The sequence below is a fragment of the Halichoerus grypus genome, chromosome 4, assembly GCF_964656455.1.
Source record: "Halichoerus grypus chromosome 4, mHalGry1.hap1.1, whole genome shotgun sequence".
In the NCBI taxonomy this organism is placed as follows: domain Eukaryota; kingdom Metazoa; phylum Chordata; class Mammalia; order Carnivora; family Phocidae; genus Halichoerus; species Halichoerus grypus.
In genome coordinates, this window is record NC_135715.1 from 176,827,544 (window position 1) to 176,899,632 (window position 72,089).

Sequence of the window (72,089 nt, forward strand, 5' to 3'; positions counted from 1 at the left end):
AAAGAGGAGGGTAGGAACAAGATGGCAGAGGAGTAGGAGACCTAAATTTCATCTGGTCCCAGGAATTCAGCTAGATAGGGATCAAACCATTCTGAACACCTACAAATTCAACAGGAGATCGAAGAAAAGAATAGCAGCAACTCTCTGAACAGAAAAGCAACCACTTTCTGGAAGGTAGGATGTGCAGAGAAGTGAGTCTGAGGCGATATTCGGGAGGATAAGACAGCTGGGTGGGGGCCTCCATCGGCCGCTTCTGGCAAGTGATAGAGCAGTGGAGCACAAAATCGGAACTTTTAGAAGTCTGCTCCGCTGAGGGACGTCGCTCCAGTGGCTAAGCAGGGGATGGAACCCTTGCTGGGACAGTGTAGTCTCAGGACCCTTGGGGTCACAGAAAGACCGGGGGTTCCTGAGTGTGGCAGAGCTCCCAGGTATTGGAGCGGGGAAGCTGGCTGCAGAGACGGAGCTGAGGCGCGGGCTCTCAGCTCGGGGTTGCCATAAACCATGATCCACGGCACAGTCGGGCCACTGCTCCTTCAGCAGGGACCCAACAAGGGGCAGATCCGGGGAGACTCACCTTCCTCCCCCAGGAGGAGCAGCACGGGAGTGCACTGCAGGGATCTGCTGGGTTTGGAGACTCCACACGGGGTCGTGTGCCAGAGATAGAAATGCTCAGTCACAGGCTGGGTGAGCATGGAGTGCAGCCGGAGACTGGGAAGACAGGAGTGATTGACTGCTTTTCTCTGGGGGTTCACTGAGGAGTGGGGGCCCGAGTTCTTGGCTCCTCCGGGGCAGAGATTGGGAGGCCGCCATTTTCACTCTCGTCCTCCAAAGCTGTATGGAAAGCTGGCGGGGAACAAAAGCTCCCGAGAGCAAACACGAGCAGATTACTTAGCCTGGACCTGGCAAGGGCAGGGCAATCCCGCCTCTGGCAAAGACACTTGAGAACCACAGCAACAGGCCCCTCCCCCAGAAGATCAGCGAGAACAGCCAGCCAAGACCAAGTTTACCGATCAATGAGAACAGCAGGACTCCAGCACTAGGGGAATGCAGCAAATAGAATTCATGGCTTTTCCCCCATGATTCTTTAGTCTTTCAAAGTTAATTTTTTTTTAATTTTCTTTTTTTTCTTTTCCTTTTTTTTTTTTGGAATTTTCCTTTTTCCCTTTTTCAACTAACATCAATCTCTTTTTTAAAAAATCTTTTTTATTTTTCATTTTTAGAGTCATATTCTATCCCTTCATAGTAGTTAACCTTATTTTTGGTATATATATAGAAGTTGTTCTCTCTTTAAAATTTTGGGATACACTTTCTTCTAACAGACCAAAATATACCCTAAATCTCTGGTGTATGGCTTTGTTCTAGTCTCCTGCCTGATCACATTCTCTCCTTTTTTTTTTTTAAATCCTCTTCTTTTTTTTTTTTTTAAAGATTTTATTTATTTATTTGAGAGAGAGAGAATAAGAGAGAACACATGAGAGGGGATAGGGTCAGAAGGCAAAGCAGACTCCCCGCTGAGCAGGGAGCCCGATGCAGGACTCGATCCAGGGACTCCAGGATCATGACCTGAGCTGAAGGCAGCCGCTTAACCAACTGAGCCACCCAGGTGCCCCACTTCTTTCTTTTTTCAACCAACTTCTTATCTTATCAATTCCTATTATAAAATCTTTTATAATTTTCATCTTTACAGTCATATTCCATCCCTTCATTGTATTTACCCTTATTTTTGTACATATATAAGTTTTTCTTTCTTTAAAATTTTGGGAGCCACTTTCTTCTAACAGACCAAAATATGCCCAAAATCTAGTGTGTGGCGCTGATCTATGCACCAGCCTGATCATATTTGATCATATTCTGTTTTTTTGTTTTTTTTTTAAATCTTTTTCTTTTTCTTTCTTTTTTTTTTTTCTTTTTTTTCTTTCTTTCCCTTTCTTTTCCCCTGGTTTCAGGTCTCTTCTGATTTGTTTAGTGTATATTTTTCTGGGGTTGTTGTTACCTTGTTAGCATTTTTTTCTCTCATTCATCTATTCTCCTCTGGACAAAATGACAAGATGGAAAAAATCACCTCAAAAAAAAGAACAAGAGGCAGTACCGACTGCCAGGGACCTAATCAATATGGACATTAGTAAGATGTCGAAAATAGAGTTCAGAATGATGATTTTAAAGATACTAGCTGGGCTTGAAAAAAGCATGGAAGATATTAGAGAAACACTTTCTGGAAAAATAAAAGAACTAAAATCTAACCAAGTGGAAATCAAAAAGGCTATTAATGAGGTGCAATCAAAAATGAAGGCTCTAACTGCTAGGATAAATGAGGCAGAAGAGAGAATTAGTGATAAAGAAGACAAAATGATGTAAAATAAAGAAGCTGAGAAAAAGAGAGATAAACAACTACTGGATCATGAGGGCAGAATTCGAGAGATAAGTGATACCATAAGAGGAAACAATATTAGAATAATTGGGATCCCAGAAGAAGAAGAAAGAGAGAGAGGGGCAGATGGTATATTGGAGCAAATTATAGCAGAGAATTTCCCTAATTTGGGGAAGGAAACAGGCATCAAAATCCACGAGGCACAGAGAACCCCCCTCAAAATCAATAAAAATAGGTCAACACCCCGACATCTAATAGTAAAACTTATGAGTCTCAGAGACAAAGAGAAAATCTTGAAAGCAGCTCAGGAGAAGAGATCTGTAACCTACAATGGTAGAAACATTAGGTTGGCAACAGACCTATCCACAGAGACGGCAGGCCAGAAAGGACTGGCAGGATATATTCAGAGCACTAAATGAGAAAAATATGCAGCCGAGAATACTATATCCAGCTAAGCTGTCATTGAAAATAGGAGAGATAAAAAGCTTCCAGGACGAACAAAAACTAAAGGAATTTGCAAACATGAAACCAGCCCCACAAGAAATATTGAAAGGGGTCCTCTAAGCAAAGAGAGAGCCTAAAAGTAACATAGACTAGAAAGGAACAGAGACAATATACAGTAACAGTCACCTTACAGGCAGTACAATGGCACTGAATTCATATCTTTCAATAGTTACTCTGAATGTAAATGGGCTAAATGCCCCAATCAAAAGACACAGGCTATCAGATTGGATAAAAAAACAAGACCCATCGATATGCTATCTGCAAGAGACTCATTTTAGACCCAAAGACACCTCCAGATTGAAAGTGAGGGGGTGAAAAACCATTTACCATGCTAATGGACAGCAAAAGAAAGCTGGGGTGGCAATCCTTATATCAGACAAATTAGATTTTAAACCAAAAACTGTAATAAGAGATGAGGAAGGACACTATATCCGACTTAAAGGGTCTATCCAACAAGAAGATCTAACAATTGTAAATATCTATGCCCCTAACATGGGAGCAGCCAGTTATATAAGGCAATTAATAACAAAAGCAAAGAAACACATCAACAACAATACAATAATAGTGGGGGACTTTAACACCCCCCTCACTGAAATGGACAGATCATCTAAGCAAAAGATCAACAAGGAAATAAAGACTTTAAATGACACAATGGACCAAATGGACTTCACAGATATATTCAGAACATTCCATCCCAAAGCAACAGAATACACATTCTTCTCTAGTGCCCATGGAACATTCTCCAGAATAGATCACATCCTAGGTCACAAATCAGGTCTCAACCGGTACCAAAAGATTGGGATCATTCCCTGCATTTTTTCAGACCACAATGCTTTGAAACTAGAACTCAGTCATAAGAGGAAAGTCAGAAAGAACTCAAATACATGGAGGCTAAAGAGCATCCTACTAAAGAATGAATGGGTCACCAGGAAATTAAAGAAGAATTTAAAAAATTCATGGAAACCAATGAAAATGAAAACACAACTGTTCAAAATCTTTGGGATGCAGCAAAGGCGGTCCTAAGAGGAAAGTATATAGCAATACAAGCCTTACTCAAGAAACAAGAAAGGTCTCAAATACACAACCTAACCCTACACCTAAAGGAGCTGGAGAAAGCAGAGCAAATAAAGCCTAAACCCAGCAGGAGAAGAGAAATAATAAAGATCAGACCAGAAATCAATGAAATAGAAACCCAAAGAACAGTAGAACAGATCAACGAAACTAGGAGCTGGTTCTTTGAAAGAATTAACAAGATTGATAAACCCCTGGCCAGACTTTTCAAAAAGAAAAGAGAAATGACCCAAATCAACAAAATCATGAATGAAAGAGGAGAGATCACAACCAACACCAAAGAAATACAAACAATTATAAGAACATATTATGAGCAACTCTATGCCAGCAAATTAGATAATCTGGAAGAAATGGATGCATTCCTAGACATGTATCAACTACCAAAACTGAACCAGGAAGAAATAGAACACCTGAACAGACCTATAACCACTAAGGAAATTGAAGCAGTCATCAAAAATCTCCCAAAACACAAAAGCCCAGGGCCAGATGGCTTCCCAGGGGAATTCTACCAAACATTTCAAGAAGAATTAATACCTATTCTTCTGAAACTGTTCCAAAAAATAGAAATGGAAGGAAAACTTCCAAATGCGTTTTATGAGGCCAGCATTACCTTGATCCCCAAACCAGACAAAGACCCCACCAAAAAGGAGAATTACAGACCAATATCCTTGATGAACATGGATGCAAAAATTCTCACCAAAATACTAGCCAATAGGATCCAACAGTACATTAAAAGGATTATTCACTATGACCAAGTGGGATTTATCCCTGGGCTGCAAGGTTGGTTCAACATCTGCAAATCAATCAATGTGATACATTTATAAAAGAAAGAACAAGAACCATATGATCCTCTCAATAGATGCAGAAAAAGCATTTGACAAAGTACAGCACCTTGATCAAAACTCTTCAGAGTATAGTCATAGAGGGTACATACCTCAATATCATAAAAGCCATCTATGAAAAACCTACAGCGAATATCATTCTCAATGGGGAAAAAGTGAGAGCTTTCCCCCTAAGGTCAGGAACACAGCAGGGATGTCCACTATCACCACTGCTATTCAACATAGTATTAGAAGTCCTAGCCACAGCAATCCGACAACAAAAAGAAATCAAAGGCATCCAAATCGGCAAAGAAGAAGTCAAACTCTCACTCTTTGCAGATGATACGATACTTTATGTGGAAAACCCAAAAGACTCCACCCCAAAACTGCTAGAACTCATACAGGAATTCAGGAAAGGGGCAGGATATAAAATCAATGCACAGAAATCAGTGGCATTCCTATACACCAACAACAAGACAGAAGAAGGAGAAATTAAGGAGTTGATCCCATTTACAATTGCACCCAAAACCGTAAGATACCTAGGAATAAATCTAACCAAAGAGGCAAAGGATCTGTACTCAGAAAACTATGAAATACTCATGAAAGAAATTGAGGAAGACACAAAGAAATGGAAAAATGTTCCATGCTCATGGATTGGAAGAACAAATATTGTGAAGATGTCAATGCTACCTAGAGCAATCTACACATTCAATGCAATCCCCATCAAAATACCATCCACTTTTTTCAAAGAAATGGGACAAATAATCCTAAAATTTGTATGGAACCAGAAAAGACCCCGCATAGCCAGAGGAATGTTGAAAAAGAAAAGCAAAGCTGGCGGCATCACAATTCCGGACTTCCAGCTCTATTACAAAGCTGTCATCATCAAGACAGTATGGTACTGGCACAAAAACAGACACATAGATCAATGGAACAGAATAAAGAGCCCAGAAATGGACCCTCAACTCTATGGTCAACTAATTGTCGACAACGTAGGGAAGAATGTCCAGTGGAAAAAGACAGTCTCTTCAACAAATGGTGTTGGGAAAATTGGGCAGCCACATGCAGAAGAATGAAGCTGGACCATTTCCTTACACCACACACAAAAATAGACTCCAAATGGTTGAAAGACCTAAATGTGAGACAGGAGTCCATCAAGATCCTAAAGGAGAACACAGGCAGCAACCTCTTCGACCTCAGCCGTAGCAACTTCTTCCTAGAAACATCACCAAAGGCAAGGGAAGCAAGGGCAAAAATGAACTATGGGACTTCATCAAGATAAAAAACTTCTGCACAGCAAAAGAAACAGTCAACAAAACCAAAAGACAACCAACAGAATGGGAGAAGATATTTGCAAATGACATACCAGATAAAGGGCTAATATCCAAAACCTATAAAGAACTTATCAAACTCAACACCCAAAGAACAAATGATACAATCAAGAAATGGGCAGAAGACACAAACAGACATTTTTGCAAAGAAGACATCCAAATGGCCAACGGACACATGAAAAAGTGCTCAACATCGCTCAGCATCAGGGAAATCCAAATCAAAACCTCAATGTGATACCACCTCACACCAGTTAGAATGGCTAAAATTAACAAGTCAGGAAACAACAGATGTTGGCGGGGATGCGGAGAAAGGGGAACCCTCCTACACTGTTGGCGGGAATGCAAGCTGGTGCAGCCACTCTGGAAAACAGTATGTAGGTTCCTCAAAAAGTTGAAAATAGAGCTAACATACGACCCAGCAATTACACTACTGGGTATTTACCCCAAAGATACAAATATAGGGACCCGAAGGGGTACATGCACCCCGATGTTTGTAACAACAATGTCCACAATAGCCAAACTATGGAAAGAGCCAAGATGTCCATCGACAGATGAACAGATAAAGAAGTGGTATATATATACAATGAAATATTTTGCAGCTGTCAAATGGAATGAAATCTTGTCATTTGCAATGATGTGAATGGAAATGGAGGGTATTATGCTGAGCGAAATAAGTCAATCAGAGAAAGACATTTATCATATGCTCTCACTGATATGAGGAATTCTTAATCTCAGGAAACAAACTGAGGGTTGCTGGAGTGGTGGGGGGTGGGAGGGATGGGGTGGCTGGGTGATAGACATTGGGGAGGGTATGTGCTATGGTGAGCACTGTGAATTGTGTAAGACTGTTGAATCTCAGATGTGTACCTCTGAAACAAAGAATACATTATATGTTAAAGAAAAAAAGAAGATAGCGGGAAGGGAAAAATGAAGGGGGGGATTCGGAGGGGGAGATGAACCATGAGAGATGATGGACTCTGAAAAACAAACTGAGGGTTCTAGAGGGGAGGAGGGTGGGAGGATGGGTTAGCCTGGTGATGGGTATTAAAGAGGGCACGTTCTGCATGGAGCACTGGGTGTTATGCACAAACAATGAATCATGGAACACTACATCAAAAACTAATGATGTAATGTATGGTGATTAACATAACTTAATAAAATTAAAAAAAAAAAGAAGGAAAGAAAGCCCCTGGGCACATGAGAGCATCACTCCTTTGGTGAGCTGGTGGGTATAAACTAGAAGTGATTAGAACTCATTAAACTAAACAACAAGAATGAGAAAAATATGCTTACTAGTAATGGAATTAGTTGTTTCGGGAAGGCAGGATGGTCTGCCAGGCTAAGAACAGGAATGAAGGGCAGTCTCCCACAGGTAATCAAGAATGAAGCTACACATGAGGGAGACCATTATATTTGGTTTGCATGAGCACCAGGAATCTGGACCTCTCTGTTAGCATTGGATACTCAACTAGGAGCCCTGCCTTCCCCTGGGAAGGAGAATTGGCCAGAACTGGCAGGTGAGCATAACAAAAACAGGTCCAAGCAGGGGGAGAGAGGTGATTTAGGCCAAGGATTGTACATTAAGAATCTTGGGTTGGCCATAATCCATTTGGTCTGAGAATCAGAGATGTGGTTAAGAAACAATTTGTAATGAGGAATAGATAAAACCACTGTGGTTATAATTGTTCGAGAATGTTCCTTATATTTAATTCTCTTTATAATTGCCCTTACTTAATGTTTCTAAACAGATGGATAGCTTTTTGTGTGGTTTCTGCAGTATAGAACTAGAGTGAGTAATTCGCAGACAATACCAAGCCAGTCAGTGGGGAGACACCGGTAACAGTCCTGGTGCCCCTTCTGTCAACCCTGCAGATCTAGGACTTTGAAGACAAGAAGAAAAGGGTTCAAAGGCTGGGCAACATTTAGAGAGAAAACATTAGCAAATAGCAGGCACTGGGCAAAGAGAAGACTGGACCCCCCAGTAACATTCAGTACGCTCTCTCTTGCCCACCCCACACTCTGTTCAAATGTGTAACTCCCAGTAACGGACATTTGATGTCCGTTACTGATCAATAGGAATCATTGATACTCATGGATTTACTAGAAAGTCAATGAAACAAATACATGACTAATACATAATAATATACTCTGGGAGTTACACATTTGAATAGAGTTGACAATTGCTGTGTGTTTAAAAAACCCTTAGAAATAGGACAAATTTAAAAAGAAAAAAAGGAGGGTTGCTGTGGGGTGAGTGTAATGAGATGAAAAACTATCTGATTGTTTTAAGGTCATAATACTGAGAAAGGGGCAGAGGCAGCTGTTCAGGTTATTCCTTGGTCTTAGGCCTGCCTTCAGCCTGGGAAGAGGGATTCTTCAGCCTGGGTTCTCAGTATTGGATTCAGAGCTCAAATACAACCCCAATGTCATAGAGAGTGTACATTTCCCTAATCTTGTCTTCTGTGCATATAGATTTCTTAGGGCCTTCACATGGGAGACGGAGATTGCTGAAGGACAGTGCAATGGTTAATTTTATGTGTCCATTTGACGGGGCCATGGGTCATACTTTTGGTGTTAATTCTGAAAAACCTTTGCTGAATCCAAGGTTATAAAGATTTTCTACTTTGTTTTTTTTTTTTTTCTAGAAGGTTTACAGTTTTAGGATTTATATTCAGTCTAGGATTCATTTTGAGTTTAATTTTTATATAAGGTGTGAGGTATTGGTTAAAGTTCTTTTTTTTTTTTTTTTTTTTGGTATGTATCACCCAATTGTTTCAGCACCATTTATTGAAAAATATCCTTTCCCACTGAACTGCCCTTGTCTTTTCATTGCAAATTAGTTGTTTGTGTACAGGGAGATCTATTTCTGAACTGTCTATTGTTTCTCTATTTTCCATTAGTTGTCTATCTTTCTGCCAATGCCACATTATCTTGATTACTGTAGCATTAAAATAAGTCTGGAAATTGGGAAATGTTAGCTTTTTAACTTTTCTTATTACTTTCAGATTTATTTTTATAATAGTTCTTAGCCTTTCATTTTGGATTTTAGGATCAAATTGTCAAGATCTTCCTTTGAACCTACAGATTAAATTGAGGAGAATCAATTTCTTAACAATACTGAATCTTCCAACTCATGAACATGGAATATTTTCCCATTTATTTAGATTTTCTTTACTTTTACTCAGCAATGCTTTGTAGTTTTCAACATATAGATCTTGTACATCTTTTGTCAGATTTGTCCCTACAAATTTCATATTTTCAATGGCATTATAAATGATATTGTTTTTGTTTATATCAACTTGTGATTTATTTATTGCTAACATAAAGGGATACTATTGATTTTCTATATTTATTGAATATCTTGTAACCTTGTCAAATTCAATTAGTTTTAATAGTTTTTATTAAAGAATTTTTAGTTTTAATCATTTTTGTAGTTTCTTTTAATAGTTTTTATTAGTTTCTTATTAGTTCTAGCAGCTTTGTGTGTGTGTCTTTGTGTATTTCATCAAATTTTCTATATAGATAATCACGTCATATGTGAATAAAGATCATTTTACTTCTTTCTTTCCAATCTGGATGCTGTTCATTTATTTTTCTTACTTGATTGCACTGGCTAAAGCCTACAATACAATGTTAGTGGAAATGATGAGAGAAGATATGCTTGCCTTATTCCTGATCTTGAGGAGGAAACATTCAATATTTCACCATTAAGTATGAATATTGATTTTTAAATGCTTTTTCTGAAACAACATACTTTTATTTTTTAGTTTGTTAATATCATGAATTACAGTAACTGATTTTTAAATGTTATACCAACCTTTCAGTCCTGGAATAAATCTCACTTGTTCATAATGTATTATCCTGTTAATATATTATTTGTATAAATTTGCTACAATTTTGCTTAGAATTTTTTCATCTATATATGTTAGGAATATCAGTCTCTAGTTTTCTGTAATGTCTGTGGTCGGGTTCATAGAATGAGTTAGAAAGCATTACCTTTTTTTTTTTTAAATTTTATTTTATTATGTTATGTTAGTCACCATACATTACATCATTAGTTTCTGATGTAGTGTTCCATGATTCATTGTTTGCATATAACACCCAGTGCTCCATTCAATATGTGCCCTCCTTAATACCCAACACCAGGCTAACCTATCCCCTAACCCCCCTCCCTTCTAAAACCCTCAGTTTATTTCTCAGAGTCCATAGTCTCCCGTGGTTCGTCTCCCTCTCTGATTTCTCCCCCTTCATTTTTCCCTTCCTACTATATTCTTTTTTTTTTTTTTTTAACATATAATGTATTATTTGTTTCAGAGTTACAGGTCTGTGATTCATCAGTCTTACACAATTCACAGCACTCACCATAGCACATAAGCATTACCTTCTTTATAATTTTATGGAAGAGTTTGTATAGAATTCGTATTATTTCTTCATTAAAGTTTTAGTAGACTTCACCAATAAAGCCATCTAAGCCTGAGGTTTTCTATATGGAAAGGTTTTTAACTTCATGTTCAATTTTTAAAATAGATATAGGGCTACTCATGCTATCTATTTCTCCTTATTTGATCTTTGGTAACTGTGGTTTGTTTTTTTGTTTTGTTTTGTTTAGAGGGTGGGGAGGGGCAGAGTGGAGCTCAAGCAGGGCTCAATTTCACAACCCTGAGATCATGACCTGAGCTTAACTCAAGTCAGACACTTAACCAACTGAGCCACAAGGGCACCCTGGTAATTTTGTCTTTTAAGAAATGTGTCCATTTTGTCTAAGTATCAAATTTATTGTTATAGAGTTATTAGTAATATTTCCTTATTATCTTCTTAATTTGAATATAATCTGTAATAATGGTCATTTCTCTTATTCCTGATTTGTTTTCATTATTAGTTTGGTTAGAGGTTTATCAATTTTGTTGGTCTTCTCAAAACATTGGCTTTATATTTTGTTGGTCTTCTCTATTGAGTTTTTCTGTTTTATTAATTATCTTTCTGTTCTTTATTATTTTTCTTTCTTATTGTTTTTGCTTACTTTAGCTTCAATTCACTCTTTTTTTTTCTAGTGTCTTACAGTGAAAGCTGAAGTTTTGATTTATTTCAGACCTTTCTTTCTTTCTAATATACATGTTTGGTGTTGTAAAGTTTCCTCCATGTACTATTTTAACACAATCCCACAAATTTGGTATGTTACATTTTTATTTCATTCAATTCAAGACACTCTCTAACTTCCCTTTGATTTCTTCTTTGACCCATTGGTTATTAGAAGTGTGTTATTTTGGGGGTGCCTGAGTGGCTCAGTCGGTTAAGCGCCTGCCTTCAGCTCAGGTCATGATCCCAGGGTCCTGGGATCGAGCCCCGCATCGGGCTCCCTGCTCTGTGGGAAGCCTGCTTCTCCCTCTCCCGCTTCCCCGCTTGTGTTCCCTCTCTCTCTGTGTCTCTCTGTCGAATGAATAAATTAAAAAAAAAAAAAAAGAAGTGCGTAATTTTGTTTCTAAATATTTGGGAGATTTTCCAGATATCTTTCTGTTACTGAATTCTGGTTTAATTTTATTATGGTCAGAAAACATATTTTGTATACATTGAATCCTTTTAATTTACTGAGCCTTGCTTTATGGCCCAGTATATGGTCTATCTTGGTAAATGTCCCATGTTCACTTGAAAAGAATGAATTCTGTTGTTGGGTGAAGTATTCTATAAATGTCAGTTAGGTCAAGTTGACTAATAGTTTGTCCAAGTCTTCTGTATCCTTACTGATTTTTGTGTACTTGTTAATGAAAGGATAGTGTTAAAATCTTTTATTAGATCTATGGATTTGTCTACTTCTCATTTCAGATATCTCAGTTTTTTAATGCCTGTATTTTGAAGCTCTGTTATTGGCTGCATAAACTTTGGAGTTGTTATGTTTTCTCTATGAATTGAACTTGATATTTATCCTTATCAAGTGCCCTTTATTCATGGTCACATACTTTGTTCTGAAATCTTCTTTGTCTGGTATTAATATAGACACTTCAGCTTTCTTTTGATTCATGTACACATGGTATATCTGTTTCTAACCTTTTACCTTTAACCTACTTATTTCTCTATATTTTGTGTGCTTCTTATGTTTATTAGGGTCTTTTTTAGTAAGCAGTGTTTAGTAGGGTCTTACTTTTCTATCCAATCTGACAATCTCTCCCTTTTGTTTGGTGCACTGAGGTCATTTATTCCTCATGTGATTTTTGATATGGCAAAGGTTAATTTTATTATCTTTGCTTTTCCATTTTTATCATCTATTCCTTGGTCCTCTTTTCCTCTTTTTCTGCCTTCTTTTGAATTATTGATATTTTTATGTTTCTATTTTACCTTTTAGCTCTACTTATTAGCTATAATTCTTGTTTTGTTATTTTAGAGGTTTCCTTGGTTTATAGTATACATCTTATCACAGTCAACCTTCAAGTGATATTATGCCATTTCACAGATAGTACAAAAAGCTTACATTAATATACTGTTGAATAGCACATGGGTTAGGGACATGCAGTCAAAAATCTGTGTATAACTTTTGACTCCCCAAGAACGTAACTACTAAGAGCTTACTGTTGACCAGAAGCCTTACCAATAACATAATCAATTAACACATATTTTGTATGTATATGTATTATATACCATATTCTTACAATAAATTAAGCTAGAGAAAAGAAAAATGTTAAGAAAGTCATAAGGAAGATAAAATACATTTACAGTACTGTACTGTATTTATCAAAAAAAATCAATGTATAAGTAGACCTATATAGTTCAAGGGTTAACTCTACTTTCATTCTTCTCTTCTTGGTTTTTATGCCTTTGTTGTCATATATTTTATTTCTATATGTTACACCACATTTTTATAATTTTTTGTTAAAAAGTCAATTATCTTCTTCTCCTTTTGTGGGGGGAGGAGCAGAGGGAGAAGGAGAGAGAGAATCTTAAGCAGGGCTCCATGCCCAGTGTGAAGCCCAGGCAAGACTCAATCTCACAACCCTGAGATCATGACCTGAGCCAAAATCAAGAGTTAGATGCTCAACTGACTGAGCTACCCAGGTGCCCCTAAAAGTCAATTATCTTCTGAAGAGACTTAAAGTATGAGGAAACAATTTTTACATATTTATCTGTGTCTTTACCATTTCCATTGCTCTTTCTTTGTGTAGATCCATATTTCTACCTGGAATACCTAATCTTCTGCCTGGAGAACTTCCTTTAATATTTCATATATTGAGGGTCTGCTACAGATTAATTCTTTCAGCTTATGTATGCCTAGAAATATTTTTATTTTTCCTTGATTTTTGAAAGATGATATGTTGGATATAGAAATCTAGATTGACATCTGCTTTAAATATGTGTCTCTACTCTCTCCCCATATTATGCTTTAATGAGACATCTGCTCTCATCCTCATCTTTGTTCCTTTCCATGTAATGTGTCTTTTTCCCCCCAGATACTTAAAAAATTTTTTTCTTTATCACTTGGTTTGAGTAACTTAAATATTATGTGTCTTAGCGTAGTTTTCTTCATATTTTTGTACTTAGAGTTTATTGACCTTCTTGGATCTGTGGGTTTATAGTTTTCATATTTGAGGAAACTTTAACCAATACTCATTCAAGTATTTTTTTTCTATCCCAATGTCTCTCTCTTTTCCTTCAATGAATCCAATTCAACATATATTAGATAGTTTGCTTGAAATTGTCCCAAGTTCACTGAGTCACTATTTATTTTAAAAAATGTTTTTCTATTTGTTTTATTAAAGTTTTTTTCTATTGCTATGTCTTCACTAATCTCTTCTGCAGTGTCTTAATCTCATCCAGTATATTTTTCATCTCAGACATTGTAATTTTCACCTCTGGGAGTTCAGTTTGGGACTTTAAAAAATATCTCCCTTTTTCTACTTACTTTTTAGAAAATGAGACATACTGTTATAATAGCCATTTTAATGTCCTCGTCTGCTAATTTTTTTTAAAAGTTCAGTTTTTTATTGAACATGTTACAAAAGAAGTTTAGTCAAAAAGACCAAAGCTCATGTCATCATCAGCCTCCTTTTCTTTGCTTTCACTTTTTTCTCAACTGGGGCAATAGTGGTAGAGGGAACAGGACCTCCTACTGGTGCAGCACCAGCTGCTGGAGCACCAACTGCTGGAGTGGGTCCACCAGCTCCTGTGTTGCAAAAGAGACTCCTGATGTTGACCATGGCCTTTGCAAACAAACCTGGCCACAAAGGCTCAACATTTACACCCACTGCTTTAATGAGGGCATTGATCTTATCCTCTGTGACCATCACCTCATCATCCTGCAAGATGCAGAGTAGATGCAGGTAAGCTTCCAGACCACCTTGGTGTGGATGAGTGCTGAGTGGTCCTTGCCAGGTGTGGTGCTGGCTGCCACAGGATGAAGTGAGAGCTTCACCCCAACACAGCCTTAGCTTCTTCGGAAGGGCTTGTCTGCTAATTTTAATATCCTCATCAATTTTGGCTTTGTTTTGGTTGATTTTTCTCCTATTATGGGTCTTATTTTTCTGCTTCTTTGCATGTCTGGTCTTTTTTTTTTTTTTTTAAAGATTTTATTTATTTATTTGAGAGAGAGCAAGAGTGTGTTCACGCATGAGAAAGAGAGAGCATGAGTGGGGGGAGGGGCAGAGGGAGAGGGAGAAGCAGACTCCCTGCTGAGCAGGGAGCCTGATGGGGGGCTCTGGGATCACTACCCCAGGGGAAGCAGGTGCTCAACTGACTGAGCCACCCAGGCGCCCCTGCCGGGTCTTTTTTTATTAGATGATGATATTGTAAATTTTACCTTGTTGGGTGCTGGATACTTTTGTGTACCTCTAATTATTTTTGAAATTTGTTATGGGACACAGATAAGTTACTTGATAACAGTGTGAGATTTGCTTTTTAGACATGCTAGGTAGTACCAGTGTATTATTCAGTCTAGGACTAATTATTCCCTACTACAGAGACAAAAAATCTTCTGGATGTTCTATCCAATGGTCTATGAATTATGAGGTTTCCAGGCTGAGAAACCTCAGCCTGTGAATTATGAGGTTTCCAGGTTTTCTGGTGAGACCAGATTTATAGACACAGTGTACTGTTACTTCTGATTGTTCCAAGTGGTTCTTTCCCGGGCCCTGGGTAGCTTTTCACATGCAAGCACTGATTGTTACTTTTCCAAATACTCAAGGAGAATCCTTTGCAGGTGTCCAGAGTTCTCTCTCTATAACTCTCTCTTCTCCAGCATGTAAATTCTGGCTACCTTGGTGTCCCCAAACTCTCAGCTCTGTTCCCTCAAATTAGAGAGTCTGCTGGGATCCACCTGGGTTCTCCTTCTCTATACCACAGCCTGGAAACTCTTTAAGGCAGTAAGCTAGGGCAATCCTAGGGTTCACTTTATTTGTATCCCATTTCTTGAAATCACTATCCTTTGTTGGCTAATACTCAGTGTCTTGAAGAACATTGTTCCATATATTTTGTCCATTTTCCTTAGTTGTTTCAGGTGGGAAGGTAAATTCAATCCCTGCTATTTAATTTTGTCCAGAAGCAGAAGTTCTCTACAGACTTTTATTTGAATGTAACCACTACTTTGAGTTTTTGACTTTTGAAAAGAGTTTGCCAATTGCCCGATAATATGTTAGTGGATCCTTCTCACTTGTTATCCTGTCCTGGTCTCACTTGCCTTTTATGAGTTGAACATGTCCTATATTGAAGTGAAATACAGCAGAAGTTTCTCTATTCCAGCCATAGAAGAGGAAAGAGAACACTTCTTAAGGAAGATAAGAACAATGGCCCCTTTGCTCCATCCAACAGGATCTTCCATTCAAAGCAAGGTCCTTAGTGTGTGTCTCCCACATGTTCCTGAGGAATGCCAGTGTTTGTCCTTGAATTAGGGTTGAAAGGGGCCAGGGTAGGAAAGGAAATGTGTGGAAGAAAGCTGAGGATATTCTGACAAGACTCTTCTGGTTTTATTTTTCATCCCTGTGGGAAGAAAGATGTTAGAAATGCTGGCTTCTCCACACGAGATACTGTTTCAAAGCCATGGGAAATGGGCATGAATAGATTATCCAGATATACTTATGTGATAGATACATAAAATCATTCCTTAATATTCTGAGCATGTTCTAGAAAGGGATTTGTAGGGCCAAAAAAAAGTGATAAAATAGATGTCTTAAATATGTCATGAACATAATATGGAAAAAGTTATCTTTTTCCCACAGAACACAGTTCTCATCTCTGTAGTCAATATTTGATGCATGCTCATTGCTATTTCCTCGTATTCAGTCAAGGAGGGAAAAGGTGGATTCATCTCTAAGTGATTGATCATCACAGCTTTACTCTGTAGCAGTAGGAGAAAGATGAATTATGGGAGCATGTACACTTTAAATAGCAATTCTGATTACTAAGAGGTCTCCCAATGAAGTCAGAAGGATGGAAGTTGAGTTTTCAGAAGCACAGATGTTTCTTTGGGAGTGTTGAAGGTAACTGATACACCTTGCAAAAAATAGAAGTACTGCTAGTTACTCTAAAAAACTAAATTGGAGGTTATAAAGTAGACTACTATTTTCCTTTTTAAAAGGAATCCCAATTAAAAAGTCCATTTTTGTTTTATGGGTATGTGTGTGTAAGTGTGTGTGTGTGTTTATTGACTGAATTGGAAATTTTATATAGTATCCAATAAGTGGAGAGATTAGAATGAAAATGTATAGGCCGTGATTAATGGCAACTAAGAAAAACAAAGTGCTTTGGCAGAAAAAAGACTTCGAGGAGGTATCTACCAAAGCCACAGCAGTTTTTCATAAGAAGCATTTGCCAGGGTCAATATTAACATATCCTTGCTGTGTATGATGTGCTGAGCTAGGAGGTAACTAAAAAACACAGACATTCTTGCTGTCAGACTCCAGTCTAATTGGAGATACTGGACACAGCCTTAAAGAGATAAGCAATCTCAAGTATGAGCCTGTGGAATTCTGGAAAGGTTCATTCTATAAGAAGGAATAGTATTTGTGTTCTTCCTATTGCTCAAAATGTTGAGTGTTAAGTGGATCTACCAACAACTATTTATTGAGCTACCACTAAGTGTAAGTCATCTGCTGGTAGCTGGTGACACAGCAATTAGGAAAACAATGACCAGCTCTCATGAAATTTAATGTCAGTGGATTTAATTGAACAGCTAGGACCTTGTATACCAAAGGCAGAATCAAGCAGAAGAAATTTTGAAAATAGAGAAGGACAAAATATACCTCTTCAAAAAATACTCTCTCTCATGAATAAAAGATTGATACAGCTCTTTGATTATAGTTGACATTTATATATGAGATACTTTATGTACATCATGTCCCTTTCCTGTGAAAATAAAGGTTCAAATTATGTTGTTTAGCTAAGGCGAGGAAAGCTTGGAATCACATCCAGATCTGTTGATTCCAATGCCTGTGTTCTTCTTAGGACAGTCTGCTGCCTCTTTCATTGGAATCTTGCACTACTGGGTCATTCTCCATGGGTGCTTCGGCCAGTTCACTTACAGTTTGGTGTCACCATCCTTTGGTTCACCTTCCTCAGGCTCCATTGAAAAGTTATCACAGACCTTAAAAGTTACAGTCTCTTTGCACTGTGGCCCAAAGAGTAAAGACAAGAGACTAAGGAAAAACAGGAGAAAGATAACTGAAGCACATCCCCAAATCATTGACAGAACAAGGCCCTCACTTCTTCCACGATGTGACTGATTGCAGGCACAGAGTGCTGAGAGAACTTGGCCTTGGCTCATTTGGCCTGGAAAACCCTCCAGGGTCGGTTTGGATGATTCATCAGGAAATGAAGCTCCCTCCTGCCAGTGGTTTGTGGAGCAGCAGGGGATGATTGGACTCTTGCCGATCACTTCCAGAATGGGAGAAGTTACTGTGCTCATATTAAAAACTCAAATGTAGGGCACAGGCTGGGGAATATTTTAAGCTTGCTATCTATCCAGAGTGCTGTATGATATAGACTTGATTTAATTGCCCTCATGCCTGCTTAGGATATATTTAAGCATGCATAAAATTTTCACGAGGGTGGGTTGATGTCTTCCCGAAAGCTGGTGAGAAGTTTCGGTGGCAGACTAGACTGTGGGTCTCTGGGAGGAAGGTAGGAGGGGCTCCGTGGTGGAATGCTGGGGGTCTTTTCAATTCTCAAGTGTCCGTGTCTCTGTAGCCTAACTCCATTCCTGGGGGCTGCAGGGCAGTGTTCAAGACGCCATGCTTCAAAGCACCCAGGAGGCTCCTCAAACTGAAAGGAGTCCCATGACCAGTAGGAATCTCTTTAAGAAACTGTTAATGTGTGACCTTGAGGGAAAGGTGCACTTTCATGAAGAGAAAAAAGCCCCCAAGGTAGCTGGCAGGATATTGAAGCCAGAAGAGTCTGACAGTGGCATCAAGCTGCGCTGTAAATCCCAGACATTCACAAGCCCCAGGCTGTAGAATCTCCCCCAAGTTTTGCTTTGTTTCCTATCAATGGTGTTAACAGCTCTGCCAATGTTCAGCAATTGTGTGAGGAGGACAATACTCAGAGAGAAAAATCAGTACAGTATTGTTTTATTTTTATGCCATATCCAGACAGAAAGATCTCATCTATTCGTTGTAATACATTTGTCATTTTCGTCTGAATAAATGCAAGGCTATGAGAAAATGCTGATACCAGTTGTCAGAGAAAACTATTTACAATTGTCCCTCCCTTCTTTCTTTGGGCATTTTCATTATAATCTTTTCAGCTTCACAGAGAGATGAACAAAACTCGTGCACTGAGTATGAAGCGGATGGCTGAACTGCATTGATTACGACCTTCACTTTTAAGGTTAACGGTGGGGAGAAAAAAACAAACTGTTGACTTCAGGAGTTTGGTTACTGTTTTCTGAAAGAGGAGGTATTTTGCTCTTTCCTCTCATTACATTTCGCTGGATTGGATCCTGTATGAAGACCCAACGCATTTGTTCATTCATTCTCTCGTTCAAGACTTCTGAGTGCCAGCTATCGGCAAGGCATGGATTAGTCCCTGGTGTTACAGTGGTTAACACAACCTCTGAGGTCTTAGAGGCTGAGGAGCCTAGAAAATCTTACCAGCAAATCATCCAGAAAAGGAAGATTAGCCCATGATAGGGATGGATGGATTGATTGATTGATTGATTTATGGGAGAGAGAGAGAGAACATGAGTGCAGGAGTGGGGGTGGGGTAGAGGGAAAGGGAGAAACAGACTCCCCGCCAAGCAGGGAGCCTGATGTGGGACTTGATCCAGGACCCTGAAATCATGACCTGAGCCAAAGGCAGATGCTTAACTGACTGAGCCACCCAGGCGCCCCATGATGGGTGATGTTAAAGAAATACTTGCCACCTGAGACTTACTCTTGGATAAAAGGAAGACTAACCGCCAAAATCAGGGTCTTTCAAAGCAGGCTCTAGTCCTCTCTATCAAACAGGCTTATACACCCCTCCACCAAGTGTCCAGTGAGCTGAAAATACATCTCTGACTTTTGACCTTCTATTTCCAGTCAAAATTCACTTATTTTTATAAGTTTCACGGTGAGTCACTTTGAATGGAATGTATGAGGGGAAAGGAATCAAATACTGTTAACTCCTTTTTACTTAGTTTTGCTGAACACCTTTTGTTCTTTCTTTCTTCTTTCCTTAGAATAAAGAAAACCAATGTCTTTAATAAACAACAGGTCTTAGGCACCCTAAAAATAGCTCTTGAAACATCAGGTGATTTTTCCTTGTAGGCTTAATACTGATTTTATTTCCATATTTTTCTCTGATATCTTTGTCATTCACACTAGGGTCTTACTCAAGTCCTTTGTGTGGTTTGACACAAATCCCTGCTACACCAGTTTTTGCCAAACTTTAGTCATTTGTGTAAAACCTTAAGAATTTTTTCCACATACTCACATTATGTCTTTTCTTCTTCAATTAGTTTGTTATATATGGGTATCATGTCTACTACTACCTAATATTTTATTTAAAGTGACATATTCTTTCTTTCTTTCTCTTTTCCTTCCTTCCTTCCTCTCTCTTTCTTTCTCTTTCTTCCTTTCTTTCTTTCTTTCTTTCTTTCTTTCTTTCTTTCTTTCTTTCTTTCTTCTTTCTTTCTTTCTTCTTTCTTCTTCCTTCCTTCCTTCCTTTTTCCTTCCTTCCTCTCTCTTTCTTTCTCTTTCTTCCTTTCTTTCCTTCTTTCTTTCTTTCTTCCTTCCTTCCTTTCTTTCTTTCTTTCTTTCTTCTTTCTTTCTTCTTTCTCCTTCCTTCTTTCCTTCCTCCCCCCCTTCCTCCCCCCTCCCTCCCTTCTCTTAGACTAGTTTATTTTAAAAGGAAACTTCATATGACTACCATAAATGAAATAACAGTTTTGCTTATAGTAAATAGAAAATAATGGCAAAAACAAATAAAATATAAACAGATATTCCTAAATTCTATCCAGGTACTGTCAGAAGGTTCAGAGTCTTTTCTGTTAAAAAGGAAGATTAGCCCATGATGGGTGATGTGAAAGAAATACCTGAAACATCTCAGACTTACTCTTGGTTAAAAGAAGAAAGACTAAAAATAAGATAACACATTTCTCCCTATGTGATTCAGGGTTTTGAATGCCATGTTTGGGTATCTCCTAAGGTCATCTCGTGTTCCTGTTGGGACATTTCACAGAGACACAATATGGCCACACTCCATGGGCCTTCCCCATCTCCAAGGGGGTTCTATCATAAATAGGGGCAGCACTTATTTTCAAACAACTGTTTCCATCCCCCAAGATCTATAATAATTGACTTCACTCAACTATTCAGAGATATGAGGTAATTTAAGGAATTCATGTATCTTCTCAACAGCCGTTAACACCTGCAGCCTATGACATCTGTCACCACCTTTCCATGCATGCTTCCTGTCTTCATTACTCATCTCTTTAATTAACAGTTTAATTCTTAACAATAAACTTTACAGTATGTGGTTATGAGTGATTGTTTGCAGTCGGCACAACAGAAGGGCAGGAACACTAGATCATGCCTGAGCTCCCTCCAATCATATCCTGCCCGGTAATGATGACAACAGGAAGTCATTCGTCAGGGCTAGATTTCTCCCATTTCATCCAGAAATATAAATATCTTATTTTTAATAGAGAGAAAGATGAACTGAGAAGATGATGATGGATCTGGGGTGACACCGTGGGCCAGCCAAAGCTTTTAAATGTGAAATTTTTCAAATCATGGGAGAAGAGAAGAACAGAGGGAGGAAGAGGAGAGAATATCAAACTACATTTAAAAACAGCAGGCCAGGCTGCCTTGTTTGCACCTCACATTTTTCCCTGAGTCCAAGAGCAAATCTGACTTTTTCTCCAGGTCTATCCATCCAGTGATATTGTCACACTGCAGAGAAATTGACTTTGAATCAGAAATGATTGTTTGTTGACAGTGAAAGGAAATAGTCCGTTCCTTCCTTACTACAAATTCATCATGTGGTATCTTTACAGAAGGATTTTCTGTTTCAGGAAAATAATAAGTGCACAGAAGGGAATTGCTAAGAATGACCTGGGTCAAGAAAGAGAAAGACTATCCAGGTATGTGCTAATAAAATATGGGGACAGGTTCTGTGAGGAATATTTTCAGCTTTAATAGATGATGGAGTGCAGATGATTCTCGGTAAGTGTGTTCATGACACTAAACTGGGGGTTTGGACCATAGCTTAAAAAAATAGAATCACTTAAGAAAAAGTATTTTCCTAAAGAAAGAATACTTTGAGAAATATGAATGGGGAAAGAAAGAAGTGTGGAGTGGGCTAACGTTTACAGTAATCTTTTTTTTTTTTTTTTACAGAATAAATATTCCTGTGGATAGAGCACTATTCTTCTAAGCGTCTCATTTGTCTTTTTCCTTTTCCAGGATTCTTGTACCAAAACATAAAAACAAACAAGCAAACAAAAGATGAAAAATTACTTTGGGAGCTCCTGAGAGTAATCAAAGGAGAACATTTTAGGAATTGATCTCATCCAACCATTTGCCATATTGTATCTGTTCCTAATTTGCAAATAGCCAAACCACTGAGCTGATTCTTAACAGTTCTACATGGTCTGCAGACTAACCCAGCTGGAGAAGATCAAGGAATATGGATAACCAGTTATAGGAAACCTTCATTTGTAGAAAGGGGTGGGGGCTGCTGTTAAACTGTCTACTGATTTTTTTTAAAGATGCTATACAAAGCTTTTGGTCAGAAAAACAGCCTCTAGCAAGCAATGCATTTTACATAAAAGAAACCTTCCCAGGAAGGATGGCTATGAATTTAATTATAAGCTCTTCTCTTTGCATAAATTTGGTTCAGTCTAAATAAGACTTGAAACATGGAACAATGTCCATGGAGTACAATTCACCAATTGTTACTTTTAATTATGTTCACATGCATAATTCATAAATATACTGCATGGACAAGAGGAAAGAAAAGATAAGAAGGAACAAAAGAGATGAATTTTCCATCAAACAATTACTATATAAATAGCCAACATATTTAATACATTAGTTAGCAAAGTGATTCTTTGTTCTTGCCAGTCTGGGGCTTAAAAATGTTAAAAGAATCCCCAAACATAATATTGTTACATTTTGCTAATGTCTCTCTTAAATGAAAGAACTAGGGATTATCATTCTTTATTAAAAAAAAAAAAAAACAACTGTCCCCTCAAGTATGGCGATATAGGTATGGTTGACATAGCATACTGTTATAATACATACTATTGTAATAGAGTCTAGCGTGACTTCTTAATATGGAAAATTTAAGAATGACATTATTTCCTCATTAAGGGAGAGTCTTTTCTTGTGCTAGGTTTGTCATTTCATGTTGCTACAAAGTATTGGTTTAGTAGAATCTTCCTAGTAGTATATGCCTCTTACTGGAAAAGAAAGAACTCTACAAACAGGTGTGGACGTATTCATTGCCAGAGAGTCCAAACTATTTCTGCAACAATACAACTTGTATGAAAGCATTTGATATAATAGATTCAATGATAGTCCCATTCCTGGAATGCAAAGATTAAATAAAATATTGCTTCACACAATTATGTGCTCAATACAGAATTAAGGCTTTGTACTTAAGGATAAATTTGCATTCTTATTGCAAATTCTCTTTTATGTAGAAACAACATCTTTTGGTTCATGGCTCAGGTTTTAGAAAGCACCAATCTTCCATGACCAGTCAGAACCATTGAGAGCTAGACAAGGAGTCAGGCACGTAGGGACCAAAATGTCAGTTGCATATCTGGTAGAGCTGTTGAAATCTTAGTTCGGGTATGTGGCAACACCGTGCTGCTTCAGACTGAACTTCAAAATTTAGACAGCTCCAACTGCAGCTCTCCCCCAGCTCATCAGCTGGGTCTACTCTATCAAACTGAGGTCAGAGGAGCTGAGCAAAATGCGTAGAGTTTGCAGACACGGTGTTATGAAAAGGAAGAGGAAGGCGCCAAGCCACACATGCTCAGATCCTTCTCCTAAACCTTCCAGTTAGATGCATCACTCTTCCTACTCTGGGGGTAGGGCTGGTGGTGATGGATAAGACAGAGTGTTGATCTAATAGAATGTCCTTCCACACAGAGCTGATAGTCAAGTATCTACAGTTAAAGGCTGATATTACTGCCTTATGGGTGGTTAAAATTTTTAAGTATCCTACCTCTTTCACGTGGAAGGAAACAATATATGCATGGGATAATCTTTAAGTAAAGAAAAGAATATTTAACCCCAATTATCTTACACAAATCTGAATTTAAAATGAAAACCAGTCTATATGTCACAGCCATGAAAGGAAACTTTCTGCATAGGAATTTTTTTTTTTTTTGGCTTTTCTTTTTAAACATTTATTTATTTATTTGACAGAGAGAGAGACAGCTAGAGAGGGAACACAAGCAGGGGGAGTGGGAGAGGGAGAAGCAGGCTTCCTGCTGAGCAGGGAGCTTGATGCGGAGCTCGATCCCAGGACCCCGGGATCATGACCTGAGCTGAAGGCAGACGCCCAATGACTGAGCCACCCAGGCCCCCTTTTTTTTGGCTTTTTATGGTCAGAATTTGATGCCTAATTTTATTCTACTGTGAAATGGTGATAATAACTGTATGCATCTCACAAGACTGTGTCAAGTATTAAATGGAGTTATACAAATTAGTGTTTTCAAGAGTGTCTGGCATATTAAAAGTACTCAGGAAATGTTAGCGGCTATTGTCATTTGTGTTATTACCATCACCACCACCACCACTGTCAGCACCCTCATCCTCATCATTATCATCATCACCATCATCATTTTGCAGCTTAGGTGAAAACCTGTGAATAAGTGACAAGGACTTGATGACAGGCCCATTGGAAGAGCTGCTTCTTTTCATTATTTGGCCAAGAAGCAATTAAGGGCTCATGGCATGTCTAGGACGGTTGTGAGCAGGCACGGTGACACGCAGTAAGCGCAAGGTATGACATCTATCTGCTCAAAGCTTATAGTCTACGTGATCGTGTAGTTCAGCCAGCACTCAACATGGTTCAGAAAACAGAACCTTATGTGGGTCCCAGGATCCAAGACATTTTCACAGGAGTAGGCTTTCCATCTGACCTTGAACATGATGTACGTTGTGTCCTGGAAGGATCTGCGTGAGCAAAGGCAAGAGTTTAGAAAGGAACACAAGTGCCTAGGGCCTAACGAGGGGACTGGATTGATAGGACAATGTTGGCCTTAACCCCTGCAGAGAATCCCAAAACCGAAGTTTGCCCTGGAGGATTCGAGGGGAAAGGTGTTTGCTGCATCTTTTCACTCCTACCATCCTTACATGAGGTTCCTTTAGCTCAGCCCCTGAGTCTCCACTGTGTCCTGAGCATGATTCTGTCTCCCCATCCAAGCCGGCATTCATGCTCTTCCCCTGGCCCACTCCCTTCCCTTCCATTCTGTTCTTTGAAATTCGACCTCTTCTTCGAGGTCTGATTTTGTTGTTTATTTGTTTGCTTTTTTTAAGTTATCCTTTCAGTAAAACTTTTTGAGCATACTGTGTTATACACACATTACTCTCTCCTAAACTCACACACTTACCTTTTATATTATTATCTGATAGTAGGTCTTGTAAGGCAGTGTAGTATACCGGTAGGAACGTAAGATCTGAGTTCTGGGCTAGACTATCTGGCCATCTATGTGGCCACAGGTAAGACGCTTAGTCTTTCTGGGCCTCAGTTTCCTTAACTGCAAAACAAACGGTTTGGATTGATTCATCGCTAGTGGCTTACCCACGTTGTTAATTTTGTCTTAGGATTTTTCTTTTGCCTTTTCCATGTGATCTTATTCAGTTTTACGATAAATCTGTCTTATTTTCTCCTTGGGATTTTAAGCCCAGGGAGAGCAGGGATTCTGATACAGCCCCATTATCTAAGCTGGTGACTTGCGATTGTAAGCATTAACTAAATATTTGGTGAAATTCACTGCTACATATTCCTACTTGCCGTTGCCATGAACCTCATCTCCTTGCCCCTCCCGCCGTGCCCCCAAATGTCTTCAATCTCTGGTCTCTACATTATCCAAAAGTATCTCATATTGCTTCTTAGTGGGCATTGGAGTTTGTATTTCCTAAGTGATGAGAATGAGTCAGCTATAACAAAGGCGAGCATTACGACGAGGGACTGCCGAGATGAGCCTATCATTTGCCCTCATTCAGCAAGTATGACATAACTCTGTGGAGCGCTGCAAAGAAAAAGCAATCTCCTCCAATCTAAATAAGACCTCAAAAGGCAACATATCAGAGCTGATGTATTTATTTCCATGGTGTTTCCACATGGGGCACTGCCTTACCCTTTGGGCACCAAACACTGTCAGAGTTTCAGAGAGTTTTGTTTTTAATACCATATCCTTTTTATGCCAATTAGAGATAATCTCCTTGGACTCTTAAGTAATTTGTCTGTGTAATCTCAGGCACACTGAAAAGAGTCACAAATCCTTTGTTGATTGGAAGACAGAGTGGAAACTCCTCAGGCACAGTTAGAAATTAGTCAAAACTTTTAAGACAATGTGATATCTTTCCCCCCCTCTTCTTTTATGAAATAAAGAAATCTTCCTGCACAGATTAATGCACAAATTAATTTGAAACAGGTTCATGGGGACTTTTCTTTGAGTTTGCAAAACACACACACACACACACACACGCACACAAATTCGCACACGTTTGCAAACAAGCACATATTGCCCACAACTGAACAAGCTTAATGAACCTAGGAATTAGGAATTTTCCCCAAGGAAACAGAATACTTTAGTTGAATTTGAGAGAGGTTTTCACTTTCTTATGGTATTTAGAAGGATTAACAGCCGAGAGTTTATTAAGAACTTCACTTCCTTGGGCTGCAAACTTCTGTAGAATGAGCAGACCAGAATGGATTATTAATTACTGAGTGATTATAATAATTATATCTGTTCAACCCATGTTTATTTATTATTTTAAAGTACCTAAAAATGCTCATATTGCCATTTAAGGAGTAACCCTCACATAGAGGAATGTAATTTTATGTTAACAAGTTATTATTTTTAACCATCTTAACAAGGCCAGTTTGATTAGCCTTATGCATAAGAGAAGGGGAGTGTCCCGGTGCTGCTATGGCCATGTCAAAAAGGTTTACCCTGTTTCCTAGTAACCAATCGTCCCAGAACACACATTTTTGGCAGATTTGTTTGAGTTGAAGTTCTTGGCTCAAAATGTGAATTGAACTTCTGAATTGATGTATGTCACCATTGAAGATCCCAATTCTGTCAGCACCAAACAGAATTCATGGATTAATGCCCCACTTTGATCAATTTGGCATTCCTTTGCATTTTATTGGGGTATATTCCCCTCCGTCACTCTTTTGTATACAAATAAAACTAGTGCTTTTATGAATACAGGATGGATATTGCTTCTTATTTATTCCAGTTCTACTTTATAATTTATATTTATTCCTTTAACAACCATTAATTGAGAACTTATTATATGGCATGCCCTTACAATATAAACTAGGCATTCAAAGACATGCCAAAACAGAAGGTCAAAAATATCATTCAGCTTTCCCTTTTCTCTATCCACACACACACACACACACATACACACTCCAAAGAGGTTCTCCAACCATCTCAAATGTTTTCTTTTCTTTTCTTCTGCTTCTCTTGCATTTTTAATTTTTTTGTATTCTTATATCCATCCTTGTTTTCATATTGCAAAATTGTGGGCTTGACTGAAGAGCTATTAAGACTAATTACAGTTTAGTAAAAATTAATAGATAAAACATAATAGCTTTCCAATACACCAGCCATCACTAGTTTGGAAAATGGAAAAATCAGATTCCATTCAAAAGAGCAAAAATATAAAAATACTTAGAAAAATATTTTGAAAAAAAGAGTATGGGAACTTTTAAATTTTATTTTATTTTTTTTTTTAAAGATTTTATTTATTTATTTGAGAGAGAGAATGAGATAGAGCATGAGAAGGGGGAGGGTCAGAGGGAGAAGCAGACTCCCCGCTGAGCAGGGAGCCTGATGCAGGACTCGATCCTGGGACTCCAGGATCATGACCTGAGCCGAAGGCAGTTGCTTAACCAACTGAGCCACCCAGGTGCCCCGGAACTTTTAAATTTTATAAAGAAATGATAGAATTTCACTGAGGGACTTACACAAATAAACATAGACATATTTCTAGGTAGAAAGACTCAGTATTTTAAGTACACAAAATGTGTCCAAATGTAATTGTGGAATTGTCACAATTCCTAGTCATTGCATTGGGAATGTATTTGATTGGCGTAAGAACTTGACAACGTGATTTGTTTATCCACCTCTTGTAGAAAAAAAAGACTGGAAACATACCAATATCTTTACAATGACACTCTCCCAATACTTTTAAGTCTCAAATTTCCTGATGGAAACATGTTTGCCTGCAATTTGATGTTTTTCTGATTACAAAAGCATGTTTTTGGCAGCAATGGACTGTAATAATCTACATAGCTTTCCAGATTTTAAATTTCTGTAACCGTGGTATGATATAATGAGGGGTAGAAGTATCTTGGTCAGCATTATAGATGGGATACTGGATGTGTGGCCTTCTGAAGAATGTGCAGAATGATTTGAAGGCAATGAATATGGAAAACAAATATTTTCAGATCAACATATGAAGGAATGCAAATTAGCAAAGGACAGGAGGAGTCAATAAGGGCAGAGGAGGGACATAAATCATGAAAAAGTTCTCTAGGAGATATGCAGTGACATTCATAAGGAGGCGGAATTTGTTACTCTTTTCCCAGACTAATTTACATAGGCTATTCTCTGGACAATCCTGGTGAAGTAGGTGCCAAATATTGGAAGGGATAACAGATCATTTTCCCCACATGCTGCTATTTCTTGCAGAAGGGAGGATATGTAGGTAGAGGGTGGGTTGAGGTGTGTGGGGACTGTATGTATGTGGGTGGATGTGTGGAAGAAGAGGTGAGCATTTGTCTATCTTTATCTGGAGGACTTTTCATCATGAGGGGATATTCAGGCAGGACTATTTTAGATTCTCATACCTGCAACTGTTTCTTCCATATACAGACAGTGCTTTGATTCTTTTTGATCTCAAATGTCATTAAAAAAAAGAATGTATCTGGGCAATAAAAAATTCAGCAGCAATTAATTATAGGGAGAAAAATGGTCTGTTCTGGGATGTTCCACTCAAGACAGCAGATCACTAATATTATTTTGAAAGACAAAAAATGAATCAATTTTTCCTTCCAAACAAACTAAACAAAAACAATTTCACTCATGAGCTGAGATGCTAACTGCCGGCCCCTGTGTAAAGGTAAGCTATACCAACAATGATGTCACTTCTGAGAAGCAAAGCTCAAAACAGAAACACTCCCAGAACTTCAAATGTCTCCATTCCAAGTGATCTCCTCTAATCGTTCATGTATGAATTTGCAGGCCAGCTGAAAGGATAAGAAATCATGTTCATTTCTTTCTCTTCGGGTTCCCAGAAGACCACTCACTTTTATGTAATGAAAGAACACTGCCGTTTGGGGTGGGAAGTCTTCACAGCTCAAACAGGCTGGCTCTTTGGGATTTGTAGCACTGTTTTAGATTCCAGCTTCCTGCTTCACATTTCTGCTTTGGTTTCCTGATGTTTCACCATCACACCAAATGGCTTTTCAGAACAGAGTTCTGTTTAAGCACTTTCTTTTATTAAATGTGGTATGTTTAGCATGGCTGGATTGTATTACATAAAACCATGTTGGCAAATTAATTACTGAGCATCATCTTGTCATGGCAAACTTATATGTGTGCACACACAAATGTAATAAATCATTGGTGTGGAGTAAATGAGTTGCTATAAAACGTGTATTTCTACAGTTATAGGAGTTGTAATTACTTTGTCATCATAGACCTCCTAGGTCTACCCAATAGCACCACAGCTGTCTGGATGGCCAAAAAAGCAGGCAATCAAACAGTTGTGTTGATATACACAAAACAAAAAGATCAGGTTGAATTATATTCTACCCACTATCTCAAACCTATCAGGTCCATTGTTACGATATAGAACTAATAGAGGGCTGAGGTCAGACTCTTTTTGCTTTAAGATTTCCTGGGAGGCATGTATCATTTTTTTTTAAAAAGGTTTATTTATTTATTTTAGAAATAGAGCGAGCACGAGCGTGGGGGAAGGGCAGTGGAAGGGGGAGAGAGAATCCCAAACAGACTCCGAACTGAGCACAGAGCCTGATGCGGGACTCAATCTCACAACCCTGAGATCACAACCTGAGCTGAAATCAAGAGTCAGATGCTTCACTGACTGCCACCTAGGCACTCCTCATTTTTTTTTTTTAAGATAATAATTTTTTGAACTTCTAATCACCTCCCAAATAGGATTATGGTTTTAATACTTATTTTATAATACTTTGTTTTTCATGATTTCCAGAAACTAAAGATAGTCATCCATATTTTGGACAATACACATTAATAATAATGATTTGTTAATATGTTTATAATAGCAATTAAAATGGTACAAATTTATAAGTAACTTAGATCAGCTAAAGTCACTTAACTAAGTTAGCAAGACAGTATTGATTCTTATGCGTATTTACCCTATCTAGTACTTCCAACAGCCCCACTGTCAATAGAATTTTTCAGATGAGAAAACTGAGGTGCAGGGAGATTAAGTATGTTACCTGGGCCACATAGCTAATGAATGATGAGGCCAGAGTTCAGTCTTAGAGAGTCTGATCACAGAGCCCTGCCTGTAGGCCTGGCCTTAACACTCTTCACACTGCCTTCATTGTTCAGCTGAGTAGACACCAGATTGCCAGCTCTGCAGGCAAGGGCTCGTCCTGCACACCCCTGTAAATCCAGTGCATGGAACTGGGACAGGCAGATAGTGGGCTCTTAATAAGTGTCAAATGAACAAACAAATGAATAATGGAAGCATTATGTCTCTAGTTCCAATTGTCTTTAGGCTGTTCTTGCTGCACATCTGTGCTTGAGCCCTACAAAGTGAGACATATGAAAAAAGCAGAAGGAACTTGAGACCTGGGGAACAGGAATGGGGGCTGCTCCTTGGAGTTCCTTAATGTAACTATGGGTGATTCTAAGGTAGAGAAGTCAGAAGATACATGCAGCCTCTTGGATACTCTGGTTACTACGGTCCCTGTGGTACTGGTGACTCTTGCACCAGAAGCAAGGGCAACTGCATATCCTCTCAGAACCGTTACTAGACCATTGAATTAAATCCCAGTGTTGCTGCACAAATGGTGTCAAGACCTCACTGGTGCAGGTGAAATGGTACTGAGGCATGGCTTTGGTACCATGGTTCTTACCAGGATTCCTGGGGTGAGGAGGCACTCCTTTTTTTTTTTTAAGATTTATTTATTTATTTTAGAGAGAAAGAGAGAGAGAGTGAGAGAGCACAAGCAGGAGGGGCAAAGGGAGGAGAGAGAATCTGGAGCCTGATGCGGGGTGTGATCTCATGACTTTGAGATCACGACCCGAGCCAAAACCAAGTCAGATGCTTAACCAACTGCACCACCCAGGCACCCCATGAGGAGGCGCTTTAACTGTACTTTAACTGTACAACTGGCTTTGTTGGTGGGCATTAGGGCAGGAAGATAGAACTGGAGGAGGAAAGGGATAGATTCTAGGTTCTAGCAAATTGGACTGTGTTTGGTATCACACATAATATATCTTCCAGGGATTCCCAGAATTTTGGAGAGATGAGGACACTGGGTATCCTGTTTTAATAGGTCAAAGCAGAGTTAGATAAATTTTGAGTTCACTTTTACACCCAGGCTGGTGTTGCCTGAGGATATAAAAATTACTTGATTATATTCAGAGACAAATGGCCCGGGGGCAATAAACCAACCCACCAATTTACAGGGTTGTGTAGGATGTGTGTTTGGAGGTAGCAAGGACACAAAATCAAAAAAAAAAAAAAAAAGTCCTCACCGTGTAACCCAGAGGGCCTTGGGTTTTGGAAACATGTGTTTGTGTTTCTGGTCTGTGTGCACTCTGATGGGAACATGGCGGCATTGTAAGGGATACCTAGGTCATGTGACTTACTGGCTACTCAAATACATACCCTGCCATGAAGGAGAATTTAATTGACACAACTAAAGTTCTGGGAAATACATCAAGTTTATCTTTTAATAAAAGTTGAGAAATTGCTTTCCCTTAATTAAAGTGAGTGGGAGGGTGCATAGGAAATGAAACAGAAGTGTTGGATCACAGGGTCAGGGTGTGAGTTCTAGAGCCTGTGAGGATTGCACTTTCCCTGGGGTTCTCACTTGATGTTCTCTAAAAACAAACACACCTTGCTTGGTAGACTAAGGCTGTTTGGAGGCTCCTCTTTTTGGCAAAAGTTTTCCTCAGGTTGGAGTCTGACTGGGAGTGAAGAACTTTATCTGACTGGATAACTGTGTTTGTAGAAGGCAGCAATGTTTTTGTTCGATGCACAAGGGGATAGAGTCAGGAAAGAAGATAAAGATTTCAGAGGTATCATACTTCATTGGGAAAAAGAGATATTTATGAGGTCATTCTGAACCTCAAGTGAAGGAAGAGGGGTCAATCCTCCCAACTTTCTTGCTCCAACCTTGTCTAATATGACTTTCTACTCAATTGCTATCTATGTTCCCGAAGCTAGACTGGCTGCTGTTGAAAGCCTCCTTCATTAGGTGGATGAACAAACCCCCTTTCTTCTCTCCTGCTATTGCTTTGTCTGTTCTCTGTTTCTGATTTCTATTGTTGATACCCAGAGGGCTGCCTATAACCCTGCTCTTGACCCCCATTCTCCACTTCTTCCCCACGTGGTTCACAAGGATCTGGAAGTGTCTGGGGTGATAGAACTGGTTAGAGGTAAGGAACTAAGGAACGGGGCCCACATGTCCCCTCCTCCCTTTGGCTATCACTATCCCACTCCCAAGCTAGGTATTCTCAGCAGCTTTCCCAGTCACGTCTCATCAATTCATCCCTTCTGCTCAAATTTGAGGAACCCTATCCGTGGCCTTGACATCTATGATTATATATCTGGCAATCTAGGTCTAAGACCTAGATATATATATATATCTTATATATCTGGCAATCTAGGTCTAAGACTGCATTTTTCTTCTAAAGTGAGAAAAACCTTACTCCTCTCTTTATATGCCCTACCCAGAGTCTCTGTGCATGGGAAAGAAACTTCCCCTTCCAATTCTTTTTCTTTGCAAGTTCCATCATTGCAAAGATTGCTCTTACGTTGGGAAAGAGTGAAAAAGAGAGAGGCTAGGAAAATACCTCTTGTCTCCCACAGGCCACAGAAGGAGGGGAGCCTGGACTGGAAGTAGTAGATGACAAGAGGGGAAAGAGACAGACTACATTCTGGGACCTCCTTAAAGAAGAAAAGGATACTTGGGGAGTCGAGCTTGGACTGAGGATATCCTGAAGGAGGTGCAGAAAGTTCTCACCCCTTTACCCTTAACTTCACTTTCTTCCTTGCCTTTGTCTAGGATTGCTTCTGCCATGGACTTGGGGCTGGAGGTGTTGCCATTTCCTTTTGGCAGGGAACCTGAGGGCTGGTTGGTCTCTGGGGACCTGGAAGCCCTGTACCCCATCAGAAACATTCTGGACATTCCAGGGCAGAGAAATTCTCATACATTGTGATATCAGGAAGTTGTTAATATAGATTTTAGATTCTATATTATTATGGAACACATGTTGTAGAATAAACAGACTTTTCGTGGGTTTCCCTGAGAAACTAATTATGTAACAGATGCACTGTTCTGAGTTCTAAACAGCTGGCTTTCCAGAAAGGAACCATTTTTAAATCAGAGGCTGTCTGTGATAGGCAAAATAATACATTTTAAAAAGATAATATAAAAGATTTGGGGTGCCTGGGTGGCTCAGTTGTTAAGTATCTGCCTTCGGCTCGGGTCATGATCCCAGGGTCCTGGGATCGAGCCCTGCATCACAGGAAGCCTGCTTCTCCTTTTCCCACTCCCCCTGCTTGTGTTCCCTCTCTCGCCGTGTCTCTCTCTATCAAATAAATGAATAAAATCTTTAAAAAATAAATAAAAGATTATATATATTATTTGTTATTATGTTATGTTAATCACCATACATTACACCATTAGTTTTTGATGTAGTGTTCCATGATTCATTGTTTGCATATAACACCCAGTGCTCCATGCAGTATGTGCCCTCTTTAATACCCATCACCAGGCTAACCCATCCCCCCACCCCCTCCCCTCTGGAACCCTCAGTTTGTGTCTCAGAGTCCATAGTCTCTCATGGTTCGTCTCCCCCTCTGATATCCCCCCCTTCATTTTTCCCTTCCTGCTATCTTCTTCTTCTTCTTCTTCTTTTTTTTTTTTTTTAACATATAATGTATTATTTGTTTCAGAGGTACAGGTTTGTGATTCAACAGTCTTACAAAATTCACAGCACTCACCATAGCACATACCCTCCCCAATGTCTATGACCCAGCCACCCCATCCCTCCCACCCCCCACCACTCCAGCAACCCTCTGTTTGTTTCCTGAGATTAAGAATTCCTCATATCAGTGAGATCATATGATACATGTTTTTCTCTGATTGACTTATTTCGCTCAGCATAACCCTCCAGTTCCATCCACGTTGTTGCAAATGGCAAGATTTCATTCCTTTTGATGGCTGCATAATATTCTATTGTATATATATACCACTTCTTCTTTATCCATTCATCTGTCGATGGACATCTTGGCGCTTTCCATTGTTTGGCTATTGTGGACATTGCTGCTATAAACATCACGGTGCACGTACCCCTTCGGGTCCCTACATTTGTATCTTTGGGGTAAATACCCAGTAGTGTAATTGCTGGGTCGTATGGTAGCTCTATTTTCGACTTTTTGAGGAACCTCCATACTGTTTTCCAGAGTGGCTGCACCAGCTTGCATTCCCACCAACAGTGTAGGAGCATTCCCCTTTCTCCACATCCCCGCCAACATCTGTCGTTTCCTGACTTGTTAATTTTAGCCATTCTGACTGGTGTGAGGTGGTATCTCATTGAGGTTTTGATTTGGATTTCCCTGATCCCGAGCAATGTTGAGCACTTTTTCATGTGTCTGTTGGCCATTTGGATGTCTTCTTTGGAAAAATGTCTGTTCATGTCTTCTGCCCATTTCTTGATTGGATCATTTGTTCTTTGGGTGTTGAGTTTGATAAGTTCTTTATAGATTTTGGATACTAGCCCTTTATCCGGTATGTCATTTGCAAATATCTTCTCCCATTCTGTTGGTTGTCTTTTGGTTTTGTTGACTGTTTCTTTTGCTGTGCAAAAGCTTTTTATCTTGATGAAGTCCCAATAGTTCATTTTAGCCCTTGCTTCCCTTGCCTTTGGCGATGTTTCTAGGAAGGAGTTGCTGCGGCTGAGGTCGAAGAGGTTGCTGCCTGTGTTCTCCTTTAGGATGTTGATGGACTCCTGTCTCACATTTAGGTCTTTCAACCATGTTGAGTCTATTTTTGTGTGTGGTGTAAGGAAATGGTCCAGTTTCATTCTTCTGTATGTGGCTGTTCAATTTTCCCAACACCATTTGTTGAAGAGACTGTCTTTTTTCCATTGGACATTCTTTCCTGCTTTGTCGAAGATTAGTTGACCATAGAGTTGGGGGTCCATTTCTGGGCTCTCTATTCGGTTCCATTGATCTATGTGTCTATTTTTGTGCCAGTGCCGTACTGTCTTGATGATGACAGCTTTGTAATAGAGCTGGAAGTCTGGAATTGTGATGCCGCCAGCTTTGCTTTTCTTTTTCAACATTCCTCTGGCTATGCGGGGTCTTCTCTGGTTCCATACAAATTTTAGGATTATTTGTTCCATTTCTTTGAAAAAAGTGGATGGTATTTTGATGGGTATTGCATTGAATGTGTAAATTGCTCTAGGTAGCATTGAGATCTTCACAATATTTGTTTTTCCAATCCATGAGCATGGAACATTTTTCCATTTCTTTGTGTCTTCCTCAATTTCTTTCATGAGTATTTCATAGTTTTCTGAGTACAGATCCTTTGCCTCTTTGGTTAGATTTATTCCTAGGTATCTTATGGTTTTGGGTGCAATTGTAAATGGGATTGACTCCTTAATTTCTCCTTCTTCTGTCTTGTTGTTGGTGTATAGGAATGCCACTGATTTCTGTGCATTGATTTTATATCCTGCCCCTTTCCTGAATTCCTGTATGAGTTCTAGCAGTTTTGGGGTGGAGTCTTTTGGGTTTTCCACATAAAGTATCATATCATCTGCAAAGAGTGAGCGTTTGACTTCTTCATTGCTGATTTGGATGCCTTTGATTTCTTTTTGTTGTCGGATTGCTGTGGCTAGGACTTCTAATACTATGTTGAATAGCAGTGGTGATAGTGGACATCCCTGCCGTGTTCCTGACCTTAGGGGGAAAGCTCTCTGTTCTTCCCCATTGAGAATGATATTAGCTGTGGGTTTTTCGTAGATGGCTTTTATGATATTGAGGTATGTATCCTCTATCCCTATACTCTGAAGAGTTTTGATCAAGAAAGGATGCTGTACTTTGTCAAATGCTTTTTCTGCATTGATTGAGAGGATCATATGATTATTGTTCTTTCTTTTGTTAATGTATTGTATCACATTGATTGATTTGTGGATGTTGAACCAACCTTGCAGCCCAGGGATAAATCCCACTTGGTCATAGTGAATAATCCTTTTAATGTACTGTTGGATCCTATTGGCTAGTATTTTGGTGAGAATTTTTGCATCCAGGTTCATCAAGGATATTGGTCTGTAATTCTCCTTTTTGATGGGGTCTTTGTCTGGTTTGGGGATCAAGGTAATGGTGGCCTCATAAAATGCGTTTGGAAGTTTTCCTTCCATTTCTATTTTTTGGAACAGTTTCAGAAGAATAGGTATTAATTCTTCTTCAAATGTTTGGTAGAATTCCCCTGGGAAGCCATCTGGCCCTGGGCTTTTGTTTGTTGGGAGATTTTTGATGACTGCTTCAATTTCCTTAGTGGTTATAGGTCTGTTCAGGTTTTCTATTTCTTCCTGGTTCAGTTTTGGTAGTTGATACATGTCTAGGAATGCATCCATTTCTTCCAGATTATCTAATTTGCTGGCATAGAGTTGCTCATAATATGTTCTTATAATTGTTTGTATTTCTTTGGTGTTGGTTGTGATCTCTCCTCTTTCATTCATGATTTTATTTATTTGGGTCATTTCTCTTTTCTTTTTGAAAAGTCTGGCCAGGGGTTTATCAATCTTGTTAATTCTTTCAAAGAACCAGCTCCTAGTTTTGTTGATCTGTTCTACTGTTCTTTGGGTTTCTATTTCATTGATTTCTGCTCTGATCTTTATTATTTCTCTTCTCCTGCTGGGTTTAGGCTTTATTTGCTCTGCTTTCTCCAGCTCCTTTAGGTGTAGGGTTAGGTTGTGTATTTGAGACCTTTCTTGTTCTTGAGAAAGGCTTGTATTGCTAGATACTTTCCTCTTAGGACCGCCTTTGCTGCATCCCAAAGATTTTGAACAGTTGTGTTTTCATTTTCATTGGTTTCCATGAATTTTTTAAATTCTTCTTTAATTTCCTGGTTGACCCAGTCATTCTTTAGTAGGATGCTCTTTAGCCTCCATGTATTTGAGTTCTTTCTGACTTTCCTCTTGTGATTGAGTTCTAGTTTCAAAGTATTGTGGTCTGAAAATATGCAGGGAATGATCCCAATCTTTTGGTACCGGTTGAGACCTGATTTGTGACCTAGGATGTGATCTATTCTGGAGAATGTTCCATGGGCACTAGAGAAGAATGTGTATTCTGTTGTTTTGGGATGGAATGTTCTGAATATATCTGTGAAGTCCATTTGGTCCAGTGTGTTATTTAAAGTCTTTATTTCCTTGTTGATCTTTTGCTTAGATGATCTGTCCATTTCAGTGAGGGGGGTGTTAAAGTCCCCCACTATTATTGTATTGTTGTCGATGTGTTTCTTTGCTTTTGTTATTAATTGCCTTATATAATTGGCTGCTCCCATGTTAGGGGCATAGATATTTACAATTGTTAGATCTTCTTGTTGGATAGACCCTTTAAGTAGAATATAGTGTCCTTCCTCATCTCTTATTACAGTCTTTGGTTTAAAATCTAATTTGTCTGATATAAGGATTGCCACCCCAGCTTTCTTTTGGTGTCCACTAGCATGGTAAATGGTTTTCCACTCCCTCACTTTCAATCTGGAGGTGTCTTTGGGTCTAAAATGAGTCTCCACCCCCCGCTTAGCCACTGGAGTGCCGTCCCTCAGCGGAGCTGACTTCTAAAAGTTCCGATTTTGTGCTCCACTGCTCTATCACTTGCCAATAGCGGCTGAAGGAAGCCCCTCCCGGCTGTCTATCTTCCCGATTATCGCCTCGGATTCACTTCTCTGCATGTCCTACGTTCCAGAAAGTGGTCACTTTTCTGTTCAGAGAGTTGCTGCTCTTCTTTTCTTTGATCTCCTGTTGAGTTTGTAGGTGTTCAGAATGGTTTGATCCCTATCCAGCTGAATTCCTGGGACCAGAGGAAATTTAAGGCTCCTACTCCTCTGCCATCTTGCTCTCCTGCCTATAAAAGATTATATTTTTCAATGTTTTTTCTCTGTATTTTTTTTGGAAAAACAGCAATTTTTAAATTAAGTATTTTAGATTTGTGATTGTATTACTAATTTGCTTATATTGAAAAAAATATCAATCAAGGATTGATTTTTCAATCATAATATAATCAAGGATTGAATTAAAACCAGGGACAAATTTACTGTGAAGCTATTAAAGCTTCAGCTTCAGGACTCATCCAAAGCCTTCGGAGTGTGAAGTGGGTGAACATCATTTTCACATAGTTGGTTAGGACCACTGTCCCCATCCACTCTGACATTCCCTGCATGACCTGTCTCCTCATGGCCAATGACTCTGGGGGGCCCTGAGCATTTTTCTTTCTAAATAAATATTCACTTTCATACCTAATTTTTTGTACTCACAATGGGATATTCTTTTTCTTAAAGAGTTCTCCACATTTTTTATAAGATTCACATTCCTCAGAATCTGGATCTGCTCTAATTAAACCAAGAACTAGGATTTTTTTTTTTTAAATATTAAAACATTGATGGTGAAGGTTCATAATAACAAAGAATTAAAACTAAATAATTCGTTAATATATGATGACAAAGTGAACACAAATGTGTACATATTTCTTGAAGAATATTTTAAATCATATAAAAATATTTTATGCCACACAGTGGAGCAGAGTATAGTCTTCTTTATGATAAGTTACCAGTTAAGACTGACTTTTAGGGGCACCTGGGTGGCTCAGTTGGTTAAGCATCTGACTCTTGATTTTGGCTCAGGTCATGATCTCAGGGCCCTGGGATCAAGCCCCACATCAGGCTCTGTGCTCAGCACAGAATCTACTTGAGGATTCTCCCTCTCCCTCTGCCCCTCCCCCTGCTCATGCTCTCTCTCTTTCAAATAAATAAATAAATCTTAAAAAGAAAAAGACCTATTTTTAAAATTCTTCTCTTCTTCCTAATCCATTCTGTAGTCATTTGGTGTGCAAGCTGGGTCACAACTGTACCTTTATTTTTTTTAAAGATTTTATTTATTTATTTGAGACAGAGAGAGAGTGTGTGTGTGAGAGAGCATGGGAGAGCATGAGAGAGCATGATCAGGGAGGAGGGTCAGAGGGAGAGGGAGAAGCAGGCTCTCTGCTGAGCAGGGAGCCCCACATGGGGCTCAATCCCAGGAGCACAGGATCATGACCTGAGCAGAAGGTAGATGCTTAAATGACTGAGCTACCCAGGTGCCCCACAACTGTACCTTTCTAGTGAACAGGTTGTGCACACAGATATATACTTACGGTTTTCTTTAAATCCTTGCTACTCAAAGTGTGGTCCACAAATCAGCAGCATCAGCATTGCCTGGGAACCCATTAGAAATTCAGAACCTCCCAACCCCAGATCTACTGAATCAGAATCTGCATTGTAACAAGATTTCCAGGTGTTTCTTTCACACACATTAGGCATTGCTCTAAATGCCTGCTGCATTTTTGAGGGACAAAGAATATTTGGAAATTAATTATTTCTTCTAATTTAGATAAATGTGGTAATCTTACTGTTGGAACACAGCATAAAATTTATCCCAGAGAGCTGTACCTATCATGGTTATTATATCAAATTGAAAGCTTTGTGAACTCTGACTAATTTTCTTTTACCTTGAAATGTTGGTCTTCTCTCCTTTCTCCCCAGTTTTCAACATGAAAAGGAAATCTCTTGGTATCAGAAATCTTTGTTCAGGTAAGTAACAAACAAATCCAGTGAAAGGAGTGTTCTCTGTCAGGCCCTTCTTCCGGTGGCTCCAGCAACTGATTGCCAATGGCTTTCATGGCCTCTCTCTAGTGCTGTTTTCTCTGTTCTCTAAGTTGACAACAGAACTCTTAAAAATTGACATTTTTAGATCACAGAGAAGGTCGCAGTTAGGTAAGAATTGGGAGCAAGTTTGACATCTGACTCATTCTGAAATACCCATCCCTGCTTCCTCTGGGCTCCCATACCATATTGCTTATTCCTCTATTAGCACTTATTTCGTTCTGTCTTTCATTATATTTGTTATACGCCTGCCTCTCCAACTGGATTATAAACTCTTCGGGGGCAGAAAGAATCCATATTCATTTTTATTCCCCGTATCACATTTACATCTAGTACAAGGCCTTCTAGTACCACATAGTTAGTAAATTCACATGTCAGAAATTTACTATACAGATCTGTGTATGCATCACCCATATCTCTCTTTATAAAATTAGTTGTGTTGTCATGGAGACATCAATGATTATGACTTGTAGATTAGAGGTAGGAATTGGACAATAAGTCTTGGTTATTGACTAGCAGAATGCAAAAGTTATATTTCCACAGCCCCAGTTATAGCAGATGGACAATAGCACTCTAAAATTTGATCTGGTAACATTCATTAAAATCTGTGAATGAATCAGATGGTAAAGAGTTGTACTGGGGAAAGTGGGCTTTAGATGTAATAGAACAAAAATTTTCTGATAACTTTTTTTTTCTTTTCAAATTTTGTGACCTTTCAGAGAGTTTCTTCCATCCTTCACTTCACTATTTCCCATCATCCCTAAATAGGGATAGGGCACGGTGGCCTCCCTGGTTTGAATCCTGGCTCTGTCACTTACTAGCCCTGAAACCGCCTTGTGCTTCCATTCATTTTTGTAAAATAGGGATGATAAAAATATTATTTAACAATGATTAATTGAGTCATAGAACAGTGTCTGACACATAATAAGTGATACATACATGTTTGATTCTATTATTATCCTTCAATGAAAAACATAAAAATAACAAGCCTGTGGTTCAGCTTGAAAGTGCAAACACCTGCATACTTTGCATAGTCATTATGCTTCAGTAAAATCTGAGGTGCACACTGACAGATCCCATCCATTCAGTAAAAACTTTAGCCAATGGGCTAAATGCTATTTTTCATAGATCTCACATTTCTCCTCAAGGCCATGAGTTCTAGTGTGTTTTGGTTTTGGTTGTTGTTCCTGCAGTTCTCCAGTTAATGCATGTGGCAGACAGACCCTAGGGACTTCCTGTGAGCCCCCGCTTCCAGGTGCCCACACCTTTGTGCAATCAATCCCCTTTACTGAGTGTGTGGGTGAAGAACTGTAACTTGTTTCTAACCAGAAGAGTATAACAAAGGTGATGGAATATCACTCCTGTTATTACATTGTGCTACATGAGTCTTTTTTAGCAGACTTCCGGGAAGGAGATTCTCCTGCCTGGCGTGGAGGAGTAAACCACCATGTTGAGGAAGGTATGCAACCAGAAACTGTGAGACTCCCTCGAGGACCTGACGTGGCCTCCCGCCAGTGACCAGCCACAAGCCAGGCCTTCAGTCACACAACAACTGACCGAGCTTGGAAGCAGATTCTTCCCCTGTCAAGACTTGGGATAAAATGCAGCCCAACTGGCCTCTTGATTGTAGCCTATAAGAACCTGAGCAGAGGACCCACACACACCATGCCTGGACTCCAACCCATAGAAACTGTAATATAGTAAATGCGAGTAGTTTTTGGTCACTAAGTTTGTGGTAATTTGTTACACAGTCATAGAAAACTAGTATAGTACAGTCACCAGCACATAAGTGGGACTCACATCCGGCAATGGATCCGGCAGTCTACAACCTTCTTTTCTGTGTTCTCAGTCATGTGGGGGTTGGGGGTCTTTAAGGTTGGCTCGAATGGGCTGGTTCAAACTACTTTTAGGCCAAATTCTACTTCATATTAAAGAGTTAGTGTGGAGTTATGTTGGAGATAAAAATAATTTTTCCTTGATCAGATCATTCTTTCAGTTCTGATCACCTTTAAAAAAATTTAATAGACTTTATTTTTTATAACAGTTTCAGCTTTATAGAAGAATTAAGCAGATAGCACAGAGAACTTCCATAACCACCCCCACAGTTTCCTCTATTATTAACATCACATATTAATGTGGTACATATGTTATAAGTGATGAGTCAACATTGATATATTATTATTAGCCATTTATTAAGCTAAGTACAATGTCATGTATCCATCATTATAGTATCACACACAGTAGTTTCACCACCCTTAAAAATCCCATGTTCCACCTATTCATCCTTCACCTTTCCAAAACCCATGACAACCACTCACTTTTTACCATCTCTATAGTTTTGCCTTTTCCAGAATGTTATATGGTTAGAATAATACAGCATGTGGCCTTTTCAGAATGGCTTTATTTGCTTGGCAATATGTGTTTGTGGTTCCACCATGTCTTTTTATGGCTTGATGGCTCATATTTTGTATTGCTGAATAATATTCCATTTTAAGAATGTAGCACATCTTGTTTATCCATTCACCTGCTCAAGTACATTTTGCCTCCAGATTTAGGTAATTATGAATAAAGCTGCTATAATCATTCATGTGCACATTTTTATGTGGACATGTTTTCACCACAATTGGGTAGATATCTAGGAATTTGATTGCTGGATTTTATGATAAGACTATTTTAGTTTTGTAAGAAACTGCCAAACTTACTTCCAAAGTGATTGTACCATTTTGCATTCCCAGCAGAAATATATGTGTTCTTGTTGCTCTACATCCTCCCTAGCATTTGGTGTGGCCTGTATTTTGGATTTGGGCCATTCTAATGAGTGTGCAGTGATATCTCATTGTTATTTGAATTTGCAGTTCCCAAATGATACATAATGTTGAACATCCTTTCATATCTGTATATCTTCTTTGTTGAGGTGTCTATTCAGATCTTTTGCCTATGTCTAAAGCAAGTTGTTCATTTTCTTACTGTTGAGTTTTAAAGGTGTTTGAATATTTTGAATAATAGTCCCTTATCAGATATATCTTTTGAAAATATGTCGTCACAACATGTGGCTTGTCTTTTAATTTTCTTAAAGGTGTCTTTTGCAGAGCAGAAATTTAAAAATTTTAATTAAAAGTGATTATTTTTTAGTATCACAATTGAACTGGGATAACCTTTCAATAGAGGAAGCTCCTGACTTTGAAGGGTCTGGAAGAGAAAGGCAATGTGTTGCTACCCATACTGTTCTTGTTGGTCTGCTTCAGAACATACATTATATTTTTAAGTACATGGAAGAACAGAAGGTTTTGTTAAAACTTACAGTTGAAACTCAGTATGACAACTATATAAGTCCTCAATGGCAAATATATAAATGACACTTAATATTACGCCCTCTCAAGTGAATTTTTTTTCCTAGTAATTCAACTTTAATATGATCACATGGGGTAAGACCACAGATAATGTCATCTGTGTTCTCAAAATTTGAATCACTTTGGCTTTTAAAGTAATTATTAGAGAGGAACTAAGCAATTCACTTTAGAATCTTTTCTTTTAGAAAAATTATAAAGAAATGGTAACATTACAATATAGTAATTGTTTGAGAGTTGGACTTTAAGGTATTTTTTTTTAACAAAAGGAAGATTGCTATAGGTTCAGCATGCAGCCCCTTTACATAAGTCCCAAACTTCTTCTTCTTTTTTTTTTTTTAAGATTTTATTTATTTATTTGACAGACAGAGACAGCGAGAGAGGGAACACAAGCAGGGGGGAGTGGGAGAAGGATAAGCAGGCTTCCCGCGGAGCAGGGAGTCCGATGCGAGGCTCGATCCCAGGACCCTGGGATCATGACCTGAGCCGAAGGCAGACACTTAATGACTGAGCCACCCAGGCACCCCCCCAAACTTCATTTTATGGCAAAAGAAGCTCTTCCAGATTTGGCTGTAACTTTTCTTCCCAGCATTAGAAGCTCTTCCAGATTTGGCTGTAACTTTTCTTCCCAGCATTATCAACTCCATTTCCACTTTCCTCCCACGTATTGGGTAATACCCAAAGTTTTCAGTTACACTTTGGGCTTTTGCTTATGCTAGTTTTGCTGCTTGAAATCTCTCTCCATCCAACACTTTCCTTCTCCTGGGAAGTCTTACTTATCCTTCAAGGCTCATTTTAGTGACTACTTCAGGCCAGAGTAGATGCTTCAATGTAGAACTTAGCCCTACATCTATTTTATCTCTGATAACCTTCCACAGGAATTGCTTACCTGTCAATCCTTTCTCTTGGAGAGGAAACTCTTCAAAAGAGGGGGCTTTTTTTTTTCTTTCATTTTTGTTTCTCTAGCATCTAGTACAATGTTTGAGTCAAAGTAGTTGCTCAGCAAATGCTTGTTGGAAAATTACAGATGGTAGAAATATCTCTGACAATTTCTACCTACTGCAAGGGAAACATCTGGCTGTGCTATTGGCTCATGAAGCCTTCATGAGTGCCAATCACAGCAGAAACAAAATCCTTCCCATGATTACTTACTGCTTTTATATAATTGGAGAAAAAAGGATAGATTTAAAAAAAATTCTGCCAGTTGTTCAACAGATGTGAGGTTGTACGGGAAGCCAAGTTACATGCAAGATATGGCAGTTGCTTGTTGTTGGGCAATCTTAAAAGGCAAAAAAAAAAAAAGAATTGCAAATGATGATCCTTCTCTAGAACATTTATGTGTGTTGGTGACTTGCTGCTATATGATTAAATAAATAAATGAATAAATAAATAAATAGATAAATAAATTTTGTTTGGGGGGAGGTAAATATGGGAGAAGATTCCTTCTTGATGAATTCTTTTATTGTTAATAGAGGTCCTTCTAAGTACAACATTACTCATCTGCTTTGTTATAGTATTGTGAAAATACACATGACTGCAGTCCTGCCTATTTCATATATAGTCTTGACATATTATAGTCATAGATACTCAGTAGGTATTTATTGAGTCAACAAAGAGATGGGTGAATGAATTAATGAATTCAGGGGAGTTCTTCACATCCTGCATTCTTTCTGAATAAGTGTGGCAAAATTAGTTTTAGATCTTTCCTCTTTTCAAGGTTTTCTTATGAAGTCAGAGGGCTTAGAGGGTCAGAGGGATGTCATGAACACCCATATCCTCCTTCATACTCAGTCATGTATTATAGTGTAACTTTCATGCCTAGCGATGGGAGTGTATCTGGAGGGTTGCTGGATTGGCTGTACTCATCACAGAGTAGATGGTGAGTTCTATGTCTGGTCTCTGCCCAGTCTTATGATAGGTATTCTGAGGGATTCAGAAGGTTGACACATTGTCACTACTCTCCAGATTTAATCACTTAGCCATAAGGAACATAGAATGACTTTTGGAATAAGTAGAAAACCATTGCAGGAAAGAGCTGGAGGTAGAAAATATGGGAAGTAGTTTGATTGGCACTCTCCCAACCTACACATTGTCCATCTGACCCAAGTTCATTGCTGACCATTTATCCTCTTATTTATTTATTCATTCATCTGTTCATTCATTAATTAAATATGAATTGACCACTACTGTATTTCAAATACCTTGCTGGATACAGGAAATATAATAGTGAGTGAAAACAGATACCATTCCTGGCAATAAACAAAGAGTTATATCAATAAATGTGAAATTACAATTGTGCTAAGAGCTGCAGAGGGAGAGGGAGCAATAAGGCCAAAGACTAGACATATGTATCTTTGTTTGTCCGTGTCTTGCATGTTGCCTGGTGCCTCACAGGTACTTGAAAGGCTTTAGGGATGTATTAGAACAAACTTTTGAGGTAGTGACAGAAAATTCCATTTACTTTGCTCTGCATCTACCCACCTGTGCCCTTTAAATGATTGTTCACTATCCTGATTGTAAATTATTATCTCCCTAATTTTTCTTTGAGAGCCTTTAATTAATTATGAGACCAATGGCTCTTGGTCTTGAGCTTCTCTGACACCTCAGTAAACACTTGGTGCTCATGCATGTGCCCTCTACAAGGGCAGAAGAGTTGGCACCCTCAGCAGAAATTTTGACCTGTGTTGGGCAGGGACTGAAATGCGTCACCATTTTTTCCCCTGGATGGATATTCTGAAAAATACCTCTGGCTCTTTCCCTAATTTGCTCCCTACACCACTCATTCCTGCTCCTGGGAGTATACTTCCTAATAACACACTATTTGCCTCAGGTTCTGCTTTTTGGACAAACCAGGCTAAGATACCATGTCTTTGATTTTCTTGGGTTTCTATCTTGTTTTATTAGAGAAAGGGTGCTTCCTAAGAGAGGGATTTTTTGGGGAAAGTTTTTTGTAAATTTGTAATTTCTGAAAATATTTTAACAACGATTGATAAGAATTTGCCTTTGTATGGAATTCAAGGTTGGAAACAGTTTTCCTTTAGAGTCCTGAAGACATGATTCTACCTACTAGTTTCCAGCTGAAGATAAACTTAAAAACCATTTCTGACTCTCATGCAACTTGATTTTTTTTTTTTTTAAACATATTTATTTATTTGACAGAGAGAGAGACAGCGAGAGAGGGAACACAAGCAGGGGGAGTGGGAGAGGGAGAGGCAGGCTTCCCGCTGAGTAGGGAGCCCGATGTGGGGCTCGATCCCAGGACGCTGGGATCATGACCTGAGCCGAAGGCAGATGCTTAACGACTGAGCCACCCAGGCGCCCCTCATGCAACTTGATTTTTATGAGCACCTTTTCAGGAGGCTTTCTGGATCATCTCTTAATCTGAATCTGAAATGTATTACTTTGTGCTTTGGTGGACCTATCATCTATTGTGCTGAGAATTCAATACCCTTGGATTATTTTATTGTGATTTTCTTTTTTCATCCCTGTTTTGTGTTCTCTCTCTGGAAATCTTACTGTTCAGATATTGAATCTTCTAAACTTATCTTCTAATTTGCTTATTACTTTTGTGTTTTTTTTTCCTGTGCTCTATATGCTGGAGATTTCTTCAACTTTATCTTTCAAATCTTCTAGAGAGTTTTTCATTTCTATTCTCAAATTTTAAATTTCTCAAAACCTCTTTTTTCTTGAGTTAAAAAATGTCTGTTCTTATTTATTGTTTGTAATATTTTTTCTTATCTTTGCCAGCATTCTGAGTGTTGAGTGGAATTGAGGTATGGGGTTACGGGTGAGATGTCAGTATCCTGTATGCATCTGTTCCCTTAACACCCTTGTTCTCAGTTCAAAATTTCCCTCCTGATCATGGTCTTGTAACTGAACTAATGTGAGTTTGCTCTTTGGAGAATTACAGACAGAGACTCTACCAGGTGGAGCTGTCACACAAAGGAAACTTTATTTACAACCAATAAGGAGACCACGGGGAATAACTTCCAAAGCTGTGACTCCCCAGGCAAGGGTGAGTGGGTTTCTTTTATTTAGAGTTAGGATGACTCTTCAGAAAGGGGAGTTTTGTCCATAGTATGTAGAGGTGAGCATAAGGTCATGCATGTGTCCTAAGGAAACCTGCCTATACATACATTGTGTGTTATGTTGATGAGGTTTGTGCCCCTCCTTGGGTGGAAATTTTACTGTTATAATGAGGTAGAAGTGGTCACTCCATGGTCCATCTGTGCAGGTGTGAGTTGGCAATCAAACTGGTCTAGGCCTGCTGGAGCTCTTCCAGTTATTTGTGTCTAAAAGATAAGGCTAACATTCCTGTGAAGAAGAAAGGTGGGGGGTCATTGGGGGTCTTGCTGGTGATAGTCTGGTGTATCCCACTGCAAAGAACCTCTGCTTTTATCTCTGCAGGGTGGGAGAGATACAATTACCCATTTGCACAAAATGAAGGAGAGGATCTTAGCTTGTGATTGTTCCTTTAACACACTTTCAACCAAGTCTCTGTACTTCCAGCGTTAGCTTCAGCCCTTTTTCCAGAGGAACTTGTTTTGCCAATTCCCAAGGCCTTAGAGAATTATTTGGTGAAATCTGGTTGGTTCTCAGCTTTTCTCACTGCTATTTTAAGTTTTGTTTTTTTTAGGTCTATCATTTACCACTGTTCCATTTGCTCCCCAGCTTCCAAAGTATTGCCACAATCTCTCCTGCCATCATTCTCATCCTGGTAGGGTTATATCTTCAAAAAGATCTTTGTACTGTCATTTTAGTTGGCTTTTGAGAGTATGTAAAAATAGATGATTGTGTTCAATCAGCCTTTACACGGAAGTCTTTAGATAGTCTGTTTTATGGATTATATTTGCACAACACAATAACATTAAACATATAGCCTACAAATTTACTTTTTGGAAGAAACAAATATTTTGAAATTCTAGTTGATTATACTCCCTGATATAATAACCTATATTAAAAATGCAAATATTTAATATCTAAACCTAGAGTAGCCTAAAAATGCCTGCCTATCTCCTAAGTTTATGAAGCTTGTTTCCATCCATTTACCATCTATTTCCATCTAGATGGTGTAGCAGGTAATTAAACTTGTTCATATTTCCAAGATTTTAAAAAATGCAAATATTTAGACAGTCTTGCAGAATTAAAATTGTACATGTAATTAAATTATTTAAAGGGACTATGGAAATTTCACTAAGTAGAGGATTCAGGTTGATGATGTTTCTCAACCTCAGCACTACTGACATTTTGGGCCAAATAATTCTTCATTGCAGAGGACTTTTCTGTGCATTGTAGAAAGTTTAGTAGCTCCTGTGGCCTCTACCCACTAGGATGTCAGTAGTACCACCAAGTTGAGACAACCAGAATGTCCCCAGACATTGCCAAAGGTAACCTTGGGAGCAACATTGCCTCTGGTTAAGAACCACTGTGGTATGGTATAGTATAGGAGCTTGCAAACATTTTCTATAAAGGGCCAGATAATAAATATTTTCAACTTTTTGGGTGATATTGTCTCTGCTGTGGCTGCTTAAATCTGCTGTTATAGAGTGAAAGCAGCCACAAGCCACATGTAGGAAAAAAAAAAAAGGCATGGCTGAATTCCAATAAAACTTTATTTACAAAACCAGGCAGCAGACCATATTTGACACATGGGTTTCAGTTTGCTGACTACTGGTATAGTAGAAAGAGCAGATACTTTGGAGACGGAGTTGGGTTTAATGCGCTTACAAGCTACATGATCTCAGATAAACTTAATAACAGTGCCTTTTACATGGGGTTGTTGTAGGATCAGATGGAAACTTAAATGAGAAAGTTTTTTAAGATATGGTAATAATATTTATCTTTTTTGGTCCTTGTCAAGAGGTCCATAGTTAAAATAGTATTAATGTCTATCAGTAACTCTTTGTAAAATCAAATGTACCTTTTCCCTGCACTAGATGGTGAACTCCTGGAAATCAGCAGAGGAGTCATGGCACCTTTTTATGTCTTCCCACTCTGTGCCTGGAACAGTGTTATTGTTTATTAAATGTTTGATGAAATAATTCAGTGCATTCTACTGCACTCAGTGCAGCTTTATTTCATATTTATGCTTGTATCGTTTCTTAAGAAGAAATACATTTTCAATACGACTTTAAAAATAATCTTTGCTTCCAACAATAATAGACATGATAAAACGTTTCACCTGACAAATTATGGATCAAATGGTTTCATGAAAAATTGTAAGAAACATTTTGTACTTTGCCACAGCCTCCAAAAGGGCTAGAATGAACTATTTTTACACTAAGTATATGCTATTAGGAACACAAAAATGTAACAATATAATTTTTATAATATAAGAATCAATCAATTACCTTTTAACATATTAAAAAAATTGTGTATCTCTTATTGTTTCTCTTAAGTTACAAGAACTGACCCTGATTTTAGGGTCTAACAATCTAATGCAAGTATTTGTGATACATTCTTTTCCTACTGAAACATCTACAATAAACTTTAATTCTTCAGAAAAATTGAGATACTGAGACAGACTTAACATTCTTACTAGAGGTAAACCTAATGAGTTAAAGATAATGGAACTGGGTCAAGGGCTAGAAGACTGGGATTCCAGCACCATGACTAGATTTTAGTTTTTATATATTCTTTTATGTCCAAGGAAGGTATGCAATGTGAAGAAATTTAGCATATTGTCACACCTTGGAAGAAATGAGTGACTTTACTTTGAAACAAATTTGGAGAATAGTATTGGGGAGAGTACGTTAATTCTACCAAGTATTATAGGGAATTGTGTCCTGTCTTGGGAATGAAGAAAAAATGTAGAGAGCTTCAAAAAACTCTAATACCTCTAAATTCCTAAAAGTAGAAACAGGTTTTGATATTCTTCACTTCTACTTGTTGCTCTCTTGAGGTCTGTGGAAAAGGAAAAAAGTAAGCAACACTAGGTATAAGAAATACCTAGTCAGATATCAAAGCTAAACTCTGAGCAGAACAACCACCCCTGTGTGGGAGAATCCAGATCCAGGTGAGGATGGGTAAGCCAAACAGCTTGAAACACCCATCTTCTAGGCACACTACAATATTATTGGAAGAAAATCAGAAATGTGCCATATTTCCTCATGATAACCTGTACAGAGATAGTGGTGTGGCCTACTGAAAATTTAAGTCTCCTCCTCCTCCACCTTCTTCTTTCCTTCCGGCGCACCCCCCGCCCGCACCTCTCTCTTCTGTAGCAAGATTCCCATGACCAACTTTGGAGTCTTGGAGTTGTCAGTGTGGCTCCTTAGGCGGTAGTAGACTCCTTAGGTAGTAGTATTTCCTTTCCCTTTCTTAGAAAAATGCACAGGCCTTTGTGATCCTAATACCTAGGACCATCAAGCATTTTCTACAAGCCTTCAGGCTCTATTATGGGAAAGAACAATGGAATGGAGATTTTTGTTTGGAAACAGAATAAGAAGAGTGGATTGACCCCTGAGGTAGATGGGTAGATACAGTAATGCACCACTAAGCCACCACCCAGAGGCCCCACTCCCACCCCAGGACTGGAGCTGCTGACTGATCAGTTGATTCATTCTCCAGGAAGTACCCTTGACTGAGTGAATTTGCTTCTCTCAAGGTTACACTTCTCTTTGGGGGAACCTGCCATCTGATGCCTGGTCAAAGCAGGTATACAAAGGTCTGGTTTCTTGGCCTTAAGGCAACTCTTCAGTTTTAGAAGTTTCTGCATAACCCCCTCACAGTCTCACTTTTCCCTCTGCCCCATTGTCTTTCCTTATTTCTCACAGGTGTGTGGATCCCAAGAGCACTTGTCAGTAAACGTCCTGCATGCAAAAATCTTCAAATTTTATAATTATTTCCTGTTGAGCTTGCTGCATGGCAGTTGACAACAGAAAGACTACAAAATGGGATATTGGAGCTTGGTCGCTCACCAGGAGGAGCAATTGCATTTGTAAGGTTTAGGGAAAATAATAACCATAGGAAGTATGGTATTAGATTAGGGCCTGTGTATTAGTTTGCTAGGAATACTATAACAAAGTCCCACAGATTGGGTAGCTTCAACAACAGAAGTTTATTTTTTCACAATTCTAAAGGCTAGAAGTCCAAAATCAAGGTGTTGGTTGAGGTGCCTGGGTGGCTCAGTTGGTTAAGCATTCGACTCCTGATTTTGATCCCAGGCTTGTGGGATCGAGCCTGCATTGGGCTCCCTGCTTAGCAGGGAATCTGCTAAATCTCGAAATAAATAAATCAGTCTTAAAAAAATTTAAAAAATGAAAAAAAATAAAAATAAAAACAAAATCAAGGTGTTGGCAGGATTTATCCTTTCGGTGAGGAAAGAATTGCTCCTGGCCTTTCTCCTTGACATGTAGATGGCTACTCACATGGCATTCTCCCTCTATACATGTCTGTGTCCAAATTTTCTCTTTTTGTAAGAGCAGCAGTCATATTGGATAAGGCCCCACTCTAATGATCTTATTTTAACTAAATTACCTCTTTAAAGATCCTATGTCCAAATAAGTCCATATTCTGAGAAACTGGGGTTTAGGACTTCAGTATATGAATTTCAAAGGGACACAATTAAACCCAAAACCACTTTCCTGGCAACCCGTAAAAGGAGTCTCATCTCCTGTAGCCAAGGGCATTAAAACATGAAGATTAGGCTCAGGATCTATTGTAAGAGTAGCAGAGATCCAGAGAAGGTTGGGTTCTAAGCCATGACTGACCTATGTCAGCAGTCTGTATCAGGGCTCTGACTTGGAGGAGTGGGACCCTGTCACTCAGAAGGAATACATCTACATTGACACATGTAAAAAAATCTCAGGTTTCCTATTAACACTGTGAACCTGTAAAAGTGGACTGCTCCTCCTTGGTGAAGTCTGCTTCTTCCCAGTTGCTTGAGGATGATACAGAGGGTTCTGTCTGCAAGATAAGCAACCCCCCTTTCTACTTCTACCTCTTCTGATGTGTGGAGTTTTTCTCATGCCAAGCAATTCTCCAATTCTCAGCAGACATTGACTGGGTGTCCTACAAATTTAACGCAATTCTGACACTAACTACCTGGAGTTAACATAGACCCCACAGTTTAAAGGCTCAGTTCCATGAAATGCTCCTCCTCTCAGATGCCAATCATAAATTCCAGTTGTTGTCTGCACTTCTGACTGACCAGCTATAAATTGGAGGTTCCAACAACCCCCTCCTTGGGTTTGATAATTTGTCAGAAGGGCTCACAGACCATAGGGAAACATTTACTTACATTTACCAATTTTTGTAAAAGGATACAACTCAGCAACAGCCAGATGAAAGAGATGCATAGGGCAAGGTATGGGGCTGGAGGGAATGTGTGAGGCTTTCATGCCTTCTCCAGGCATGCCACCCTCCCAGAAATTCAGTGTGTTCACCAATGCAGAAGCTCATTAAATCTCATTGTTCAAGAGTTATAGAGCTTAATCATCAGCCCCCACACCCCTTTCTTCTTCCTGGAGGTTGGTGGGTGGGGCTGAAAGTTCTAATCCTTTAATCATTTGGGGTCTTTCTGGTGAACAGCCCTATCTTGAAGCTATCTGGGGGTCCTGCCCTAAGTCACCTTATTAGCATAAATTCAGGTGTGTTCAAAAGGCGCTCCTTATTAATAACCAAAGATATTCCTATCACTCAGGAAATTACAAGGGCCTTAGGAGCTCTGTGCTAGGAATCAGGCACAAAGACCAAATATATTTCATATTATACCACAACAGGGCTAGAACATAAATTTGAATAACAATCAATGATACAGGAACACTTTCCCAAATGCAGTATTTAATCCTTGGGCAAGAACCCAGTGTTGTACACTGAATGTGTCTCCCTAAAATCCATATGTTGAAACCCTAACCCCTAATGTGACTGTATTTGGAGATAGGGCCTTGAGGAGGTAGAAAATGTTGAATGAGGTCATAAGGGTGGGCCCTACTCTGATTGGGCTGGTGCCCTCATAGAAGGAAATGTAGTCAGAGCTCTTTATCTCCACCATGTGAAGACACAGCAAAAAGGCAGCCATCTGCAAGCCAGAAAGAGAGCTCTCACCTGGAACTGAATTTGCTGGCACCTGATCTTGAACTTTCTAGCCTCCAGGAGAGTGAGAAAATAAATTTCTGTCATTTAAGCTGCACAGGCTGTGGAATTTTGTTATGGCAGCCCAAGCTGACTAAGATACCCAGGGAGAGTGTGAACCCACCGCATGAAAGAGCATAGATAGAACTGGATCTCGAGGGTGCTGGATCAAAGATGAAAGAATTTAAAGTTAAAGAAGACAGAGTTGATTGCCATGGGAACATGCTCCTGTGATCCAGGATTTAATACTGGCAAGGTGTCAGGAGATGCTGTTAATCTAACACTGTGTTGGCCCTTAAAAGTGTGGAAAACTGTTGGCCCACACTAAGTAAAGTAGAAATGCCAGAACTTTGGTGTGGAGGAAGAGATCAAAAGCCTCAAGTAATTGGGCCCACTATAATGGATTTACTACTATATAGTTGTAAATCCATTATATCTATATAACGTATTCACATATAGTGGCTAAAACCCCACTAATTGGCCATATTCAATGGGAGAACCTCAGGATACTTCAGTTACTAAAACAATAAGCAATATCCTAATGAGAAGAACAATAGCATTCTTAAGAAGTATACAGAGAGCTGTCCTTTGTAGGCCAACACGGATTTAGAAGAGAATGTTATAGAATTGGTCTCCCTGATAATAACATAGATAAGGTTCTATAAAAATAGATGCAGCTGACGGTGCTTACCTGGCAGGTACCTGACGACCAATAGAATGATGGAATGATCTTTTGATGGCCAAGATAGGTACCAGATTAGAGATGATTCTCTGCAAGGGAAGGGGAGCTCTCCTCTAGGCTGCAATATACACTCTGAATCATTGACTGTTGTTATATAGTACTGTGTCCCAAAGAGAAAGGATACTTGGTCCAGGTGCCAAGGGGTGAAAGTAGGAGTGGCCCTGCTACCACCACACTCAGTGAGTGATCCCTTGGGGAATTTGTTGCTACCACAATTCAAGGCCCAGTAGGTTTTGAAATTCCTGAGTCATGGAGGGGAAGCAATTCCACCAGGGACAGTGAATATCCCATTAAACTTCACACTATGGCTGCTCATCAATCACTTTGAGATCCTTGTGCCGAAGGACCAGTAGGCAAGGAACAGAGTCACCATCTTGGTGGCAGTAAATCACCTTGATCATCCAGAAAAGGTAGCACTACTGTCTGCTATAAATTAAAGGTAGGGAAGAATTTGTTTGGTGCTGGATGACCCACTGGGGCATGACTTGGCATACCTCTACCCATTTCAATGGTATTTGGGCAAATACCCAGGCAAGAGAAGGGCATGTTAATAAGAGCTCAGTCTCTTCAAGTAGGAGAGTCTTGGTTACCCTGCCAGGTAGGTTACCAAGACCAAAAGAGGTACTACTCAAGGATAAGAGGAATCTGGAATGGGTGGTAAAGGAAGGAGAAGAGAGATACCAATTACAGTTAAAAACCAGCTTCAGTGGTGGGGGCTATAGTTTGTTTCATTAACCTTCCACTTGTAAGTTTTTCTAGGAAAAGAGACCAACCCAATCTGGGAAAGTCCTTTCCAGAGAGGACAAGATCTCTATAAGAAGCCAGTGACATGTAAATAATAGAATATAGTGGATGCTGTGTTATGCCACCTGGATTCCCGTTCAGGACAGGACTTCAGGACTCCTCCAGCTGGCAGGAAGTTTAGCCATTCATTGCTCACAGCTGAGTCCCTCTTCAGAAATTGCTCTTCACTTGAGAGAGGTTGCTTTGTCCAAGGTTACACTCCCTCCATGGAGGCAGCTCACATCCATAGATAGGTTGATGTGAGGGGTCCAAACACCAGGACCTCTGCCTTAGATGGAACAATTCTGAAGGGCCATTCTACTTCCAGAGCTCCTTGTAAGAATGGCTGAGGTCTGTCTTGCAACTGGATTACAGTTCTTTTCCCTCTGCCGGTCCTGCTTCCCACACCCCGCACCAGTGCTATTCCTGAATGCACTCCCCAGTGAACCTTCTGCATACAAATCTCAGTCTGTTTCCCAGGTAACCCAGGCTGTGATGTCTAGTAAAAGAAACTTTTCAATGTGCTTGGAAGAAGCCTTTGGAAGTAAACCCCTGTTAGTTACTTCTATCCTTCATGGGTGTGAGTGACTAAACCCTTCCAGTTAAAGGAAGAACTGGATGAAGTGAAGGAAAAACAGTGACATAAAATGTAATTCCAAATAAAGTTAAAGTGATATGTTACTTTCAGGAAAATACCATCATTTTATCATAAAGAAAGAAGAATATAATTTTTAAGAATGGAAAACCAGCTCTCCCTCTTGAAAATAAAAGTTGAATGACCATTAAAAAACTCCACCCACCCGGAGAGAACTCCAGAGAAGGGAAACTGGAGGCGCTCTGATGGGTAAGGTGTGGTCCCAAGGTCCCAAGGTACTTGGTCAGCATCTGTCCCCTCCCCCTAAACCCCAGGATTTCTCTATGGGTAATTACCCCTCTGCCGCTGGGTATTCTAGGAAGGAGAGAGGTTCTCATCACACACCTCCCAATACTCCCAGTAGATCCTTCTGTAGGGAGAGGGCAAATTTAGCCCTTAGATATTCGGTTGATGATGTCACCCATGACAGAGAGCAACATATAGGAAGGTTATAGTTACCTATGTTTTCCTATGTGGACTTCCAGATTTCAAAGACTTAAAAAATGAACACTAAAATTGTTCTGCATCTAAGTTCATTGAATCTGAGCCCTAGAAGAACCTGAGGTCCTGGACTCCGAACACAGACTCATCCCAGAACAATAAAGAACCTGGACGACTCAGAAGTTGGGGCTAGATTGCCGTAGAGCCTGAGACGTTCTCTGGACATTGAATACATCCCTGATGACAGCTTGTTTACTTGTCATTTGTTTCTTTCTCAAAAAAGAATGAAAAACGTGCAAAATGCTTTTGGTTTCTGTTTTTGTAATTGTTTGCAAGCCGGCTAAATGGTAATTTGCCGTATTTGATTTTCTGTTTGGAGATGCTACAGCTTCTTTAAAACATTTTCTACATTTTCTTCATTTGTTGTCTAATACTAGGAAATAATGCACATACCCAAGCCTGCATTTTCATCACATTAGGGACCACTAGAGGAGTCTATTTCCAAAAGAAAGAGGCAAGGATGGGGAGTAGGCGGAATGTGCTAAGAAACATGTTCCAGAGTGTTTTCACCCACACAAATGGGAGTGGAGTGAAGTCTCTCTACCAAAGAAGCAGCTAGAACAGTTTTATCTTGCTTCACTCTGCCTCCGTGCTTCAAAGTTTCACAACTGAGAAAATAGGGTTTGTAGTCCTTTATTTTTTTAAGATTTATTTTATTTTGTTTTATTTTTTAATTCTTTATTTAAATTCAATTTAGTTAACATATAGTGTATGATTAGTTTCAGGGGTAGAATTTAGTGGTTCATCAGTTGCATAGAACACCCAGTGTTCACTGCAACAAGTGCCCTCCATCCATCAAATGCCCATCATCCAGTTATCCTTTCCCCCACCCACTTTCCTTCCAGCAACCCTCAGTTTTTTTTTTCTTCCTAGAATTCAGAGTCTCTTATGGTTTGCCTCCCTATTTTCATCTCATTTTATTTTTCCTTCCCCTCCCCTATATTAATCTGTTTTAATATCTTAAATTCCACATGAGTGAAATCGTATGGTATTTGTCTTTCTCTGACTGACTTATTATTTATTTGAGAGAGAGAGAGAGAGCCTGCATGAGTGAGGGGAGGGACAGAGGGAGGGAATCTTCAAGCTCGAAGCACCAGGAGGCTCCATACCTCCACCCATGAGATCATGATCTGAGCTGAAACCAAAAGTTGGCCACTCAACCGACTGAGCCACCCAGGCTCCCCCAGTTTGTAGTTCTTTAAATATGGATCATGTAGAGTTAGGTTATTTTTAAATTTAAAGATAACATCTGACCCAGGGACCTTAGACACCAATAATGTCAAATGACTTCTTTCCTTCTTTGGTTTCTATATTTAGCACCCATCATAAGTAAGCTGGGAATAAATATAGTAAACAATGATCTAGGTTATGCCATGTAGACTCCATTTTGTGTGAACATTAGAGATACCATGTGGAAGCTGCTTTCACTTTTCTGGATGCCATAGGGGCAACAATAATTTCACAGGACCTCTACCAGGATTATTTTTAAAAGTTGATTTTAAGGGGTGCCTGGGTGGCTCAGTCGTTGGGCATCTGCCTTCGGCTCAGGTCATGATCCCAGGGTCCTGGGATCGAACCCTGCATCGGGCTCCCTGCTCCACGGGAAGCCTGCTTCTCCCTCTCCCACTCCCCCTGCTTGTGTTCCCTCTCTTGCTGTGTCTCTCTCTGTCAAATTAATAAATAAAATCTTTTTTAAAAAAGTTGATTTTAAAATGATACTTCTGCCTTCTTGAGGTTAACATATATCCTGTGATGATCAGAATCATCCCATGTCTATCATAGTTAAATTTTAATATTTGATGTTCTAATTGGTCGCTGTGTCCAATTTTTCTATCCCAAGCTTAAGAGTATGGTTGAATACATCTGCAGCTGGAACCACGGTCCCTGCAGCCTTCCGGAGGAGAACAGGAATGCCCTGCATATAGAGTTTCCAAAACCCTGCCCCTTTTAGCTTTGAGAAGGAAGACTAGCTCTTTAGTATAAGTTCACTTCTAGAACCAATGCAAAGTAAGTAAAATCAGAGGGGCTGTACTGGCCAGAGAGAGACACAGAGGAATAAGGTTTTCCTCCCTTCTTTTTAGTGTGTGTGTGTGTGTGTGTGTGTGTGTGTGTGTGTGTGTGTGTGTGAATTTCATTAGTCTAGCTAAGTAGGATAATCTTGGTGACTGTTACCAGGATACTTCTTTACAAATGAAATATGACTAGATCCCAAATTGTAAGTAAGGTAGAAGCGGACCTTCCAGAGTGATGCTGGGGTAGGGTGCTGAGAGCCCCACAGTGCAACTTTCTATCTTCTTCCTCTTCAGGTTATTTCTGACACTGCCACTCAAGATTCTTGGCCCTGCAGAATGCTGGATACCATAAAAAATTGTTTAGAAAATTCTTTTCTAAGTAATAATATCATATGTTTGTGGTCCTAATAACTTTGAATAGTTTATTTATTTATTTTTTAAAGATTTATTTATTTATTTATCTGAGAGTGAGAGAACACACAGAGGGAGAGGGAGAGAGAGAAGCAGACTCTCCCCTGAGCAGGGAGCCTGATGCAGGACTTGATCCCAGGACTCTGGGATCATGACCTGAGCCAAAGGCAGACACTTAACCAACTGAGCCACCCAAGCACCCCAACTTTGAATAGTTTAGAAATAAGGAGTCTCCTGGGTAGTATGATGTCAGAGTACCAACGATATGCTGCCCCATGGGTCTGCTAAGGAACACTTCTTCTTATGCTATTTGGCATTTCTACCTTGGAATCACTTCTTTGGGCTATGGCCCTATTACTGAGGCCCTGATAGGAAATCAAACCAAACCAAACCAAAGCAAGCAAAAACTTTCTCTGAGGGACACCTGGGTGGGTCAGTCGGTTGGGTGTCCAACTCTTGATTTCAGCTCAGGTCATGGTCTCAGGGTTGTGGGATTGAGCCCCGCATCAGGCTCCATGCTCAGTATGGAGTCTGCTTGTTCCTCTCCCTCTGTTCCTCCCCCTCCTCATGCTCTCTCTCTCAAATAAATAAATAAAATCTTAAAAAAAACAACAAAAACTTTCTCTGAAAGGATCACCATATTATATTCCATTGGAATCCATTATTACATGCTGAGTGGGGATTTTTCCATGAGAATACAGAGCTAGGGTAAACGAGTTCCACCAACAAAGCTGAGTGTAGATGAGGGGCCCTTTTTAGGTAATGACTTTTTAAGGTCAGACATTGGACAGAGAGATGTCCAACAGAGAGGCTTTAGAACATGACTGAGACAGGAGACACTCTCTGTGCAGCCGATTCTGCAGGTCTGATGGGTCATCCTGTGTAGCCCCACAGCAAAAGAGTCAAGCACTTCTACTAGTGAAGAAATGCAAGACAACTGGCATAGAGAAAGATGGTGGCACAGAGACCCGGCTCTGACTGCGTTAAGATTTTGCCGAGGACTGGATGGCTGTCATTTCTAAGTGCCAAATGGAATTAATGGAAATTAGTGAACTAATTTGTTACTGGTTCCTGAATAGTACGGTATTGTGTGTGTCATGTGGGCAAGCAGGAGTGAGAAGAAGCTCTCCGAAATATGCAGAAGGAGGTTGGCTGAACATGACAGATAGTCAAAAAATTCAAGCTACGGATTTATTAGATTTGGGGTAAGGGCACTTCTTTTGAATCCTGTTTTAATATTCTATCTTTATTCCTTAAAAACAGTTATCAGATTTGTTTCTTTTTGTCTGCCTTTATTGATTACAAATGTTCCCAAATGTCAAGACCATGGAAAATGGCAACAAACTATCAATTCCTCATGTTAACAAGCACCACGTTTACTCCAAAAGATTGTGAAGAATAGGGGGAGAAAAAACCCCAGCACACAGATGACTTAAATCATGTAGTTTATAAAGATGTAGAGAAACAGACTTTGGTTAGGGTGCAAGCCGCTTGGATTTGAATTTAATTTAAAGATGGACAGTTTTTCTATAGGCCTGGCATTTTGTCTTCCTGAAGCCAGAATAGATTCCATCCAGATGCTTCATGTTTTTTGCCCTGAGAGCAAACATTTACATGGGAACTGAGCTGAAGGAGCTGAACAAAGTAACCTTATAAATTCTAAATTTGGGTGATTGCATCATTGAAGTCCTAAACAGACTAAGAGTCAAATCCAGCTTTTATTTTTATTGAGCTTTTGCAACTAATTCCCACTGATCAAAGACGATTCAGCCCCTTTCCCTGTCTCTCTCTCTCTCTCTTTGGGTTTCCTCTTTGGCAAATAAGTAGTATCCTGTAAGGATGGCATGGGAATCACTCTTATTTCCAACAGCTACACGATTTCACTGTTGCAAGGGGAAAGTGGAATGGGGAAAGAAAGTGCGTTTTGGGAATTCATTAAGTGGCTGAATTCATTAAATGCTGGAAGGGGATAATTTAGACCTTTTTTGTTAACACCATAATTTGCAACTGTGTAATTATCAGGGTTTGCTTTAGTCTGGGGCAAAATTTCATATTTATACTTCAATGAAAATGATCTACCACTTATACTGACAAAAATATGAGCTTCTTAGTTGTGGTTATTGGTAAGATACGGGGTTTCAGAATCCCCAGCTTGCTTATTCCCAGTTCTGCTATAGAATCCCGCGGGGGTGAGGGTGGGCAGAAGAGACAGATTGGCCAGGGTGGGGATGGTGCCCGGGGAAGGCGTGTGTCTTAAGCAGGAGCTTGGGGCTGGAGCTCAGAAACTCAGGTCGTATCCCCCATCATATCTCACGTCTTTCATTTCTTTAGCTGTAAAATAATGAAGACACTATCACTGCGGTGAGTCCAGGAACAGATCCATATTTTTGAAGGTCCAGAAGTTATACAGTTTGAGAGGTCCTCTTTAAGGAAAATAATATAAATATTATAAATTCTAAGTTGGGTATAAGGCATTGAAATGGGCCATTGCAATGAAAGGGCCTTGAAGCTTAAGTTTTATTGACTTCGTGGCAAATCCCCCTCTGGGTGTGCTAATGTTACAGGGGGGAAGAATGTGGGTTCTTGTGTGTTGCCCTGATAATTCATAGAAGGGCTGCCATCTGTGCTGGTAGGGCTGCCTTTCAGAGGGAGGTAGTGAGGTCTTCCCTCGAACCTGAGTGGGTAGAAGCGAGAGATTGCTGTCTGCTGATGACTGAAGGTTGTTAACAGGAATTTTAAGGCGTTGTCCCATCCTGAGCCTCTACTGATAAGGCGACCTCTGTTATGTAAACACGATTACTCCTAGGTGTGAATTCCCTAGGTGGGGACAGTTGTGTGGTTCAGTCATAGGGATATCATGCTCTCCTAGGAGTATTTTCAATCTCAATTTGTAGATGGTGACAAGAGTCAGCAAGGGAACGTGGAGTTAAGCTTGGATGTGCCCAGCCCTGAATTTGGCACTCTGTTCACCCACTCCATCCGAAGAATGCTTAGGGGCTGCAGCCTACCTGAGTTTCTCCAGGTGGCTTCAAGTGGTTGCGTGGACAAGCTGTCAGCCAGCCAAAACGACACTCCACCTCTTGGGAAGATGACCCAGACACACTTTGACCGTGGAGGGTTATGCCCTCCTTTCCCCTTTGACAGCTGGTCACTAGAATGTAAATATGGACTCTGCAAAGTCCCGTTCTGGAAAGATGTCAACTTCACAAGAAAAAATTTTGCAGTTTTAGAGTAGTGAATAACCATGAAGTGGTTGCATTCACTTTCTTATAGGGATATGTTCTAAAGCACACTCTCATTCTGATGCTGAAGGGCGCATTTCGTGGATTTCCAAACAGACCAGATTCTCAGAGTAATTGTTCTTTGTCCTGAGCCTCACCAGACATGGGTATTGCGTGGGAAGAAGGGGAAGTTTTGCTAAGGAGAGAGAAGATTCTGATGATTCAGAATAGGGCTCTTTAGTAAAGAAATCCTGCTTTTCCACAGTTGCTGTGTCTTTTCTTTTTGGCCACTGTCCACCCCCTTCCACTAGTTCTCTCTCTCTCTCTCTCTCTCTCTCTCTCTCTCTCTCACACACACACACACACAAACACACACACACACTCACATTCCTTATAGATAGTAACAAAGAAGTTGCCTAAGATCCAACAGCATTAAGATGCTTACGTTTCTTAAAAGCCCCCTCAAACCCTTGGGCAGGAATGCAGGTCTCCTTGTCACAGATTCATCTCTATCAATTTCATATTTGGAAATGTGATCTGTTGAGACCAGCGTGTGTCCATTATGCTCTGGATCCCCAGTGACTGAACACATATTTCTTTTTTGAAACCATTAAGAACCCTGGTTACTTCCCCCAAAGGTGGGACATTTCTAAAGGCAATTAAGTGCAGGCTTTTGATGTGAAGGCTTCTGTAAAGGGAACAGCTCTGGCTTCTTCAAAGCTTTCCAGCCTGGTAATCAAACCAGCTCACTCTCATTCTGGGACTGCTCTTAGAAGCTTGGAAACAATAACTGTGCTGGTGCAGCTCGGAATACATTGAAATAGGCCTGTCAAGTGTCAGTTTATACCAGAGCGATGGAGTATGCGCTGACATCATGTAATCAAAAGGAAAAAATTACAGTGTGTCTTGCCTGGGAAAAACAGACTGCAACTTAGCAAGTCGTATTTCATGCTACCTGCACAGAGCTGCAATTCCTTCCTTTATTTACTCACGGAGCCCCTCTTTAACTACATGGTGGTGGTTTACAAATAATCAAAGCGTGGGGCTGTTTTGTGTATTTTTAAAGACATCAGCTTGGGTGGATCAGATAAAATCCAACCCATCTCAGCAGGTACTAACTTGTTTAAGAAAACCAGCTGTCAACGGGGAAGAGGAACTCAGAGGGCTCACCAACTTAATCATTCTTTTGGCAGGCCGGGAGAAAACTCACTGCTTGATTTTTTAGCGACGTGTTGGGCCAATGCAGAAAAGCAGCACCTTCTGTCAACTGGGAATCAATTACGAAGCTGACTGGGGTGTTTTTCAAATTACCCAAACAGACCAAGATTCAGGGACTGGCAGAAACCTTCATGTGGCTGCTGAAGGAGGGCACCGTGGAGGGGTAAGGGGAAGACAAATTTGGGGGCAGGCCGGAAGGGCTGGGGAAACCCTGCGTTTTCTCCTCTCAGACTGCAGCCTCAGTCTGCCTCCCTGAAGACTTTGATTTTCTAGTGGCTGCCACTGAGTTCTCTCCTCAGGACTTACCCGGCAGGGTCACCGGCAAAGCTATTACAGAAATTCGCTCTCTTCCTTTGTCCTGCCTGAAACGTTCAGCCTCTCCTGGAAAATCAATCAATCAATCAATAAACAAAAAACAACAACAACAACAACAAAACTCCAACCCTTTTCTGAATTACTATTAATTTCAGATATGCAATGCAAATACCAAGTGAATTCTCCATGGGATGGTGCTGATCTTGTTTCTAAACATCTTTTTCACCCACCTTGAGATTCACAAGGTCTTTGTTCTGTATGCCCCCAATATTATCAGCTTGGAGTCAGATTGCCTACGAGTAAGCATTTTCCTGGAAGTACTTTCGAAAGCATACCTACTCCCTTGTTCAGCACAGAGGGGTATTTTTATACTATAGATACAGCTAATAAATGGTATAATTGTGAAATATAACATACCTACCCCCCAAAATGAGTAAGACTAGGCCATAGATGTTTTCTTAGGTAAGTCCAGAAGATTTCTGGCAGGAAGAGTAGATAGGATTGTAATACTTGAATCAACCAAGAGCTATTTTGCATTTTGCTTTAGTCAGAGGGTGTAGAAGTTGGTGGGAAGGGGCCCTTGCAGAAGGAGAAGATAACATTTCGTCTCTGTTGATCTGCTGTGTGATTAAAAATCGGTCCTTCTCAAGCATATTTCCCAAATGTGTGGGATGTTGCTTAGGAAGTGAATCAGGACAGCAGGCTTTTCAGCTAAGAAGAGAGCCAGGACCAAAGTTGCAGGCAAATACAGCAACCAGATAGGATCCCCTCGCTGCACGGTTTTCATGAGAATGTTGATGGAACAGAAGGTTTCTTAGATCAGAGAGAAATGACAGCAAATGAGAGAAACAAGCTGGACATGTTGTGGTTCAAAAGGTTTGCACATACACAAAAAAGTTAAATAGGAATGTTCAGTGGGATGCAGTAATAGTGTAGCAGTTAAGAGCATGTACCGGGAGGTCAGAACGCTTGCCTTAGAATCAAAGGCCTGCTATTTTGTATCTGCATGACAGTGGGTGATCAGTCTACCAGCCAAGCCTTAGTTTCCTTAGCTGTCAAGTGGGCATAGTAATACACCTGTCCTATGTGGAACTTTGCATGTAGGAAGTCCATGGAAAGAAGTCTCTGCATAGTGGCTGGCACGTAGGAAGAACTCAGTCAATGTAAGTTGCTGCTGCTGCTATTATTAGCCCTTGTACTGCTACTACTGTGGGGCCTCTCAGAGCCTTCCACACGAGGGCCACGAGTTTGTAGAAGAGGCCTGCATGGTTCAGCCTATCCAAGACTTATTTAAGCACTCACTTTTTTCCCCATAAAACATCTGGCTAGATTCATGTTTTCTGGCATGCCATCTAGGAAATATTGTGACAGACCTATCCCTCTGCAATCCTGGCTCATGTTCTCTAACATTTAATAGATAAATTCTTCTCACTTTTCTATCCTTACTCAAATTCTATGCATTCTGCTCAGCTTGACGCCAGTCCCTTTTTCAGGAGCCAACCCTCCCTCCGCAGCCAGTACTTGGGTTCTCTTTCTCAACTCAGGTGGCGCATGTCACCTACCTTTTCTTTTTACTTGGACTTTTTGTCTTGGTATCATCATGTTTTTCTAGATTTCTGGTCACACTCAACTTGTCGCCTTTGATTTTATTTTACATTGTAAGTCTTTGGCTTGGCAGCCCTTCATTGGCTATTCTGAGATCTACTGTGCTTGCTCAAGACCTGATAGGTTGTAGGTTCAGTGAATAGTTGAAACTTGAATTGGAACTTGACTTTCCCCGCAAGTAAGTGTGAAGCCTCATCCACCACCCTCCCCAACTTCTTCCAGAGCCAGTGCTGTTAGTCTTTAGTTCAGTATGGTAAATTATTCCCTCCTTCTGATGTCCTTCCTAACCCACAGGACAGTAGCCGCTATAGAACAATTTGGATTTGCTGACGAGATTATAGTCCTTTTTTTTTTTATTACGTTCTTTTTCTCTGAAGTCAATATTTCATTCTGTTTCTTGGTAATGTATTTTTCTATCTCTTTAAAAACCATTTATACTTATCTTTATATTACCTAGTGAGGCTTTGGTTTAACCACATTTTATTGACCATTATTTGATCTATATTGTGCCTAAAAATTGTGCCTATTGGTGGAGAGCTGGTTATAAGAATGGATGAAATCCAGTTGATTGAAGAGATTCAGAGCACAGGTTCTTGAATTAAGATAGTCTGACTTGAGCTCCATCATTTACTAGCTTTGTGAAGTAAAACTTGGGTGAGTTAATTACACTCTCTCTACTGCACTTTTCCTGTGTATAAAATAGGTTACCCCATAGGGTTGCTGTCAATATTAAATAAGACAAAGAAAGTATATATTTTAGCACAGTGCCTTGCACCCAATAAGGCTCATAGACATTGTCCAGAATTCAGACACATTCTCTGCCTTTTTAAATCTCTCCATCTGGAGCAAGAGAAGAGGGGATTTTTGAAGGGGGAACGATTTGAACAGGAAGTTGCAGCTATATAGGGGAGAGTTGGAAAGACTGGTTTTACAGGGGCAGAGTGGGAGATGAGGTTGGCACAACAGATTGGAGACAAATAGTGGAGAGTTGTGAATTCCAAATTATGGAATTTCATAGGCAATGGGGAGTCACTGAACATTTTTATACAAGATAGTAATGTGTTCAGCTCTGTTTCAGGGAGCTAACTTTGGGAATAGTAAGGAGGACAAATTAGAGCAGAGAGACCAAGCAGAAAGACCAATCAAGAAATGAAGTTCCGCCCTTCATTTTTTGTTTGTTTCATTTCCCCTGGTTCAGTTTCTTTTTACGTAATAGAAATAAGTTTTCCATGCAACTTCCATTGGTAATCCTTTATGAGACTCTCCTTGGACTTTTTAATCTTCCTCTATCTATTGGCCCTATTTGTTTCAACTGAACCCCAGGAATATATTCAGAAACAAACTAGATCATACATTTTATGTTTTATTTATAAGCCTCAACCCTCATAGCTGCTGACCACCACCATAACATTGCTTCGGAGAATCATCATCACTCCTTTCTTTCAATTTCTGCTCTGTGTTCTTAGTTTAGTGCCCAATTTCAAGGGTGAGTGCTGAGTTTATGCTCAAAAAAGAAACTATAACTATAAGGCTCCTGATTACAACAGGTGCATGACCTCAGGAGAACCGAGCTGGTGTTCTGTTCTGGAATCCTCTGAAACAATAACCTTATTTACGCCAGGTGCAGTTCCATGGGTGCAAACTTTCAATTCGGTTAGATGCGCAGCAGTGTCTACTGATGACCCTCCAGCTGCTTGTCAGCACCTTCCTGTTAAACTCTCGGTCTGCTTAAAATAGAGCACCAATACCTCTGGGCACCTTACTTTTGGAAAAACAAACTAAACCATCAGATAAGGCCATGGGGACTTGGGCTTTATCTAATGCTACACACTCCTTTTAAAATTGATTTCACTTTCTGCCAACCCGATATGCCCATGAAATAACCTAGCTGCTGCTACGAGAACAATTATTATTCCACCTGAGGTGGCTCGTATGGTCTCAGGGCCTTGCAAACATCCATTTATCCTGAAATGGATTGGAGATAAAGCAGGCATGAGTTGGCACTTCAGGCAGACAATGATTGTCAGACATGCCACACTGACAGCTGGAGAGCTGCCCTGTGGCCTGATGGGAGAACACACTTCTTTTTTTTTTTTTTTTAATAGATTTTATTTATTTATTTGACAGAGAGAGACAGCGAGAGAGGGAACACAAGCAGGGGGAGTCAGAGAGGGAGAAGCAGGCTTCCTGCTGAGCAGGGAGCCCGATGTGGGGCTCCATCCCAGGACCCTGGGATCATGACCTGAGCCGAAGGCAGAGGCTTAACGACTGAGCCACCCAGGTGCCCGAGAACACACTTCTTTATTTCCCACAGACCAGTATGCATGGAAATGTGCTAATTTTTTTCCAAAGACAAATACTGGAAGGGTCCGAAAGACCTTTCCATCTGAATGGTCTGAATTTTCAAACCAACAGCAAGCATGGAAGTCTCCTGTGGAAACTTCATTCACTTGTGCTCGGTCTTTCCCTATAATCTACTGCCGTGTTGCAATTATGCGGGATATGCATAATTGCAACTCATCCAGAAAAGATTATTTTTTGAGAGCTTCAAAATGAGAAAATGTGCATAATCCTTTACAGGTTTCATGGAAACAAAGTTGATTTAAATAAATCCACACACACTTATACTGCAGTGATTGATTTATCCAAACCAAATTGTACTGTGGATGTCTATAGAAATATACATACTAATATATTTCTCAAATTAATATTAATTTCATTAGCAATGTTACTAACTTAAAGCGGAAATATCATTTCTATAGCCATTTTGTAATTTTTATATCAAATCCAGTTCACGTTTGACCTTATAAGGCAAAATAAATGTTTTTAAGTCTGAACTAGATGTATCTGTATTGTATAGTTACAAATTCGTTCCCAGTGATTCATGAGGTCATCTCAGGCTACATGTGAGAGATCCCCTAGGGGTATCATAATACACTTCCTAGTAGGGAAATAAGTATTAACAGCTGAAGCCGTGAGAACAGGGACATCTATATTTTCAAGAAAAAAACAGAAACAGGAAATTTCAATCCTATCACAAAAATGAGTTGCAACCGAAATTACACTCCGTTCTTTTCCAGAGTCACTGAAGGATATCTACAAGAGATAACTGAATTAACCAAACATTAAACATTAAAGACAAAGGTTGATCCTGTTCAATCAAAACATTTATTTTGTTTATTAGTTAAATCGAACACTTCAATCAAATAAAACATAGTGTAAATGTTTGACCTGAATTCCAATTCAGTCAGAATTATCAATCTTGTGGGTTTATATTTTGACACACAAACCATAAAAGTGAAGAATTCTGTCTTGTACGTAAAGGTTCAGATATAAGAGGTAAAAACAAAATTACATCAAGTTGAGTCTTTGATTTCAGTGAGTCATACATATGCCTCTTTGTCTCAAAATGGAGAATCACAAGTAAGGTCATCACAGCTCAATAATTTCAGAGCAGCAAATACTCATTCTGCTCAAATGACTCAGTTCTCAGCTTATTTGGGGTGTTGACATTGCCACAGAGGGTCTACGTGGGTCTTGAGAGAGGGGGCAGGCCTCCCATGACAGTGGAAAATAAACCAAGTCAGTTCATTCACTTTCAGATCTTCTTGAAAAACTTCAAGGTCTTCTGTGGTGCTTAGAGAATTTCAAGTTTATTCTAGACGTGAGCCTTCCAGGTGCCTGAGGGACTTCTGGTGACTGGGTGGGAGCCATGGGAACCTATGGTCCAATGCTACTGGGAAGTACCCCAGAAAAGGCCAATGTTTGCTTTTCATCAATCTAAAACCTCAGCGACCTTCCCTCTACTTTTAGCATTGAGAGCTGACCAAATTAGAATGTTATTACTAGCAATAGGAACAGTTTTTTATTGCATCTTGGACTTCAGTTTCTGCCAAGAATTAGATACTGAATTAGAATTAACCTCTTTCTTGCCCATAAGCCAAGCACATGTTGTTTCTGTAACTTTCGTACTACTCATTACACCGTGCATTCATTAGTTTAGAAACACAGACCTGACTATATAAGTCTTCCAACCTTCATTATTTCTTATCTTGGTATTTACCATGCTTCTTAATCTGGCCTAGCCCTGAACTTTTACTACCTCCTTTCACTTTCTGCAACAGGACTTGATTTCTTAGCATGCCAAGCTCTTTGCTGTTTCCCATCGTGACGTCATTTTCTGCTTTTGTTGGTGGTGTTCCCTCTATTATTGTCCATCTCCTCATGGATACTCATATTTCAAGGACTATCACAAATGATAGCCACCCCCCTACACACTCTCTCAACTTCTTGAGATAGAATTAATGAAATCCCTAGTTTCCTTTTTTTAGTACATTATCCTCGTCTTACCATATCATAAGTAGTCACGTGCCTTCATGCAAACTTTTAAAATTAGATCACCCCACCCTGGGTCACTCCCTGCTTAGACTGATGCCCTTAACACTCAGCATTTTTATTTGGTCCCCAGTATCTTATAAGGGATAATTGGACAGTTCGTGTCCTAATGTCTCAAGTGTTCCGAGATTCTAGTGCTAGGATCAGGGCCTTGACCTCAGATAATACAATTTAATGCCAGAAATAGAGCTGGAAAGATATGTATATAGCTCCCTCCTTGCCTTTCTATTGACCAGTTTATTTTCTCCTGAGAAAGTTCAGAAGTAAGAGGTAAAAAGATATTTTTTGGTTCATGTTCACAGTAATGAGAAAACATCCATGTAGCTTAGAGCTTACAAATCTTAAGAACTATTGCTCAATCTTAAGAATTGTTGCGCCTTCTTACTACGAAAGCATAGCAAGAGAAATCCTAGATAGGGGACAGGAGACTTTTGTTTTTAAGTTTTGCCCAGACTTTAGTTCATTGCATAACCCATGAAATGCCACTCCTTGTCATCGAGACTTCTTTGTTGGGGAAATCAGATATTTGGAGGAGAGGGACTATATTCCCTTCCAACCTGAACATGTGTGGTTCAAAAAGTTCACCTTAGGAGTGCTGTGATCCCGAGGAAACTGGCTATCAGGTCTTTGAATGACTTGGTGTTCTGAGTACGACTGATACATTGGATCTTTCTATTCAAATTCAAAATTGCGCTTTTTAACTGTAAAATATGGTTTGGATAGTTTTTGGAATTAATCTTGTTCCCATGCCTAGACGTATGCTGTCTAGAAATGGGGAGAAGTGAGGAAAGGGCAAGGTACAGAATTTAACAATATCAGTAATTTATGTATAAGGTTGTTTTGCTTTGTTGAAATCATATCCTTGAGTCCCTGGAAACCTGAGGAGGGAAGTATTATATGTGTCTCAGAACAGACGAATTCATCACCAGTGAGCTACAAGGAAGTATGTGTCAACGTTTGTTATCCAGGAGTGTCTCATCCATAGAGTGCCCCCTGACACCTCATTGTCTGCCATATCCCACACACCACCAGTTGGTCAGCACCGATAAGGAAAATGCTGCCAGTGAATGAGGTTGTCTACTTGGGTCACAAAGACACAGTGCCACACTCTGGCTGTTTCTAATGAATGGTTGTTTTTATTTATGTATTTTGTACAGTCGTTTGTATGGTCGTTTGTCTGGACCATTTCTATGTGACATTAGGGAAGTTGTTTAATTGTTCAGAGCTTCCATTCCTTCATCTGTTAAAACAAGCACATAGCTTCACAGGACTGTTGTGAAATTTTATGAGATGATGTTTATGAAGACATATTTTAACCAGTTAGACACAATAGACATGTGGGTTATTATAACCAGTTGGGCAAGTAATAGCCAATGAAGTTATTTTTCTTTCCTAAATCCCCCAAGACAATAATTTTCTATTCACCAGATTTCTATACATTCACATTGTCTTGTGAAGTATAATCGACTCCATTTACTTCTAGTAAATGTGCCGATTTGGTAGCTTTGGATCAGATTGACCACATTTTCTATAAATCCATTCTGAGCAGGACTCCTTGTTATTGTTGGAAGTCTAGATCATTAATTGATACTTGTAGCAGCCAAGACTTTACCACAATTGAAGAAATAACCATGGAAATCAGACTTACACCTGAATTCCTTTACATTTCTTCATTTAAACCTGATCCTCAAAGTATTTGTTCTACTCATTATACTGCCTAATGTGCTTAAAATAAATCAGGACCCAGTCAGCACTCAAATCCTGGGGTAATTGGAGTTTCTGGTGTCAGCAGTAGTATTCACATGTGTTCCATCATGAGTAGCTGCAGTGTGTGTGTGTGTGTGTGTGTGTGTGCGCACGCACACACACACAGGAAATATGAACTAAGGATTCCTTTGCCTGCAATTACAAGTATTATTTGGGGGTATTTTTAGTTCACCTATGAATGGCTATAAAATGCTGCTATGTAATAGGGATAAAAGGCTGTTTACTTTCACATGTCAGTCTTACCTGAAGAAAACAGGATGGGAAATGAATTGGCTGAATATATTCCAATTTTCCACCACAGAAATATGTACCATATCTCTCAAAACTAATAAATGATTCCATATGCTTAGGGGACAAGTAAGCATATGGATAGAGTCCTTAGATAAATTAATATCTACTGTGACATTAATTAATGATTCTTTATAAGAGCAAGTAAAAGAACACACATAAGACAGAAGACAGATTTGATGGTGTTGACTCGATAGTCAGCAATGGTACCCTGCCTGTTTAAAGTCTGTGCAGTATTTTGTTATGAATAACAGTTGGGGAACAAGATAAGAGGTAGGGATTCAGGCAACTAAAACTTTCATTTATTCCATACTATTGTTTAGGGTGTTGGAGGTTAGGGAGCCCTCCTCTTCTTTAGGGTTCTGAAAAGAGGAGGCTTCATGCACAGAATTGATAGGCAAGGGGAACCCACTAACTTTCTTCCTGATCTATACTTTGGGACCTGGCTCTATCCTGAAGGCTTCTTCTCAATTACCCACTCAGTAACCAGCAGAGACAATAGAACAACAGAGAAGTTGTGAGACGGGCTATAGTTCTGGACTCCAATTCCTACTTGTGGGCTTTTTACCTTTATCACCAAGCAAGTCTTGGATACCAGCTCGGTGTCCTGCAATTCAACTAATTTCGGACACAGTATATCCAGAGATGGCATTACATTCCACAGGTTAAGGGCTCAGTTCTACAAAAATGCCCCCCACTTCAGATGCCAGTAGGAAGTCCAGGTTATTACCTGTACTTCTGACCAACTGGCTATAAATCAGAGGTTCCCATGACTACCGCCTTGGGTTCAATTAATTTGCTAGAATGAAAAGGAAACCAGTTTACTCACCAGATTACTGGTTTTTTACAAAGAATATCAAAGGATGTGAATTGACAACGA